Source organism: Manacus vitellinus, unplaced genomic scaffold (assembly GCF_001715985.3).
Source record: "Manacus vitellinus isolate BGI_N305 unplaced genomic scaffold, ASM171598v3 scaffold_9_pilon, whole genome shotgun sequence".
NCBI classification, from domain to species: Eukaryota; Metazoa; Chordata; class Aves; order Passeriformes; family Pipridae; genus Manacus; species Manacus vitellinus.
The window spans coordinates 2,790,924-2,851,871 of NW_021940917.1; the positions used below are offsets into that span (position 1 = coordinate 2,790,924).

Consider the following 60,948-nt stretch of genomic DNA (forward strand, 5'->3'; position numbering starts at 1 on the left):
CACTTCTTACTTCTGTAAGCTACCCTTGATAATATTTTTTAATTTTTTGGTTTTTAAAGAAAAATATTTACCTCTTGTGTCTGCTGTGTTAGGGTCCTATCACACATGGTTTTAAACTACCATGATATACCATTGGCCATTCCTTCATCTCTTCATAGAAATCCCATCTAAGGCATATCTTAAAATGTTAGTAACATACAGCCAACAACAGAATCAGTGTATAATAGCACTCTGTTTTGATGGTTCATTCTGCTGTTTCAAGCTTTAGTATTACTACCCCCAAAACTAAAGGAGAAAAATCATACAGAAAAGATATTTCATGCATGAAACATGGCAAGAAATCCGTATCTCCAGATGGAGGCAGCATTAGCTTGCACTGCAGCTCTGTGGGCCACTGCCTGCCCAGCAAGCATATGAGCTGCAAGACCTGTTTTCTCAGAGGACTCTTCCGCAAACATCTCTGCTGCGTTACGAAATAGCCAATACAGCTACCAGCATTGCCAGGTGGACAGTTATCATGTGCGTTGCATTAAAAGCCTCCTGGAGGAAAACTCCGCCCCTGCTTTGCACCTATTGAGTCTGTCACTGACATCACCCTTTTGGGCTGGTATCATCCCTTACAGCTTTGTGACTGAGGGGAGTGGTGGATCCTGTGAGCTTGGAGACAGCCCCTGAGGGCCTGGAAAAGCCTCCCTCCCCCTTGTGTCTCTGCTATGAGAAGTCTGGAGTTTAATGCATTTAGGTGCCAGGGATTATGCCTGGCCTACTTTTGTACAGGCACTTCCCAAGTGGCTGTGACAGCTTCCGTGGGTTTGTGTTGCCAAGGTGGTGAAGCCATTCTCAGCCACTGTACTTGGGAGCTCAGTGGGTGGTGGGTGCCTGTGGCAGCTCTGGTGAATCGAAGGAGCACAGCTGCTCATTCCTATCCGTGATCTCTGCTGCATTCCCTGTCCTGCATCCCTACAAGTTAGCTCTCCTGTGGGTAGCAAGGCATGCCTCCACCACAGCAGTCTTCTGCAGCCTTGGTGTGCTCCCCCAGCCAAGCCCTGGGTTGGTTCCCAGGGGACTGCAGTGCCAAATATACACGAGGGATACTGAGCAAACCTTGCCTTTCTGTAAAGCTTTGTGTTGTGCTGCATAATTTTAGAGTGCTTTCCCCTATCATATGAAATGGGTGTGTGGGGTAGCCATGGTGGAGGTCATGCTGCTCCCATCATGTTTCACAGGGAATTCCAGAAGCAGGCCTTCTTCTTCTTTTGCCGTGTGCAATTCCCGGGGAGCATGGAGGAGGAGCTCAGTGTCTTGAGGGCTGCTTGGGGCCAGATTTTAAACACTGCTTTTAGGCACTCAGGTTGGATACTACCATGCCTAAAATGTAGGTGCTGCACCCCAGAGACTATGATGCTTGTTATCCTGCCTAGGCACCTCATCTCCCTGCTGTACAGTTGGGCACTTATGCAGAGCTGAAGAGCTGTCCTGAGGTGGGTGGAAATGTGCTTTCCGGAGATGGGGTGTTACGATCCACTCCCAAAGGCAACGGTAACCCAGGTTCTTGTTAACAGATCCCGTGAGGCAGATTAGAGTGAAATGGCACTGAATGATTGGTGTTTGTACAGATATATATATATATTTAGGGTTTATTTTAGAACAGTTTGGTTGCAGTGGAAGACAGATATGTAGCCATTTTAGTTTTTATTATTACTATAGTAATATCGCAATAGGAAAGCATAAAAATATCACTTAAGAAAATGTACAAGGGAAGGAAGGATGGAAGGAAGGAAGAAAGGAAGGATGGAAGGAAGGAAGGAAGGAAAAAAGGAAAAGAGGAGAAACATTTTGCCACCTGTGGATTCCGTGACAAGAGTTGATTGTTGCAATTTTGATGTCCATTGGTTGAAGTGATGGTCACAGTCTTGATCTGTCTGAGTTGGGGAAAAAGCCCACAAAACACAAAGTCCAAGGGGTTAACATGCGCTTGGTGGGAACACCCAGGTACCTCCCCTGAAGGGGTTGTTTCAGTCCTCTGGTGGAAGGCCTCAGAAATGAGTCTGGGGGTGCTCTGGGGGTCTTTGATGGTGTATGACCCCTTCTAAGACATGACAGCTGCCTCTCACATCAATGCAGCTGAGCCAGCTAATGCCCCATCAGACTTTCCCCAGGGGGAGGGAGGGGAGTTTTACAACAGTGAATTTCATGAGGGAGGACAGTTGGCATGATAAAAAGCACCATCCCACCTCCAAGGATCTGCCTCTTATCAGCCTCAAAAGCTTGTAGCCTCCAGTGGGGGGGTGTTCACCCCCTCTGTCTTATGTGGATCACCACCACACACCCAAAAACTCTGCTCCTCCCCCTTGGCTGGGGGAGAAGCGTATTCAAACCCTTCCTTAGCAAATGAGATTCTGGGCTGTGGTCTCCCCCAGCATTGTGTACTTCTCCTTACACCTGAGATAATTGGACAATAGTCTCACTGTTACCTTATCTCAAGTTTCTATCAGGTGGCTTAACTCACAGTCCCATTTCCACTTGGGAGGCATATTCAGGGGATGGTCTTGGTGGTTGAAGATGAGCAGTTGCTTTTTTGCAGAGTTTGATATAGTGGGCAAAGTCCTTTGGTGATCTAAACAATGTTTGACCATTAACCACTTCAGTCTCTCACATGGCGAAGGACACCTCAGCTGCTCCTGCTGCTCTGGGGTGTAAGTGCCTGACACACCCCAGAGCCATATACTAGGTGGCTCCACACATGCAGGATGTATAGCACTCTTCCCACACTCCTGGGGGGAGCTAGAAAGCTGTTATGCACCTCCCACTACCACCTGCTTCCAGGAGCTGAGACAGAAACCATGAGATAGATAGCAAAAGAGCAGTACAAGTGAAACACTTGCCTCAGATGCTGAGGGCAGGCGCCGGACAAGGCGAAGCTGGGGCAGAGCAGTGTTGTGAGGCCTCTGTACAGCTCCTGGTCCTGCTCCGCTGTGTAACTGCAGTTGTGACCTTCATGCACAGGTGAGCCTACGTACAGTTTTAATTAATTTGTTTTATACAGGCAGTGGTTGTTCAGAAAGTCTTTCAACCTTATCCAAAAGCATACAGCAGAGAGCCAAGAAATGCATGTATAACAAAAAAACCCAAAGTCCCAGCTCAGGATGGCTGGCAGCTGTGCCTCCACCAGGCTCAGGCACTCGGCTGACTTGGCTTCCTCTGCTCCATCCTTTTCCCCTGACTGAGGACTAGCATGGCCATGAGGCAAGGGAGGCAAGCTCAGGGCATGCAGCTGCTAAGCTGCTGTAACTTATGCGGTCCTACTCGTCCAGGTGCAGCTCTGCAGCACACTGGTTGGTCTGGAATGGGGCAGCCCCTGTTAGGGAGCACCAAATCATCAGGAGCTCAATGGTGACAGCAGCTGAGGTATTAAAAGAGGCTTACTAGGGCTTTCAGGGCCTGTGGCGTAGCTATACCATGTAGGGGAGCATGGGACTTCTCTCTGCGGCTGCGGTGGTTTTGCTCTACATATTTGCAGCCCCAAGACTTCAGTGCTCTCCTTGATGGCTTCCCACTCAGTTGTCCGTGGGCTGGAATGACTTGTCATGGGTGAAGGATTTTTTTTTGCTTATTTTCTAACCAATTACAAATACTTTTGTTCAGTAGAATGTAAGTGTCAGAGAGTACTTCTGGCTCTCGTTTCCCAAACCACTCTACTGAGCTCAACATGAAAAGCATATAGGAACAGGCAGTGCTCATCTGTTGCTTAGAGTCTTCAGGTCATGTAAGGTTCTGCATCACAGTGTGATTTTCATGTGGTTGGAGGGGCTTTTGGCTTCTGCTGAAGGTGAGACTGAAACCTGATGAAGCAAGTCATCGACAAGTCCACAGACTCCACTGGCACCACAGGAGGAAACAAAAGCAGCTTTTTCCCCCTCAGCAGCATGTTCTCTGGCTCCTCAGCAAAGCTGGTATGTGCTGACCTGCATTACCCCTGCCTCCCTAAATCTCTTGTCATCCTTTCCTCCCTGCAGGTGAGCGACCATTCCCCTGCACATGGCCTGACTGCCTTAAAAAGTTCTCCCGCTCCGATGAGCTCACCCGGCACTACCGAACCCACACTGGCGAGAAGCAGTTTCGATGCCCCCTCTGCGAGAAGCGGTTCATGCGCAGTGACCACCTGACCAAGCACGCCCGCCGCCACACCGAGTTCCACCCCAGCATGATCAAGCGATCCAAGAAGTCCAGCTCCAGCAGCTCCTTGTGAAGGCAGGGCTGGCCCTGGGAGGGGAGTGGGGGAGAGGCAAGCTGGGGCAGGGATGCAGGCAATGGTGCCAGAGCACGAGCATCCGCTATGGTGCCGGTCACCCTCACTGTCCAAAAGCACATGTAGCCGATGTTAAAAAAACAAAAGTACTCAGCACCTCCATCCCTGTCCTCCACCTCCCGTGCTCTGCTCTGAGAACAACAGTCTGGAGCAAGCAGACTGTAGGGTGAGAGAAGGGAAGGGACAGCCAGCAGAGGAGGCGACCACCTCCTCAAACATAAAGCATTGATACTGGTGTACATACATATGACAGGGTGGTCTGGCCTGTGCCACCATAGTAGCGTGACCCCAAAGTCTTTGTGATTGCTGTGTCATGAACATGTTTTGTTGAACAGTGTAATGCTGCTTGTATTTAGAGTTTGTTGAGTAAAAACACTTTCCGAGTCACATAAATAACTCTCAGATAAAAACTCCATAGCACATTGTAGAAGTGGGTTTACTTCTGTGTCAGAGTGATCCTGCACTTAAAGAGACTGTTAAGAGAACATTACATATGTTACTAATACTGAGATAGGTGAATTTATACTCAAGAAGGCCCATTAAATAAATGGGTCTTTTTAATTTTTCTTTGCATTAACTATACTTTTGAATATAAGCTGGACTTTTCCAGTAAAAACATGTATAATCCAAGAAGATACTTAAAGCAAAAAAAAACCCACAACAGCTCAGTCATTTTCTGATCATATGTGTATTTAGCTCTGTTATTCACTTACCTGGAAAAATACAAGTCTGCTTAGATAATGTGGTGGGCATGTGGGAGCTGAGCATATGTCTCTCATGTGATCCTGTACTTTACTTGTCAATAATACAGTACTGTACTGTAGAAATGCCACTAACAGTGCTTTATTCTGCTGTGTTTTGTTTGAATGGGTGCATAATAGCAGCTACCATCCTTACAAACTGCTGCTTTTTTAAAGGCTTCTTCTCTTCCTGCACTTGCCTTAAAGATTTATTCTCTTCATACCATGGCCTAACTCCCTTTGAGCCCTCCAGGAGTTGTGTATGCTTATGGAGAGAGTAGATCTTTCCTTAAGAGTACTCTGCTAATGGAAACACCTGAAACTATTGTAAAGAGCACTTCAGAAGGGCTCCTTTGTTTCTTGATCGCTAATTCTCTAGAGTACGGGGAAAACCAAGAGCTAATTTGAAATATGGAAGGTCTGTTGCAATACTCCTTACGACACAAGCTTCTCTTGGTACCTTGCTTTGTACCTGTTTCATGCATGGCACGTCAAATGCTGATAAAGGCATTATTACTTTTATTTGAAAGCTGTTTTTTGCTCTTTACAAGGAGCAAAAAATCACTGAATGAAAACTTTCAGTCATGGTGATTAGCTGAATATTTCAATCTTTTTTTATGTTAAAAGCATGAAATTTAAGGGGTTATCAGTGATATATTTTTTCCCTCCCCAGCTGCATAAAGGCGGGAGAATTCTGTTTACACATTATTTTTTTCCAGAAACATTCTTCTGTTTGGTTTTTCACCCCTACTACAGAGACTTAGGGCCAAATTCATCTTGTGAGTAATCACACTGAAACCTGAAGTGTTTCCACTGCAGACGAATTTAGGTCATCTTGTAAAATTCTGTACATAAAAAATCTTGTTAGTACACCTGCAATTACAGTATCTTATTGTTTTATCTGATAAAAAGCTTGCTTCCTAGAAAAAAAACCATAAAAAATGAACTCGGAAAGTAGAGTGTTTTCCTCTACAGTTGAATATGGCTTTCAGCATTAGAAATCAGTTTGCATACTGTGTTTTTACCTGTGTAGTTCGTGATAAATTCTGTCTATATGAAGAGAACTGCTTTTAAAGCATTGGGGATATTGAACAGTCTGTGGAATAAAAAAGGGATGTGTTTTCTTCAGTGAAGACATCAGGAAACCAAGCACACTTTCTACCTCCGTTTCACCTTTTTGAAACATTTATTTTAGAAACCAAACTTTAATTTCTTGTATTCAAAATGAGTCATAGGGGTATAGGTTCTTCACAATAAAAACTGGTAGCATTGGTATTTCTATTGATCTAGAAATACAGAAAGTGTTCTGCTTACCAGTACTGTTCATGCTGCCTTGAGTGGGGTCAGAGCCACAAGTAGCCACGAGTAGCCCAGTGAAATTCAAAGGTGCATGCACGTTCATCTTCCTTCTTCTCTCTGAAGATCAAGCAAGATTTCCAGTCCATCCTGCAGTCTGGATTGTTACCATTTTGTGGGATAAATGCAGCACTTGGAAAATTAAAGCCTGATGCTGTGAAATACAAGAGAACCTCACATTCTGTCAACCACAATGGGAAGCCACTGATAAGCAGCTCCTCAATCAGTATGTAGATATTTTGGTCACTTAGCTACCGGGTTTAACCAATACGTGGAAGTAAAGGGCCAGATTTATGGTTTCCACCTTGCTTTTTTGGGGTAGAATGCATATTTAAAGAAACATTGTTTTTCCTGCAAAGTCTGAAAGAGTCAACAAGAGGGAAATACTTCAGTCCATGGGACAATGGGACATACAAGACATGTGTCACCATTGCTGGTGAAAAGATCCTGTTGCTGAAAAAATGGTAATGTATGCTGTATTTCAGCATTAGGCAGACAGGATTAATGCAATTCATTAACCACTAAAACAATATGCTGGGAATAATCAGGTTTGGGGATTTCATATTACTGTTTTGTTAATTTGTTTTTTTTTTTTTTTTTTTTTTTTTTTTTTTTTTTTTTTTTTTAGTAAAAGCAAATAATGGCTTTAACACATAAAACAAACTGCAGGTTAGTTCTTTGCATCTTGAAGTTAAGTTTCGAAGAGTGTTGCAAATGTTGGAAAAGAAATGAAAAATCAGGTTCTCTAATACCGTATGTACTTGTACTATTTTGGAAGTACTTAATAGTGCTGAAGTTAGGACAGCTCTTCTCCTTGGTTAAGAAAGTCCATTAGTATAGAGAAGTCATGGCTTTAAAGGTATAGATGCGTAACATTCTTCTTTTTGAAGTTTTTCATTGCCTGTATTACAGATCTGTTTCCAGCTTACAGAAGGACTTAGCCCAGACTGGACACATACTTCAAAGTGCTGTTTTACAAACTAGTGATCTGTAACACTGTAAAATACCAACTTCCAACAGTTTAATCAGTTTTATTTTTGTACAGTATTCGTATTCTTTATAAGTTATTTTGCTGTCCTGTTTTGTAAATCACATGAAATTGTAAAAAAAGGAAAAGAAAAAAAAAGTAGGCATAGATGTTTTTGTACATATGTGTATATATATTGTCCAAATAAAGAAAAAAGGAGTAAAAAACCCCAACTTTATCTTGAATGATTGGAGTCAAGCAGTGGTCATTGATTTGTAATCAATGATTACAAAAAATCCTGCTGCACATGATGAAATCCATGGCTTGAGTACTGTATGAACCAGCTTTGAAGGGTTTAGTCTTGCTAGTCATTATTTGGCTTGGGTCTTGTTTCCCAGGTATTCCTTCTGCCAGTACAACAGGGAGAGAGAGACACAACTTGTAGTGGGGGAAAAATGTCGCATCACCTGCATGCTCCAGCTCCTAAGAAGTCTGTCTCCCATTGCTCCATGGTTTTTGAGCTCAGACTGGTGCTCTGCTTCACACAGCTGCTCCTTGAACTAATGATGCTTTAGCCTGTGCAACCACACTGCTGCCTTGAGCTTTCCGTGGTGTTGGAGGGTTGCTGGCATATGGGATAAAAAACCATTTGCTTAGCCTCTGAAGGAGAGAAGGTCAAGGAGCCCTGTGCCAAAAAGCTCACTGACATTTACAGTCACTGACATTGCAGTTGCTAAAAGCAACTACTTAGATGAACTAACTTAACCTGGTACATGGGAACAGTGCTAGGGTATGGCTGCAGGATAAGCCCTGGACCCAGGGGAACACATAACCTTCCACCAATGCAGGTAGAGACAGTCAGGTGGAAGCATGCCATCTGCACCTGGAACTAAACTTTTAAGTAGCCTCCAGATTTGACTTGATGCTGAGTTGGAGTTTCCTCTTCTTGGGGTGGATGGCCAAAGGATAGATAAACTCAGGATAAGGTTTTCTTCTTTTAGCTTGTCATTGATTTTAGGAATAAGGGACACAGGACTGTGGCATTGGCCTCATTCCCTTGCAAGCCCATCATTAAAGACTTTCTACAAATTTACCATTCTTCACCTTGAACCCCTAGTATTTGTCTTTAGTGCTGTAATTGGAACAGCTACAAAAATCTTCCTAGTGCACAGAAGGCTTTAGCCTTAGGAGGATGTTTCCAACCACTGAGATCTAGTACACTCTCCAAGAGCAGTCTTGCCAGGAGTGGTGTAAATTTTGACTGCACTTTGTATGCCATGTGAAGACTTGGGTGCACCACAGTGGTGCTGGCAGACTTCAACAGTGGTACAGGGAAGAGTGACCCTGAACACAGACCAGCTGACTCTGAGAGCACAATGTCTAAAAGGTTGTGAGGGTCTCTTGTATTTTCCTTCTTCCTCTCTGCCAAGAACAGAAGAAGGGAAATATGCCATAAAATGTCTTATAAGTTCGGTTCAATGCCTGCAGAGTGGTTCAGAAAGCTGCATATGAGGAAGGGTGGCTTTCTGAATCTGCCTGCTGGGTGACCTGGATGATTTTGATCTCCATAGGAGTCTAGAACAATATTGTTCAGCACTCCCTCTTCCAGGGCTCAGGAGTCAGTGAGGTTTCCTTTCTGCATCAGAGCTCTGTAACAACCACTACTTTCTCAATGGCTTTTGCTTTGGAAACAATCTGTTCCAGCTTGAGCTCCTTGCACTTCCTAGCCACATCTGACAAATTTCATCAACAGTAATTTAATTGTGAACTCACAATTGCCAGACAACTGTACTTACCCAGCTACTCTTTAAGGGACTGCCTTAAAGAAGGGGAAGCTTTCCCAATGGCAAGAATTTTGCAGTTACCATGTTTTCAGTGTCATGCTCTCTTCAATGAGAAACTCCCTGACCCCTAAAACACCTCCTCAAACACTTCCACAAGTATTGTGGAAATCTTTCCATTTCAAAAAGAGAAGATCTTGACTGCCATCAGTTCTAATCCTTAACAGATGCTTCTTTCTGTATTTTTCCAACTCATGGCTTTTGGGGTGAGAGAGAGAAGAATCCCTATTGCTTTTGATTTGTACTTTTGAAATTGCTGCAACTGTTACTCTATTTTTACTGGCTTGTGGCCTCCAATTCATCGCTTTTCATATCAAAACCCATCAGTCTCTATTTCAGTGTTGTCTGTTGCCTCTTAGGCCATATAATGCCTGAGTGTCTGCGCAACGAAACACAAGGTACCAAGGAACTGGAGTGTGTAAACCACAGCACAAGGAGAATCTGAGTAGACAGAGGCAGCTCACCATGCCAAGATACAAGAAAACCCTACTGGAAGAGAGACAACATCAGAGCCCTCCACACACTGTGCTAAAAAGGTACACAGAAAAGTCTTGAGTTTTTCCCAATGGCTTTTTTTTCCTCTTTTGGCTAATGGGCAGGGGTCAGAAAGATAACAGTAGAAGTTTCAGCAGACGTAGATGTAAATTGCATTAGAGCTCCCTGGAGAGACCACATATAAGTTTGGCCTCTTCTGCTGTTAATGAGTGCTTTGCTGGCCTTGAATAGTGTTTCCAAGCTGAAAAAGTCTGTCAGAAAACACATGGCCAGGGAAAACCACAATTCTGTTACTAGCCTGTGCAATGCTGGTGGCAAATCACTGCCTTTGCCTTTCTGAACTGCAGAAGATAATCCAGGCCTAATCTAGAAACTAAGCTACATTCAGCTCTTATACCTCACGAACCACATTTCTTAGGGCTATCATTTTTAAACTGAAACATATCAAGGGGGACAGCCTTACTGTAAATTTATCCAAACTGAAACAAAGGAGATTCTCCCAATATAACTTACTCCAATGATTTTTCATGAACATACTGATTTTTTACATACTGATGCTTAAGGAAGTACATACACACTGAAGACTGTAGCACTTTAATTATACTGGCACCAAGCCAGGATATTTTATACAGCAAAGTGTATTTTAAATACTACAAAATTTCTGACCAAAAAAGTTCTTCATGGAAAGTACAGTTCAGCTCAGAAGCAGACACAAAGTGGAATCAGATTCCTCAACCACCACATCCCACAGAAAACTGTAACATCAGTGGCTTTTCACCTGAACAGACCTTTAAGCATCACTGCAGGAGCACAAAGTGAGGCTGATACTGTCAGCAGTGTCTGAGAGTGTCTTTGCACTCCTTCTGTCGATCATTTGCTTTGGATTTATGCTGTAATTCTTCAGGAAAACCAAAAACAAACCCAACAAACAAAATACCTATGCAAAAAAAAACAACCAAACAAAAAACCCACAAACAAACAAAAAAACCCAACCAACCAAAAAACCAACATCCATCCCCCTCAAAACCAACCAAAAAAACCCAACAAACCAAAAATAAAAGTCAAAAAACCCCTTTATTTTCCATGAAAAAGTTATTACATGACCCAAACTGAGGCAAACCAGTGCTAATGGACTGCAGTTAAGATCAAGCTGCATACTGTTCACAGTTTACAGCTTTCGTTACAAACTGGGGAAGGGGGAATTAGAGACTTTTCCCTTTTAAATTACATCATCCTGATTTGCTTTGAACCATTCATGTTGCACATTGCCTGTGCCCTCTTCTGCTCTTTGTTCTTTTCCAAGGCTCCTTGATATCTTCTGCCACCCTGAGTTATCATCTGTTCCCTCCTTCTTTCTTCTTGCAAAATCAGCTCTGACTGCCACTGTGCATGGTTCCTTATCCCCAACAAAGTGAATTCTGTCATTCCAGCTAACTTGCCATGTTCTCATATCCATGCTTCCCTCTGAGCAGGTGACTTGCTCTTCTTAGTACACAATGAGCAAAGATATTTGCCACCATTTTATGTAGCTCCAGGTGCAATAATGAAGGGCATAAAGTCATGTTTTGAGACCAATATACAATGTGGGTTAATCCTAGGTAGCAGGTCAGTGCCAGGCAGCCACTTGCTCACCCTCCCCCAGTGGGATGGGCCAGAGACTCAGAAGGATAAAAATGAGAAAACTCGTGGATTGAGATAAAGACAGTTTAACAGCTACAGCAAAAGCCGCATGCACAAGCAAAGCAAAATGGGGAATTCATTCACTATTTCCCATCAACAGACAAGGGTTCAGCTATTCCTCCAGAAAAGCAGGGCTCCATCCCACACAGTGGCTACTTGAGAAGATGTAATTCCAAATGTCCCTCCTTCCTCCTTCTTCCCCTGGCTTTCACTGCTGAGGACAATGTCATACAGCACGAGATAGCCCTCTCGTCAGCTGGGGTCAGCTGTCCTACCTGTGTCCCCTTCCAACTTCCTATAAACTTTTTGTGTTAGTGGGGTAGTGCAAGAACCAGGAAAGGACTCAATGCAGTGCAATCACAGCTCAGCAATAGCTAAAACATCCCTATATTACCAACAGTGTTCCTGGTCACAGACCCAAAACATAACCCCATAAAAGCTACTATGAAGAAAATTAACTCTATCCCAGCCCAAACCAGTACATCTGTCAAAAAAACCCCACTGGCCTGGTAGGGGTAACAAATAGATCAACAGAAGAAAGACTGGACAACTGGAGAAGTTTACTTCAAGAGGAACAGAAGGCATCTTGGAATAAATCAAAGACAAAAGCCTCTAGTAATGTTAACTCTAAGTACCACTTGCTGTGAGGCCTGGAGCAGGTGCCTATCTCAGCCTCTAAAGAGCATCTACCATACTTCTCAGTAAGCATCCTGCAGCCCAGGCCAGCTCTGTCATCTCTCACTAACTCTAAAAACTTGGAGAACAGATGTTTCCAGTCAGGACCAACTTTGTCAGGACACATTTCTTTTATTTCCAGTACAAAACTAAGCTTCATCTAAGCATGTTAAAAGCAGTGTAGTGGTGCAAGGGTCTCTCCTCATTGTAGTTTGTTGTTTTGACTAAGCAATCTCTCCTAAATAACAATAATGTACCTGCACAAGTACGTGTTGTATTAAATGCTTTTTTTTCCCCCAAGATCTTTTTATTTCTCAGTAAGTCACAATTTCCATGCTCTTTCTCTCTGTTGCAATACATAAGCAGAGACAGATGTTTGTTAGAACTGCAGATGGTGGTGGAAGAAGATCTTTGCCCTAGTCTTCAGCTGGTCTAAACAGAGCACCTATTTTTTGAGAAAGCTCAATTTATACATCAACTGTTTAGACTATTTGGGGTCTTTCCACTTCTACATTTTTGAGAGGTCCTGTCTAGTCAGCAGGGAAAGTTGGATATCACATGTATATTTAACCTTAACTCCCACTCATTCTCCCCTCCTCAAAGTTACATTGAAATCAATTCCACGGGTTTTTATAGCAAGAGCTGAATGTCAGTAGCAAAGCATGAGGAAGCTGGCAGCACAGAAGGGCCCTGTTAGCTGGTAGAGAATGCTCTGTAATACTGCAGCTACATTTGGCAACTCCATGTGGATTTTCAAGTTCAAAAGGCTCCCTTTTACACCAGAAGGTCTCTGGATGCACCTCTCACACAAATCAGCAGGTGGTTAACAGGACCCAGTGTATGGGAGGCCACAGCCATGTTGTGCAGCCCACTGCAAACAGCAACGGCTGCTTCCATATACAGACCTCCCCCAGAGGCCTCAGGTAGGAGAGCTGCTGGACACTGAAGATCTATTTGTTAGTACCATGACAGTGGTAGTTTTGCAGCTCATTACACTGCCTAGGGTAAGTTAATATGAATGACAGTATTGTATTAAGATTGCAGTAAGATACAATGAAATCAGCACCTGTGATCAATGGCTTCAAGGAAAAATCAAACACCTCTTCACTTGTGCAGTGTGGCAGCCATGTATCCACAAGAGGTAATTTTCTGAGACAGGATCTGAAGTGTCATCCTCTTGAAATAAGTCACTTCTATTTCCTACCTCAGTTTGAAACATGAGAAAGGAACTGAAATCAAAAAAGAAATCCCACGAAGTTCTAACATGACAGCATTAAGAACAGATAGTGCTCTCTAGTCACAGAAGAACCAAGTCTTAACACATGTTCATGTAAGTAGTTTCACTTATTTAGACACTGAAAGCAAATTGCACTTTTCATACATTGATGCTCAGAGACTAAACAGAATGTCTGTTTTTACAACTCCCTAAAAATAAAAATGAAAAACATAACAAAACAACCACCTTAAAAGTTCAGGGTTACAAGGAGCGAAGTATTTTGTCTATCAAAGAACACATATAAAACAAAGACCCTGCAATACACTGGACAGACAGACAGACCTGCAATTTTAATTATGTTGAGGATACTCTGCTGACCAACCCGAACCCTGAACCAGAGCTCAAGTTTCCACACTCTTTTAGCTCTTCTGTCAAATATTTGTGATTTTGTGACCTTATCCCTTGAGGACTACAAAATGAAACATTATGTCAAAAATGATAAATAATGATTATAAAGTATTTACTCAACAGTAATACATTCATAGAACCATATTCTTTATATTAAGTTCAGGTGTATTTTCGCAAAATAAAAACCAGTGCTCAGCTACTTACAAATCTTTCTCTCCCTATAGATCATCTGAACTAATTAAAAAAGGTTACATTTCAATAGGGGAACTTCAGATAACATCCATATCTGTGGTAAATGAAGACTATTTACCAAAAGCTAATTGCAATTTTTGGGGAAAAAAAACCAGACTCCAAAAAACAACGGTAATAGAATTAGTCCAGCATAACCTAGAAAAATTAACTGTACTTCTAATGCTGCATTACTGAAAAAAAACCCAGAAAAATACAAGAAATTTCCTTTTTTATTTAAACCTATCATTGAGAAAAAGCAAGTTCTTCAGAGAAAGTGACCACTATGATAGGCTTCAAAAAGAAATCATGCACTTCAAATCTGTGTAAATTTTAAGATTCACGTCCTTAACTATCAATTCTTTGCAGGTTCTCCTCTTTGACAACTTCTGGAGTCTTGAAAGCCAAATGTTTCAAAAAAGGTCTGCAGAAACATTTTATATATGTAAACATTTATATATATATGTTTCTACAGAAACATTTTATATATATAGCTACGTATCTGTAGCTATACACTGTTCAGCCATCCTTGAAAGTCGACGTCGTCGCTTCATGAAATACTTTGTGTTCCATTTTTTTGACTCCACCATAAAAGGTCCACTGTAGACAAACAGCACAGTCATCTTGTCACTGTAAGTGAGATTCCACAGGAGCTAGTGAAAAACACAAACCCCAAAGTCAAAATAGGTACATGTTTCCCATTTTCTAAAAAGGGAAGTCTACATGAGACCTTAGATCTCAAAAGGTCAATATGGCAGAATTATAGCCTTTCTGACAGATGATGTACATTTGTTCCTAGAAACCACCTCAAAGAGACTCCACTCATTCTTCAGGCAATTTCCATGTGTCACTATTCTTATTGGAAGAAACCATTTCAGTACTTTTTTCTGTATCCACAAGAGGGAGAGAGTAACAGTTGGTTTTCCTTTTTTTTTTCCTAGGGCAGGATAGGAAGTAGATTTACTTGGGTACAATTATTATGTCTCTCTTTAGCCTTGTGCTCCTCTAAGCTAAGCAATTGTCATTAGCGGAAACTCAATCAAAACTACTTAAAAGTTGCTCTGCTGTCTTCTGGACTAACTCCAGCCCCCCCAAACTACTTTTCTGAAGGTCACAGCCAAAGCTGGACACTTACCACAATCCAAATCTTGCAGGCACAAGCCCAGGAGACAGATGTCATGCAAGCTGTAGGGTTATGTGCAGTGGTGAGGATGATGTTTAGCGATTTACCTGTAACTGATGCTCAACTTATTATCCACAGTAACTTGTCTCCCCAGTCATTTAGGCCTCAGACCAGATGCTGTTTTTGATTTTTCCCAGTTAAGTACCAAATTTTATGCTTGTCTGTGCTGAAATGAATCCTGTTTTCAATTAAAGATACCTAAGATTGTTTAGAATTCTAATCTTGCTTTACAGCCAAAAAAGGATTAACTCCCAACATGGTGATAATTCATACGTTTAACAAACGTAATTTGTTTCAGCACAGATTCTTATTAAAAATACTGATTTTCAAATCCACTTCTACGGAATACACTCAGTTCATCTACTCATTTGACCATTAATTACAGAATACAATTTTCCTAATCAACTTTACTGCATACTAGTTTATACCCCTTCCCACCTATAGCTTGCTTAAAAATATAGCTGGGGAAGGTGTCAACAAAAAAAGGGTCACAGTTTTCCCTGTATCCACTGGGTACATTCATAGAATTTACCTTAGAATGGCAATCAGTCACACTTCCTAGTACGTGATTACATCCTTGCTTTCTAGGAAGTGGTAACATACAGCACAGGCTCAGAACTGCAGGTAAGGCACTGCAACAGCAGTCTGGCTTTCTCCTCAGCCTGCCCTGTGCAGCCTTTCAATGATTCTTTGATGTGCCCACTCAAACACTGTTATGGGCTAAAATCTGTACATGACGTGCTCTCTCACTGATGTTTCTTGTGACAGGCCATTACAACTTTGCTGTGGCCATCACCTGTTTGTGGGGAGTGGAAAGAAGGGGTAGCCAGAAAGATGTAATACCTTCAGCCACCTCTTCATAGCACTGTCTTTTGTTGCTGAATAATGCTTCTGAGATTTTTTTACCCGTTTTATTTTTATTCTTTTCCTTCTGGTTAGCTCTGCACAACTCCCATTTCCCCGTCTCTATTCTTAGTAATTTGACAATGAGCACAACTTTTAGAACAGAACACAACTCTGAACCCCAGACAGTCATTTTCTACAGTTTCCTAGATTTGGGAAGCATTATAGTTAGTTGAGCTATCTCTATTTTTTTCAACATCTAAATCATTCTGTTCCTTCTCAAAGCAGGAAAGAGCACAGAAAAGCTGATCCAATAAGGAAGGGAATCTCAAGAAGATAAAAGAGAGTGGGTAACACAGAGAACAATAGAGAAGTAATGTGGTCAGGAAACCATGAAACTGTGTGGAGGCAAGTATACAGCAAGATCAGAAGGAACAAGCAGCACCCACCTTCCACCCACTTTCAGTCAGGTAAATGCTGTTAAGGTGGCTTTACTCAGACCCTTCAACTGTTATGTACAGAAAATAATAGCATAAACCAGCCAGATTTTCTAAAACAGTGAGTAACAGGGTGCAGACCCGGTATCTTAATAAAAACCAGCCCACTACTGACTGCTTGTCTCCCTGGTGCACATATAACCTTCACTAGTTCAATACCATTAGTTTCTGTTAAAGGTATGGGTGAACTGTACTTACCTTAGTCCTTTCAAGCCTTGGCATCAGATCGCCACATCACTTAGTAAGTCAATTATCTTTTAATATTTTTATTTTAACAGAAGAGTACAATTAAGCACTCTTGGAGTCTCGCTCTCACCTTTTCTCAGCTTCTGTGTCTCAGATTATTACTTGAATAGTTTTCCTCTATTAATATGGGCCTCTTCTAGTTCTTCAGACATCAGCAGCACTAGCCTGCTCCTCCTCCAGTATCATCATCTGACTTGTTTGGAAATTGGTCTTTTCTACAGTTTGAATTGTGTTAGCTAGAGGCCTTGTTCCATGGTAACCCTAGCCACTGGTGGTTAACATATGATACTTCCACTGAATGGTTTTTTGAGGACATGAGCCTTGGTCTAAGTTGCCTCAATTCTTGCCAGGACTGTCCTTAAAATGGACAAATCCTCTCAGTTACCCTTTAATATGAAGTCCTTAGGTAAAACAGAGCTAAGTTATACAGTGTGTTTATAGAGGTATTATCACACAAATCTTAAATCTCCTACACTAAATTTTTCATTTCATTTTCTGCCACGCACCTTTGGTGTAATGAGGAAGTACTGAGATGCCTTTTTTTTACAAGCAGTTTCGACAACCATTTGAAAAACTCTTCTCTCATTCACTGGATCCATTCCCTAAAAGGGGAAAAAAAACACCAAAACTGTTCTCTTCACTGTGTCATAAGCACCTGTATGTAATAAGTTCGATACTGCACTATTGATCCTCACCTGATTTATTTCATCAACAATCCTGAAAGGACATGTGTTGAGTTCTTGTAGAGCCATCAGGTATAACATAGTGGAAACACTCTTCTCACCTCCACTCTGATGATATGGAGTCAATTCATGAAGTTCAGTGCCACTGCGGAATTTGACTCTAATGCGAATCCCATACTTGTCGTACTCCTCCTGTAAAAGCCAGTACCCGTCGGACTCATTTTCTTCGTAATACAGCTTATTTTATAATTACATGCAAATTGAAGAAATTTATGACAAATATTCTACAAGGGTCTACAAACTACTCAGTTTCAACTTAAAATCAATATATTAATTCTGTTTCATCTATTTTCCTTAAATCTCATATATATACTTCAACAACACTCCTTCCCCATGACAATGATCTGTTCATTTCTGAATCCCTGGTAAGAAAGGTTTCATACACATTCAGAACATCAGTAGGAAAAAAAATCTTGGTTAGAAAAAGAAGAAAACAATGTCCCTATAAATCCCATTAATCAGAAAAAAAATTAGGGCATTAGGGTACATGGTACTACCAAATTGAACAAAGGAGTGATGGTGGTGTGTAGGTTAAGATCCCATCTGAACCTCTTCAAGTGCAAGCAGTCCAAAATTCACCACAGCAATTTTCTTTTCATCCTTAACACAGGAAAACCACACACAAAGATTCCAATCCTGGCTTTTCTTTAACAGTAAAGTGACACTGGTCAGCAGCCTGAGTCAATGCAAAGGTGTCAGGTAACAGATGTGATTCAAAAGAAGTATCATGCAAGGAAATACATGATTCAGAGAAAAATGAAATCTTCAGAGTACTCATTAATATTTCTGAAGTTGTGTTCAGTTGTTCTGATCACAACTTCGTGTAAGGAGAAATAAAAACTAGGATCTCAGGTCTCTAGACCCACTATAATCTTAGATCCATTTGCACAGACTGAAGCTAGGCTCAGGAAAGTGAACAAGGTACAGGCTAGCAAAACTTTGAGTAAGAAAGATTTACCCTCCAACACAGTCATGATGGTGTCAGAAAGTCAGGCCTTTGTTGCCAGACTATTTGGAATGCCAGTTTCTACAACTGACAAGATGTTCAAGACCTGACAAGAACGATGCTCAAAACTCCCCGTGGGGAAATCAAGGAATGTGAGGGTTATCACTGCTAGCCAAGGAAAGTCAAAATGTTCACTGAGGCTTGTGCTAGGACATCAAGGAAGAACCCAGTGAAGTGTTCCACACAGTATCACAGATTCAGAATCACAGAATCAATTTTGTTGGAAAAGACCTCTGAGATAATAGAGTCCACCTTATTACTGAACACCACCATGTCAACTAGACCACCTCCTTAGGCAGGTAGTTCCAATGTCTAGTCTCCCTTTCTGTGAAATCTCTCCCAATGTCCAAGATTCCTCCTATTACTGTCACCAAGGACATCAACAGATCTCAAGTAGCCTGCAAGGCAGGCTAACAGAGGTTTGAACTTCAGCGTCACACAAATATTTCTAAGAAAAGATAATTCTACCTCAAGAGTGTTTCTCTTTATATCTACAGGTCAGGCAAAAGACCCTGCTGCAGCAAAGGGTAAGGAATCCAAGCTCAGGAACAGATTATCTACCTTTCTGCATTTTTGCCACTGATCCCCCTGAGCAAGGAAGTTTTACTCACTGGCACAATACCACTGGCTAACCTCTTAAAACTACTTGTGACATCTTTGCTATAGAAAAGCAAGACCTTCCAAAGAAGATACTCAGAAAGACAGTCCAGACTCCTTTTGCTTTTGAACTGCTTTAATGTTCCTTCTGTGTTCTCACTGCCAACTTACTTTTATCTAAAAGATAGTTTTGTGTAAAATAGATCTGACTCTGCAGGTAACTATCAAAAGACCAGAAAAGTCCATGTTTTAATGTCCTACTGTTTCACACTAGTCTCCATTTTTTATGCAGTTCATATACAGAGCCTTCTCGGACACTATTCTGCCCCGAGTAATAGCTGCCACTTCAAATATTTTTAAAAAAGCTGCTTGAGTTAATTTACAATAGCAAAAAAAAGAAAAGCTTAAGTCTTAATTTTCACTATTGTGGAGTCTATGCATTAACACATGTAAGTTTTGAAATCATCACTAGAGAGATCAATTTAAAACAAAATATCCAACTTCTTTTCTGTTCACTGCGCTTACTATTTCTCCCTAAATTCTACTGATGCTTTAAACTCTTCAGAGGTAAACCCTACTGAAAGCATAACAGGATGGGCCCAATGACTGCTGCTTCCAGAACAGACAAAATGCCAGCACACTCCAGTAGAAACTACATGTAGAAAGAAATCAACACCTAATAATAGTAGATATAGATGATAACAGAGGAACACAAATCAGCTGAAAATGCAGAATCAAATCATTAATTTCATAAATCTGAGTTACAGCTTCTAACCAAGCTCTGTAAGTTGCAAGCCTATTCCACAAGTCAAGACGTGAAGTCCTATCTATCTGGATAAAAACCCAATTTTCTTCAAATCAGACTGGTAAGTAAGTTCAGTACACAAAGTGTTCAGTAAAAGTTCATTATTTTTTAAAAATAACATCTCCAAATGACCACTTGTTACTTTCCTCTAGCAATAAAGGGACAAAAGATGATGCAAAAAAATGTTATTCTTCCATATGAAAAATAAATCTTACCTCATTTTCCACATGAAGATCAACTTCACCAACACACTGCATAGAACTAAAGAACTTACTGAACTTAGCATTAATTTGTTCAATCATGCCTTTCAAGAGGTTTAACCACCTTTCTTTGACCTAAAAGACAAACCCATGTAAAACCAGTTCAAAAACTGAATTTTCCCTTAAAGATAGCATTTAAAGAAACATCATGATTAGGGAAGCTCACATCTCAGTTTACACTCAAGACAATTTGAAATGTTACCCTTTATTTCTGTACATACATTTGTTCTAAAATGTATAATGAAATAAGATTATAATGATACTAAAGTGATAACTTGAGCTATTACCTGTGAAATGTTTTGCCTATAGTTATTCAATTCATTTTTCTTTTCCTCTAGATATTTTGTCAACTGCTGTATTTCTTGTGTTTGCTTATTGTATTCTTCAACAACCTGCCATAATAAAAAAAAAGGTAATCAACAAAACGTTTCCCAATTCTAACCTTTACTGTAATAATATCACACTGCACTGATAATGTTCAAATACAATTATATACACTATTGCACTGCACACTAAACATTTCTAGCTTTAAAGCAAAGAAATTGTAAAGCATTACCTCTTTCACTTTTTTTTTAAAAGGCACAGAACACACTGTTCTCTTGGAACAACCTACTTAAAATTTGAATAGATGCAGAATCTGGCATTTACAGCACATTGTTCCTGCTGTCTAGCTTTTTATACCTATACCAAGGGATGTAGCACAGAGTGGAAAGCAAGTACAGTGCAAGCAGAGGGGGAGGAAGAGTGAGTAGAAGGTAAGCACTGAACATACTGAAGCATTCAGGCCTGTGAAACAGGAGGCCCTGGTCTTCTCTTCATTCAGAAGAGCATCAATTTCCTCCAGTGTGTTTGGAAGAGCCTGAAAACTCTACAAGAGAAAAGATGCAAGTGTTACAAAGCAATACTAATACAGGACTCACATTTTCTAAAAAGAAACTGAATAAACCATAAAGTATTCTATTACTTTTAACCAGGATGTTGCATATTCAAAATTAAACACAGCAAAATTCCCTTTACAAACTACTTTGGACAGAGAAGGAAGCTAGACAAATACAGCCTCTAATTATTTCTGTGAACAAAATACTATGGATTTTAATTAAAATCTCAGATCAAATTTTCTCTCCCCTGTGCACAAAACAAAGTGATAGTCAGAGGGTATTCCAGCACTATTTAAAGGTTCTTTAAAAGGTTAAGTGACAATAAAAGAAATACACATGATCCTTTACTGGGAGCTCTCTAATATAAAGAATACTCTTTGCAGAAGTTATACATATAAGACAGATGTGGAGATTTGTTTTTGTACATACGCTTTGCAATTCTCTTGGAAAATCTTGATCTGGACTCAATTTGCAGACCTGTTGAGCTTGCTTCATCAGCTCCTTGCAGTTCTCATAAAGAACTCGCTTCTTATCATCCAGTTCATGAAACCATTGCTGTCAGAAATGTTAAAGATATTTTAAAAAATACACCTTATTTTTAAATTTTATTATGAATTTCTAGAGATGACACTAGCACACTGGCAACAAACCACATATAAAGTAGAAGTGAAATCAGACTGAATGTTAGAATATTGAAAAAATTTGTTTCAACAAACAGAACTCATTATACCTCTCTGCTCCAAGTCAACAGATGCCAAGGTAAACTGTCAAAAGCAAATTCTTCTAACACAGGTAAATTTATTTTCTCTCAACTAAACAAGTGTGCATGTAGATTTAATAGATGCCTCAAAATAGACTATTTTACAGGAAGTTACCTATAAGCCAAAACACAACTGTTGTGAGCCTTATATTAGGTCACATTTAAATGTATTTATCTCATTAGGAAAGCACAGTGGACATGATGTACACTGAATGATTATTTCAGCTGACATTTTACCAGGTAAACATCATCATTACACAATCAGAAGTACCTAATTTGTTGTTTCATATTCTACCTCTGTAATAGAGCTAGAAAAACACAAAAGAAACACACACTATTTTTAAACTAGTGCTTAAAAGTATTTGAAATGCAGGTATGGTTCTGGTTTCACAGTGGTCTCAAGGTTAAACTCTTTGGAACTTACTATAGGTAAGCAGCTAACTCAGCCCATGACTGTTACAATGCAATGGTATGTCAACAGTCATTTACAGCAGTTAAAATACAGTACATAAAATATGGTACCTTCACAAAACACCAAGCTAAAGATTATGTCAAATAAGCAGTATTCAGGCAAAAGAATTTGGAAAGTCTGCAGTATCTCTCTCTACCTGACCCCAGCAATCGCACTCACTCATCTCTCTGTATGTGGAATGCTTCTGCTTCCAATTGCTGAGCCTGCAGTGTTTGGGAGTGATTGCTCACTACAGCCTACCAGCTCAGGTGAGCACCACTGTGAGACAGCTGGGAGACGCCTACGCTCAGAAGGGAAAAGGACTACAAACATACTGGTAGATTTTAACCAGTGTTAATTTACTATACATTTGCTCAGTGATTACACATACATTCCATCTTTTCAATTGACCAGTACACTGCAGGAATACATTATTTCCACTTTTTTCAGAGGCATAAAATTCTAGTTCAAAAATCCATATGCACAGTATTTTCCTTCAGTGCTTTCTTCTGACAGTTTGGAATATTTAGTTATATTCTTATATTTATGAGAGCTTTATCTTTCCAATTATTGTTGTTGTGTACCTCAGTTAAATATGGGAGCCCTCCAGTGGTGAAAAAATTTCAAAGCTTTCCTTTGGAGATTATGCAGTTAGAGAAACACTTATTTTGAAATACAGGACGCAGACACTGATAGCAACTCTCATTACTTTCTGGCAATTTAATCAGTCCTTATTCATTAAATACAACAGAAGTAGTAGTAGTAGATGTGACTGTGAGTGATCATCCACGGAGTTCTCACACTCAAGAATTAGGGCTGCTCTTCTCAACATGTATCAAATCAAAAATCCTGTTCTTCCCCTCTTCTCCACACCAAGCACTATATTTTGCTTTAGAGATAAGCACTTTACAGTCTCCATAAACACACTGTATTTTTCTACACTGTTTTTCAGAAAGGTTGAGGAAAACAAGACCTTTTTAAGGTCTTTTATGAAGACTTCATGAAGTCTACTGCAGAGAAGGAGGGTAATGTCACAGGAGTGGCAAGAAGGACTGGCATTAGAGCCGTACAGATAAAACAGTAAAGGGAAGATGTTGCTTTTTCTGTTTACAGCCAAGATCTTATATTACACTGAATTGGCATAAACAAACCTATACAGCACAACACTTACATTGCATTGGATATCTGCATATGTCACATAATACATTAAATAAAAAAAATTTAGGAATGTTTTACAAAGTCCTAAATTAAAATGGGACCCAGAAATTCAAAGCCTTAAAGGCTTAATGTGAAATGTGTTTGACTTCATGATCATGAAGGCAAAGGATACAGTCAGCAGCACCCATACTTTTTTATATAAGCAGCATTGATTTTATACTTATGTGTTTGACCATTTCCAGAGCTCAAGTCAATTCTGAATCATTTGAAGTGGGTAATCTCAACTCTCAATTGTACCTAAAGCTTCCACTTCAAGCCCTGCAGAGCTGCATGGAATAAGAGTTCAAGGTGATCTCTAGGCACTGCAAATGCCAAGTAGATTCAACATGGAATATGCCTGATCCAAGCCAAATAAAATTCTTCAGGGAAGAGGAAAATACATGTTTGGCAGTGGAAACTTCAGTATTCAACAGAAAGACTGGAAAGAAATAGACATTGGATGTGATTATGAAGCGTGTACCAGAATAAATGCACTGACAGTTCAACAACAGGTTGTTTCAATTTTCATTCAGCTTTGCCAGTTTACTGTCTTGGCCACATGCTAAACAGAATGGTAAGGTTCCTGTTGATTTCCTGAAGGTGCTTCAATAAAACAATCATAGATAAAAAGAGCAGGTCTAAGAATTGCCATTTTGAACAGAGATGCTACCATAAAAAATGGTAAGTCTAGAGAAAACTTCAAATTTGTTTCAGCCAACGGCATAAGAATCAGCTTGTAAATAGCTGTATCCATGTACTTCAGGAAAGTTCTGCACTAGAGCTGCAATTACAGCTTCCATAAAGGATTCTACCAAAGAGCAGAAACCAATTCTATTCTGTATGCACAAGTAACTCCTATTCTGTTGCACTCATCAGTACTGCAATTGGTTTTATGCAAAATAAGAAGCTGGTTAAAGAAAACAGAGCTAGCAGTAGTGAAGGACTTCTCATGAATTTGTTTGAACCCATGCCCATAAATGAACAAAGCAAGTCAATTAGCAAGACTTTCAAACAACCATCATAAACAAACGTGCAGGAAACTGTGGCAATTACCTAATGAGCAAATAGGGCTAACAATCCTCCTTAATGTTCAGTATGGGTCACAAACACAGGTTTTACTTCCCAGGCTCATTAAATAAATTAAATACAAAGGTAAGATATCACTATATCTCACTTGAACCGTAGTGATAGAATAAAAACGCCTTAAATCTGTTGTTGCTAACTGGACTTGTTCAAAAACATGTCCTTTTTGAGCCTTTCCACTTAAATTGTTAAAAAAAATGAAGTAACAAACAACCTATCTCTCCACATTGTCCTACTGCAGAGACCTCAAAAAAGGTTTCCACTTAGATGTCTAAAGTGGGGTTTCTGTCTGGTTCAAATCTCTGTTAGATATTTACTCAGGTACTATAAAACCTCAAGCAAAAAAACCCTAATCTCCTCATGGTAAAATCTTCTAGAAGGGTCTTCTACACTTACACAGCATACGGGGAAGTATAGCTTTGGATTTCCATGTACATGAAAAATTAAGATGCACTTGAACACTCAGAGGAGTTTTCCTCCAGAGCAGGTGCACTTCTAGAAATTCTAACCACTGTGATTACTAATTTTAGGGTTTTATTTGTTTTAATGTTCATTGAGTCAACCATCAAAAATAAAGCACTGATATGATTTCTTCTAGTGATGGGGTTGAATATAACCCAGTAACGACAAGTAATGGGATCCCACCTGACTCAAACACCTCTTCTCTAGCGAAGGAGGCAATTTTTGTTTAAAAACTATCAGAACATTTACCTCACAAGTACTGTCTACTAAGCTGACCAGACATCTAACTATGTACCAGCCCAAGCTTCTCTCTAAAATGATGAAGATGTGGGCGGAGACAACTAAAAACATTAAATACATTTCCCAGTGAAAATACACACTGCTCACATGGCTTTGTAATATATTCTTACTCCTTATTGAGCTCTAGCAATAGTCACTTGCATTGGATTTTGATAAACTCCGAATAAAAGGTGCATCACATGTGAGAACTGATGCAACAGCCGTTTTCCAAATAACATGCTGGACTTGTCTATGTCTTCAAGTCACTCTTTGCTCCTCTTAGGAAGCTCTCCTCTGCCCAGTTTTCCTGCAAGTGACGGAAACCATAACCTCAAGTGGTTTTCTAAAGACATGCCAAGGTCATTCTTTTTGGAAGTATGTATCCATATCCATGCAAAATAACTATCACTTACCTTCTGAACCACTTTCCAGTTCTTATTTTTATTAATCCAATTGAATTAGCAGTAGGTTACAGGTAAAGAAAACAGAAAACTTACCTCTCTTTGCTTTCATAGTTTACTCCCCAGAGCACTTAAAGCTTGTACCACTACACAAATACAAAAATTGACCTCTATGCAGCAATCCATGAGCATCACAGCATCCTCTACTCTTCGAAAAGAATATCTGCCTGCAGAACTAATTCCTCAGAAACTGTCTTTTTACCTGAACACAGCAAAGCTTCCTTAATATGATCAATACAAGGGCCATACATCCTCCTTTCTGTCCGCAAAAAAAGGCATTTAATTACAGCACAAGACAATGAGCTATGAAAGAAAGGTAAAATAGTTCTGTTCTGCTGCTGCACTTTCTGGTTCATCTTGAGTTGGTATTTCCCACATGGGTCAGAGCTACTTGTCCATGGACAGACTCAGAAGAAAAATAATACTTCCAAGTGACAGCTAGCGTTTTTACACACACGATGTATTTCAACAAAAAGATCCAGGGTATGACTGTTTGGGTACATTTTCACAGCAGCTTATCTGTCTTGAAGTCAAACTACAGAAATCAAGGCTAAATATTTAGCAGTACTAATACCCACTCCTAAGCAAAGACAGAAAAGCATCCTTTTGAACTTGCACATAAGACGATGTCATAGTAGATATCCCAGTATTCATAGAAGTCTTTACCTCTGCAGCTTTTAGCTGCACAGTTCCTGGTTTATACTCTGATTCTAGTTTGGTCTTCTCAGCAATCACCTTACTCCTTCGAAGAGTCAAAACCCCTTTGAGGATGCTCAGTGGAATGATATCCTACAAAGAAAACAGAACAGATAATTTTTTTTCCACCAGAGACTCAAAACCAATATAATCACTATCGGGCTTCAGAAATTATCCAATTTTTTTAGTCATAACACACAATCTCACACTGTGTTCGGCTCATCAACACTGCTGTCAAATTCAATGAAAAAGGTGACTTATTGGTGACCCAAGTTCTTCAAGATGTACAGTCACCAAATATTTTCATCTCTAAATATGCGTATACACACACACACACATCACTTTCAACCAAACAATTTTACATCAAAAAACCCCACATTCTCTTTCCCTTCACCATATGTGAAACGTAAGAAAAGCCAAGGCAGCTTCAAGTGTTTCTCAGAGACAGAATTTGGTGGACGTCATGGTGGATTTTGGTGGCCACCATATGTCACACATAGAGATGAAAGGAGGTCAAAAAATAAACACGAAGATATATACATCTCTTAATGACAACACAAGGTGATTGACAGATGTACAGTGACTCCAGTGTCTTGTTTCTTAACTGGAAAAGTGTCTGAAAACAGAAGGAGGCTCTATTTGGGAAGCTTCTTAACAGGCTTCAGTGATTTCCAGAACCTGATTTGACAGTGTTGACATTAAAACGCTTGTTTCTTTAAAAAAGTCGGCCTCAGGAATGATCTAGAGGCTTCAAAATCAGCAACAGATTCTTGGCTGCTTGAAGGGTATCTTCAAACTTTAATTTATGGGGCATTGAGAACACCAGTTTCTCTCTTTTTTTTTTTTTTAATGATTGGCTTATAAATACAAAAGAATCCTCTCCCTTAATGAAAGGGAGGACAAGGTTTCAGCTGTCAACATAGAGGACCTACAAGATGAAGATTTGAGTGTGTTAGCTTCTGACCACAATGAGCCATGATCTGACAAGGTTTGATATCTGAATTTCTGTAGTGTGAACTTGGACATCGGAAAATGTCTATTTCCAATTCTCTTAAACAGCTTAAAAACAACTATCAGAAATGCAAACTGAAAAAAAAATTTAAAAAGGGAGATAAAAAAAATGGAAAGCCTTAAGATTATTCAGTAACAACAGCACAAACAGAACTACATCTAAAAGCAGTGCCAGAATCTGTAACTATGGAACATGGCTGTTTCTGTCAACTGGCTGTAAAGTATTGATATGTATTAGGTACGTGCCAGGTACACTCTGCCGTGTGTGTTTGTGTAAGTACACATGCAGCCTGTCTCTCTAGTTGACTCACAAACTCTTCTAAAAAAAGAGATCATATTACCATTCACATACACACACAAATCCTGTCTATTTTAAATTTCCCTCTGTGGCAGAAATGAGTATGTCTGAAACATACAACTACTGAAGTTTTTCTCACTTTAATAACTTACAGCTAGTATAACTACAGAACCTAATAAAGAAAATACAAAGACTCAACTTTGGAAGCATTCATGAAGTTTGGCTCGGGAACAACTAGATATGTATGGATTTCAACTATTGTGATGAAACATATAATGAAATATCTTCCTTGTACCAGACCATTTTCTTCTTTTCAGTATGTACTAGCATGTATTTGCTACAGCACACCATGTGTGAAAATTGAGTTAACACACAGTTGAAATAAATCCTTTTTGCAATCAATAACTATTTCAGGCAAATACCATCCATCCTCCCCTACACTCCTGGTATTCTGAGAAATACACAGTATGTGTCAGATCTGTTTTCCTGTACTGGGTGAAAAAGAATTTAAGAGACATTCTTCAGGCAGGTCATACAGCACTCAGTAAACAACTTCAGCTGCACTTTACAACAGCAGCACATTGCACAAGTTTTGAGAAGTTACTTTTCAGCACTGTTACTAGCTTCACAAGTTCTGTAATTTCTGTGAAGTAATCTACAGTTTAAGTAATACTTTTAACATGGCAGGTGCCTTCTGCCATTCTTTGGCATTTCCAAACTACTGTGGCTGGCTGACCCAAAGGTGATCTCTGAAACAATGCCATCGTTGCCAAGTCCACACCTATCAACAAACAGAAACAACCCATCCATCTGGAGTATTTTTTTCTGTATTATATAAACATCAGCAAATGAAATATTTAGAAATCATCCTCGCTTCAAAGGTAACACTCAGCTCTTTTCAGGGGTAAGCAAGAACATGTTTCGATGTTAGTAAGTGATGGCAAAGGGAAAACAGACATGCTCAAAGCGGTTGCAAGAACAGGACCATTTCTTGCTGAGTGTACAAGCGGATTCCTTGGAACTAAATGTCTTCTAGTTACTAAAACAAACCATCCAAACCCCACCAGTCCTCCCCACCCCACCCCCCCCAAAAAAATCACCCAAGAAAATTCACCTTACAGCATCTTCCATCACTAGGACTTGCAGGCTTAAGCTAATCCAACAAGTTAAGTCCAGACTGTTTCTTGAGTTAAAGAAAAGCCTTATGACATTGGAGCCTGAGACCTGAGTATCTTTCCTATCCTTGACATTTTCCACAGTCACAGACACTCAGGTCACTTTTTCACATAACTAATGACTATTCTTTTCTCAGTAAAAACAAGAACAGAAAAAAAAGGGAGATGATGAACTAGAGCGGAAGAAAAATTTTAGAGTTAGGAAGTATTCAGAAAACATACTGGATGAAACAGTTACAGAGTTCATTCCTGTATTTACTGAATCAAACCATGGATTGTTAAGACTTCAGTCACAGACTCTCCATCAACACAAGCAAATGATCTACAGATCAATGACAGATGAACAAGTTCAAGTTCATAAAACCTTCAAAAGAACTTTCTCTTGAAGAAAACTAGCTCAAACATTTACAGGAATGCATGCAAATACTGCATGTCTCCTACTTAAACTAAAAGAATTGGACTTTTCCTATTATTGTGAGATTAGCTCAGCTGATTAAAGCATGGTGCTAATAAAGCAAGGTTGTGGTTTCAGTCCCTGGATGGACCATTCACCTAAGAGTTGGATTTACTGATCCTTGTGAGTCCCTTCCAACTCAGAATATTCTGTGAACTCCGTGAATAAAAGTGGAACACATACCAAGATACAAATACATACCTTTGTGAGATACATAAACTCAGTAACGAGTTCTGCTTTCTGTTTATTTATTTCTTTGATCTTTAGATTCGCCAGTTGAGATTCCTTCTCTACATCAATAGCATCTTGTTCCAGCTGTCTTAAACTATGGGAGGAATCAATATTTGATTAATCAAATGCATTGAGAAGCAGGCTGGTCTGGCAGTGATACAGGCTCAGGACAGACTGACTGCAGCAAAGTTCACAGTGAAGGACTTGGGGTATGGTGGAACAGTGAGCTGTGCATGAGCGGGCAGTGTGCCTGGGTAGCAAATACAGTCCTTGGTTGTATGAGTAGAAGCACAGGCAGGATGAGAGTGATTTTTTTCTCTGTTCAGTACTGCACATGGTCAATGAATGACAGTGGTCTAAAGCTGAAAAGACTGAGACTGGATGTCAGTGTTGTCTACTGCTTCTGGGAGTGTGAGCTTAAATGAAATACCTCCTCAGCCATGCCCAGATTCTGCCTTAAGACAGAGCATAACGGAAGAACTAATTGCAGAGGCCCACAAAACAAAATAATGTTATGAAAAATGCTATGGACAATTAAGTCCAACTCAAACCCTGACACACTTACTTAGCACCATTTATGTACATTATGGTATTATCTAGATATGTACCACTAAAACAGATGAATATGGTAATATTAGGGGTCACTGTATGGAATTATTCAAACTGGAATCCTATGATTTTATTACAGGAAACCATCTGGAACACTGTTACCTGGTCTTAGATACTGCCTTAAATCTTAACTTCTAAACACCTTACTTGTCTTGATTATCACCTGTTATCTGATGCTCAGCCACTGGTTACTTTGTAAAAGCACACTGTAGTAAGAAGGTGGCAAAAATAACTTCGTTATTAAAATGTTCATTTTGCATAAGATAATATGGCTTGTTACCTACCTATCATACTTCAAAGCTATTTTTGATTCCAATTGTCTCCTTCTGTTTCCTCTCTCTAAAAGGTCCTTCTTCTGTTGCCTGAGCTCATTGTCTCTGTGTTCCAGATGTTTCTGTCTCTCAAACAACGTAGCCAAACGCATATCCAATGCCTTCGACATGTTATTGATGTCCTGAAATAAAAGAACACACACCACTACCAGCATTCTTACTACAAATATACCATACTAACAACATGCAAGTATGCTCCTCTTATTGTATAGTAAAATGGGTAGTAGTTCACAACATATACAGCACAGAGATAAATTCCTACCTGTTGTTGGCTTTCCAACTGCCTTCTTTCATCTGTATCCACAGAACCACTGAGAAACTGTGCTGCCCTCAGGAATGTGTTAGTAGAGAGGGTTCGATTTGTATAAGAAGATACTTTAATAATATATCTTTCTTCCGCTGTGTATATTTGCCTAAATTTGGTTTCTCGTATGACCTAAAAAACACACAAAAATATTGATCTGACAAAAGCATTGCTTAAGGCAATGCTTTTCAGAACAACAAATAAACTAAAATCCACAGTAAAAAAACTTCAGTTTATGCAAGACTCTGACTTGCTAACAAGCTTTGCAAAAAGATGATGCTATGTTTAATGCAGCATTATACTTGTAATTCAGACTGGTGAGCAAAGAACTGTTAACTGTTACTGTCATACAGCAGTTAAACAGGTTATGACTATTACTATATTACAGATACCAGAAGCAACTGTTAATATTTGTATTGTATCATGAAGAAGGATTGTACTGGCTGCAGATGCATTGACACCTTATAGGTATAGCCTGCATAACACAGAAATAAAGTACTCAAGAAACTAAAAGATGAAGCCATAAAGTGCTCTGTAATGCATTATCTTCAGTCAAGTAAATGCTTCTGGAGAAATAAGGAGATATAAAAATACTAGTTGCTACTTTTAAATTACTCATATCAAAAAGGATATGGTAAATCTTTGGTTATTTCTAATAATGCAAGGTAACACAGTACTTCAAAAAGATATAAAGACATAAAATGTCCAGTAAACCAGAAAACAGCAAAAAGCCTCCACAGGATAAGATAAATCTGACCAAAAATTTTGTTCAGTTTATATACACAGCACCAGCTGTATTCCCTTGATTTGGTTCAGTAAAGAGAGTGTTTGATTTACCACTCAGACTCTGGTTGACAACTGTCCTTGTTTCAGTCAATAGAGGGTTAATTTTCTGCCATAGCCAAGAAAGGGCATGGCTGAGGGGGTATGGTCCATGACCTCTTAAGTCATCAGGGAAGAGATACAACATGCAGGTGAACTCGTGATGGAGGGGTGGACTGAACCATGGACAGTCTCCCAGGTTATCCACAACCGTGAAATGCTGCAATGAAGCAGCCAAATGAATGAAGCCTCTGTGGTAAGGGGAGGGCAACAGTTGAAATATAAATACTAGGGGCCTGGCAGACTGATTACTGAGCTGCATCCCCCTCTTGTCTACTGCAAAAAATTAACTCTGTCTTTGGCCCAAACCAGGACACTGACTTGGAACAGCATACAGGTGAAAGACAGATTTAACCTCCTGTGAAGTACTGTATTAAAATAATTGAATTTGTTAAAATGTCTTGCAGTATATTAGCCTATAATGAACTGTTCCCACTTCTAAAGGACAAATAAAAGGAGAAATAAAATCACTAAAGCAATTTTTTTGCTTTCTCCAGATTAACTTGCCAAAAAATTTCCACAATAAAACTCTAGACTATAGGTGTTTGTGCTACTTCAGATACTTCACCTTTTCAATCATGTCTCTGGTCTTCTCTGTTCCCACAGGAACTTCATGAACATGATATTGGTAACAAAGATAACTCATCACAGGACGAGGAGCATCAAATAACTCTCGTAAATATGAGAAAAATCCATATTGGCTGAAAAAAAGGAAAAATAAGCACCCATCAGAAATCAAATTTAGCAGGTAAGTAAGTTGAAGTTACTAAGTCAGAAAGAAGTCCCGCTAACCCAGAACTGAACTGGTCCAAAAATCTGATTTGCACAGAAAATTCTAATATATAGCAACAGCAAAAAACAATTGCATTTAAAACCATTCCCCCCAATACAATCTGATACATACTGTAATTCCTCAATAGGTCTTGAAGGGAGGTTTTCAGCACATGATGCAGCAGGTGCGCATACAGCATTCACTCTTAGTTTCTGATGATCACGTATCTATATTAGATTTGGTAAAGAAGACCAGAAAAATTCACCACATGAAAATAAAGTATTTATTATCAATTTACAGCATCAGAATTCTTTTAAACTGATGACCTCTGGAAGAACCCCCACAAATACACTCTGGCTCAGGTATAACCAAGTTCTCTAAAAGCAAACTCTGTTAATGTCTCTAAGTATTATGCACTACAGGAAAACAAAATCTGAACAGTTAATCTGGATGCAATAAGGAAGCCCATGGTCTCAAGCTGTATAGCCATTTTGCACAGAGAATGGTAGACCACTGACTGCAAACATGTTGAAAAACCTAACCCTAACAGCGCAGAAAAGACTGCGGCTATAAATGAAACATCAGTTTAGCTAGTTAAAGCAGCCTTGCAATGGGTTCCACAACCTGCAGGCAAGACAAGCCCTCAGAATCTCAGATATCACCACTATCGTTCATGTATATAAAAATTACTAGCTTCTGTGAAGGGCAGACCTGTGAAGGTCTTCAAACATTGAAGGACAGTTTGTCATTGAGCACACTATTCTGCGGACAGTAGATAGGAACCATTATGACAGTTTAACACCATATCTTATGGCTTTTTCCTCCTGCATCATCTACCTGGCTTTCAAAAGGAACAATCTCCTCTATGATTCAGGAAGGAGCAGTACTAAGAAAATACAAGCCTGATTTTTAACTTGGACCATTGCATCTCACAGAAGATGCTCTCTTGTCTCTTTCGTGAGAAGGCACTGCAAAATCTTGGTACTCAATTTGTAGATCCCCACTCTGGCCCGTTTTCTTGTACACAGTATTTTATATTTAGCAATTATCACCTAGTCAAAAAAGACAAGAAGGTATTTCTAAAAAGATATTCTTAATATTTCTGCATTCCTCTACGGAATGTTACTCTAAGATTTAAAAAAAATCTTACTGATTAAGAAAACCTTAATCCAGAAGAAAACCTTTAAACACTTTGCATTAGCTATTGTTCCAATCGAAACTTAATATTTACTTGGTAAACTCCAAAGTTTAAGGTTCCTACATCAGTATTTAATCGATTTTTAAAATGAGTGCCAACTTGCCTCTACAAGAAACACTTCCATATCTTCTTGACTCTCAAAAACAAAAGCCCTCATGTCATCGCTTGAAATGTGGTTTTCAATATATTTAGCATGTCTACTGTCTCTTGGATTGATCTAATAAAAAAAGATAATGAGAAAGTGATTTAATACAATTGGACGTATCACCCCAAAAAACATTTTAAATAATCAAGATTATATGCATGCCTACATTTAATGAAAACAAAGAAAATGTCTTTAAAAACATATCCTCTGCCTTTTTTGCAACCCATTCTCTTGGGAAGAAATCTACTGTAAGTCATAGGTCATTGTGCTTAGTTTTTAGCCATCCATATCCTTCTTCAGTACACCCAAAGCTACCACCTCTCTCCATACCACCACTCCCTCTTCTGCTCCACCCTATCCTTACAATTGCAACCACCCCCATCTGATGTCTAATGGCCTTGCTCCAGTACTACTAAAGCTTTCTCAGGGTTCAGAAACAATCAAGCTGAGGAATTAACAAGCAGAAAACACCACACTCCACAAACTATTCGTATAGAGTTCCCCTTAATTGGATACCGTGAAGATCAACTACAAGTAGAGAAAAGTGAACCACGACCCAGACAGATTTTGAGACTGGCTGAATTGTCTTTGAATTATTTAAAAAAAAAAAAAAAATCCATGTTCAACAGATGAAGTTTGTCATATCTGAAATGTTAATGTACTTTTCAGTTAACTCTCACTAGTAATTAGACATTATATCACTTTCCATAACACGCAAAGGCAAAATTAGACAGACCTACACAATTTAATAACCTCAAGTCAGCCAAAGGCTGGGTACAGTTAAAAGCAATTTGAAAGCTAAAATTTTTAAGTACATGAGACTAACTTATATACCAAGTATGCTGGTTTTGGTTGGGGTAGAGTTAATTTACTTCACAGTGGCTAGTATGGGGCACTGTTTTGGATTTATGCTGAACAGGGTTCATAATACTGAGATGTTTTTGTTATTGCTCAGCAGGGCTTACACAGAGCCAAGACCTTTTCTGCTCTTCGTACTGCCACACTGGTGACCAAAGTGGGAGACTGGGAGGAGACATGGCTAGGACAGCTGACCCTAACTGACCAAAGGGATGCTCCATACCATGTGAAAGCACACAAAGCATAAAAAGTAGGGGGAAGGAGGAGGAAAGGGGGACATTTGGATAAATGGTGTTTTATCTTCCTAAGTGTTGTGGTTTAGAAACAGTATTCTCCAATTTAGTAGTCCCACTAAAACTATGCTGCCACTCACTCCTCACTTTCCCTTCCCTTTTCAGCTCCCACAGGATGGAATTGAGAATTGGAGGTACAAAAGTTGAAAATCAGAGGTTGAAAAACAAACAATTTATGTGAACAGCCATAAGATAAGAAAATGAACAGTAACACCCTCAGTATTAATTACAGAAGGTGTAAGAGACCATTTACACAGAAAGCCTACTCTTCCCCACCACCCTTCCTCCTGACTGGAAAGGGACACTCTTCCTCTCAGAAACAGAGAAAGTCCCTTTTTCCCCACCCCTGGTAGTGACATGAGGTGGGATCAACAACATTAGGGTCTGGCCCCTCAGCCACACCTTCTCTCAGCTATTGCAAAAAATTAACCCTGTCCTTGGCTGAAACCAGGACACCAAGTCACCATTAGATGTGATGGGGTCATGCTCTCCTGAAGGCTGAACACCTCCCTGCCCACAGGAGGCAGTGAATTAATTCCTTATTTTGCCTTGCTTGTGTGTGCAGCTTTTGGTCTCCCTATTAAACTATCTTCATCTCAACCCATGAGTCTTTAGGCTTTTACCCTTCTGATTCCTTCCCTGATCCTGCTGGGGGGGGAGAGTGAGCAAGCAGCTGCTGCGTGGGGCTTGGTGTTGTCTGGGGTTGAACTACAATACCAAGAAAAATTTAGACATCAATGGATGTTACAGTATGTAACGTGACCTTAAAGCAAAGGCATCCTATCAAAGCATTTGTAAAATTAACTTGATGTGGTCTTCCAGGAAGAATTGAAATTCTTGGGATTCTATACTAAAAAAAAGTAACATTGAATAGTCCTAGTGCATGTACAAAATGTAAGAATTGATATACAAATATTCTAATATACTTATTTAAATTGCAGCAATACACTATTAAATAAGCTTGCAATTCTGATGAGAAGTGCACTCATCCTCTTCACATTACATGGGGCATATATAGCAAGATGCTGGGATAGTGATTGAGTAATACACTAAAAAAAAAATAAATCTATATCCTCTTTGAAAATTTATTCCTGCTATTCCTATCTAGTACAGCATCTGTCAAACCAAACCAAAACTAGGGATGGATCACATGTCTCTGTCTGTAGCTGGCTGTGTAAAGCAAACCAAAAAGATACCTGGGGATCACAGACATGTAACCATAGCTGAGCAGGTTGTGCTATAAGTGGAGATATTCAATTCCAATACCAAGCATCAAGTAAGAACTACTGAAGTCTAAATAACTGGATGCACCTTAGAGGAAATCTGCAATAGACACTTTCTTGAGGAGGGAAGGAACCATCCCATCTTATTCAATGTTGAGAACCACAGTATTGCCTATGAATTACAATTACAAATAGTTCATCATGCTAATGTATCCTGCATGTACTTGGCAGGACATTCCAAGGTGTGTCTTAAAAGTTTTTAAAGTTGTTCTCCAAGTCTTGCAACACATAAATAATCTAACCATTAACTACTCAGTGATATGCAAGTAAATTTTCTTACTTCAAGCATCATGGGTTCGTAAACTTTTTTTTTAAACTTGTCTTTGTTCTTTCTTAGCCACGTAAGAGCAGAGTATGTGTCCAGGAATCTCCCTCTGAGGTTCTCCTCCTTCATTTTCATTATATTATTAAGTTTTCCAAGGTGATCAATTATTCCTGTAATTTAAGATAGTTTCTTCAACAGAGTCCCCTAGCAAGCACACAACAGAGTCCCCTAGCAAGCACACAACAGAGTCCCCTAGCAAGCACACAACAGAGTCCCCTAGCAAGCACACAACAGAGTCCCCTAGCAAGCACACAACAGAGTCCCCTAGCAAGCACACAACAGAGTCCCCTAGCAAGCACACAACAGAGTCCCCTAGCAAGCACACAACAGAGTCCCCTAGCAAGCACACAACAGAGTCCCCTAGCAAGCACACAACAGAGTCCCCTAGCAAGCACACAACAGAGTCCCCTAGCAAGCACACAACAGAGTCCCCTAGCAAGCACACAACAGAGTCCCCTAGCAAGCACACAACAGAGTCCCCTAGCAAGCACACAACAGAGTCCCCTAGCAAGCACACAACAGAGTCCCCTAGCAAGCACACAACAGAGTCCCCTAGCAAGCACACAACAGAGTCCCCTAGCAAGCACACAACAGAGTCCCCTAGCAAGCACACAACAGAGTCCCCTAGCAAGCACACAACAGAGTCCCCTAGCAAGCACACAACAGAGTCCCCTAGCAAGCACACAACAGAGTCCCCTAGCAAGCACACACTGTAACTAGCATTTTCCAGTATTTATTGACTGTGCTACTCCAAAAAGAAGGTTGTTAGTAAATGCTAAGAACTAAGTTTCTCTTTCCAGAATTGAGACACTGCTTAAAGAAATGTTAAGAACTATTAAGGCTTAAAGACTAAAATAAAGTTAAAACTTTAAGAAAAACAAAATGTGGTAGTACAGTAGAAGTACAGGCATTTCATCCCGAAAGTATATTTCTTCAAGACTGTTTTTTAAATACAGTGATAGAACATAACATCCCAAGAGAAAAGAAGCAGTGGGACTAGTAACATGAATACCTGTGTGTTATTTCATGCTTGGAAAAAACAAAATGTGTGACAGTAGATTCTGTGCGCTAGTCAGCAGAAACAGATCAAATAGTTTCTGTGCTGCTCAAGAGAAAATACATAGTGTCTCCCTCCTGAGATCTCTCGGACTCACTGTACCTCAGTTTCTTCTTGGATTCTATGACAAGTTAACTGCCAGACATATGGGTATGTGCAAATGAGCTAAATTCACTGAGGAATATATCCAACATCTCCTACCTGATAAGGTATTGTTTTTGAATTTTGTTTCTCAGAAAGAAATAATTGTAAATCCTAGGCTAAAGAAGCTTTCTGTAATTAAGGTTACCTAAAGTTCATCTAGAAAGGACAAATGCATCAGTAGCTAATGTAGAGATAAATATATATCTCTATTTATTAAAGAGTATGGCGAAATAAACACTTGAAGTACAAAGATCAGTGTTTACAAAGCTATAGTGCTGTCTACTCTCTTATATGGATCTGAATCATGGGTCATCTACCACCACCACCTGCAACTCCTAGAACGTTTCCATCAATGCTGTCTCTGTACAATCCTAAACATCCACTGGTCAGATTATGTGACCAATACATCTGTTCTAGAACAAGCAGCAGTCACAAGTATTGAGGCCATGTTGCTGAGAACACAGCTGTGTTGGGTAGGGCACGTCTACAGGATGAAGGACCACTGCCTCCCTAAGATCGTGCTTTGTGGTGAACTTGCCACCGGCTGCTGCAAGAGAGGAGCCCCAAAGAGAAGATACAAGGACTCCCTGAAACAACATCTCAGCCTTGGCCATATTGATCAACATAACTGATCTACTCTGGCCTCCAGTTGGGAGGCCTCGAGACACACCATCTATAACGCTGCTGCTTCCTTTGAGAAAGCACACAGGATTGCTCTCGAGAAGAAAAGACAACACAGGAAGAATCGTGCCTTGCAGAACATACCACCTAAGGAGTCTTTCTGCTGTGCCTTTTGCAACCGGACGTGCCTGTCTCGTATTGGCCTTTTTAGCCACCAGCACGCTTGTAAAAAACGTGGGTGGAACCCTTCACAAATCTTCATTTGCGAAGCCTGGCCATGATTTATTACAGAGATAATTGTAAAAACTGCCTCTTGAAAGAAAACTGCTTTTATTTTTGCATCCTACTAACTACACACCCAAAAGGAGTCCCCTTACCTGAGATCAGAAACACTAATTTTTTGGAGAATAGTTTTAAGGTCAATTGTTACTTTTGAATATTCTCATTCTATTTTGAAAGTCTTATCTGCTACTTTTAATAAAACAGGAGAGAGGACTGCTATACACATATGCCAACTATGAGGCTTGAGGTAAACACCTGAAATTATTTCACTACAGCCGGAAAAGTAGATTCTGTACAGCCATTAACACAGTAAAATAAAGCAACAAACAAAAACCCAAGTAACTTACTTTTCTCTTCTCTCTCTTGATTCCTTTTCTCTGCTCTTAGGTCACTGATATCACTATCAATATTTGTCCTTTCTTCTTGTAATTTTTTCAGCTCATTATTAATAGCATCAATCTGTGGCTGAAGATTCTCACATACTGCCATTGTGTTCAGCTCATTCTTCCACGTCTCTATTATCTCCTGAGTAGTGTGTATTTTCTTCTGTCTGTCCATTTCTTCATCTTTTTTCATTCTCAGTGCTTGCTTAATTTCTTCAATCTAAAAATTTTGAGTATTTTCAATAAGGAGTTTAGTATATAGAGCCTAGTCTGTAAATATATATATATATACACACAAATGCCTAGGATACCTGTACAACTGGTATTAAATGCTGATATAACCATGCAGTCAACCCCTAAGAGTCTGTCACAATTCCAATAGCACTATGACAGTTGAAGTACATAAGTAAAAAAACAATTAGGCTTTTAAAAGAATTACTGAAGTTCCTTCATTTTCACCAAAGCGTAAGCCTAAAGCTTAACATATTCCTTAACACATCAAAAAGTTAGTCTGTGATTAAATAAAACCTCTAGCACAAACACAACTTTGAAATTTTGACTCTACACCCTTGTACATTTTACTTAACGCATTTCTTGACCAAGTGCTTAGATTAAGCTCTAGCACTGGTTAACATCTTTGCATTTTCTTTTGAAGAGATGCTGGATATATACACTTACCAGACGCAACTATCTCACCTCTCACACAGAGGGTCTGAGGGCATTCATAATGCTGAAGGCATCACTACGGAGACTGTAGCTTTTCAAGGAAAGCCTGTCATATATAGTGTGTGTATATATCCATATTTATACACACACATTGTCTATTCCTAAGTTCGTTGCACCAAGGCAACTCACTTTATGTAGCATACACACATCCCTTAGTAATACTATTTGACTAACAGGAGTTCTGAAGATTTCTTGTGCACTGGAGGAAGTGAAGTGTGCAAGCACTTGCAGCATCTTCATGGAAATGTGCCACTCCGCTAACAGAAGAGCAGACAAAAAAACCCAGAGAAACACCAAAGAAAGTCACAAATATCAAGACTTTTACCTTTTTTTCTTTCATCTCCAAAGCATCTTGCTTCTGTTTAATTCTCTGGGAAATCTCTATGATTTTAGCAGTCTGCATACAGAAAGGTATTTAAATTGTAGTCATTAATTCAATTATACTCGTAATAAGCAGTCATATTTTAAGCAACATTCTATATAACATAACTAAGCATTTACTCCATATTTTACTAATGACAAAGTAACTTACAGTTTTTTATTATTCTTAACTGTATCTGTAACATGTAATTTCAGCAATTTGTGAAGAATTTAGAATGGCGTGCAAACTGTTCACAACCATTCAGCTATAGATCTGCCAGTTCAGGCATGACATATAGAGGAAGTGTCCTAACCTAATCTGAAATTAAAGTAACTCCATCCTTGATTTCAAAAAACGTTATATATTCAGATCCTCACAATTATAAAGTGTTCTTACCTCTTTTTCCAAATCAACTTTACCAAAGAAAGCTGATACTTAAGAGCAAGCAAGGCGTGAGTTCCTAGACACAAGCTGGCCAAACAGAATTTGACAGTCACTTGCCTCTGAAGTGGACTGTGCTGAAGCTATACCCTACACAGTTGAGCTTGACAACTTGTTGGCTCGTGTAGGCATCCATGTCTCTACTCTTCCTCTATCCGCAGATTCTATAAAGGTGTACAATAACATAGATTGGAAGGAACTTTTTGGCAGCTCCCAGTCCAATTCCTTTCTCAGATTAGGTTTTATTAGTGTCCAGGCACTTACACACCTGAGTTCTGAATGCAGTGGAGTGTACTATGCTTTCTCTGCAAACTTAATTCCTCCTTTCCTGAATCCTCAAGGTTGAAAGCAGTGCAAAAAGAATACTGGAACACTACAGAAGGATGGAAGGACTGTAAGAAAATTCCAATGCAGACAAGGAAACAAATGCAGCACTCTCACCAAAGGACACGTCTTCCTACAAACCAAGTCATACAGAAAATACCAAGATGCACCAAGAATGGAGAAAATAGAACTACGCAGAATCTTCTCCCTTCCACAATCTCAAAGATACACAAAAACTTGAGACTCAGACTCCACAGCTGTTTGCATGAAGGCAACATGGAACAAATACATCTTGGTCTTGCAGTTGACTGCTATGAGGTACTGATTCTGTGATGCTCTCTCCAAAGAGCATCTGAAGAGGAAGCTCTCTCCCAGGAAATTGATGCACAATGTTCACAAAACAATTCTGAAGGCTCTCAAAATCAGGACACTATTAAGGAACTGAAATTCCACTTTTCAATTATTATATTTTCAGTTATTATATATTTATATATACACCTATCCTACAGAAAAATAACTATAATTGTCTTTATGATTTTCCTGGTACAGCCACAACAGACTGCTTTATACTATTAAATATGGATAAAAAATTGCATTTCAGAGTCAACTGTCTTCATACACCTTTAAAGAGACTGAACCAGAAACTGCTCTAGACTTCCCCTATACAATTTTATCAACTCCTTCCTACAAAACAGGTCTCTTCCTTTTTTCCCCACAATCTACACATCCAATGATCCCAAAGCACCAATTCTGACTAGTAATTTTTAATCTAACCCAATAACCAAAAGAATTTTAACACAGGAAGAGACAGGAACAAAAGTCATGTGATGTCTTGACACACTAATTTCTTCCCAGATTTAGCTCCACCTTTACTTTCAGTTCAGCTCCTTCCAGGCAGAATTTTAACTCTACGCCCAGCTTTTTACCAACAAAGACAAAGAGATGGTTGATCTCTGCTCTCACATATATACCCTCAAGCCAAGAGCAAGATCTCAAGCACCAGTCAGAATTACAGTTACTTGATAATGGATACAAGCCTTGACCAAGGGGTCTGAAGACCATTCCCTACAGGTCTGTGTGCCCAAAATAGAGCAGACTTAAAATACTAAACTGCTTTTGACATTTAGCTTGAAAAGGAACTCCTTCTGAGTCAGAATAGTTACACTTTTTCTATAATAAAATCATTCATTAATCAACTCCTGTTTGGTTACAGAAGAATTATCTATGAAATGCTCACCAAATGCTTACACCTACAAAGATGGAATTTCAAGTTACAAAAAATTCAAGCAGTCTACAAAAAAGTGACACACTAATGAAGAAGTAGCAACTTAAACAATTTTAAGGTATGGTATTTAAAACTCTTGTGAAACTCCTGACAGTGCAACCAGCAATGACTCTCCTTATAGAAGGCATTCTAACAGCTCAACAGGAAGGTTATGTAGAAAGGAAATGGATTTCAGCACCCAAAGAAAAGCTACTGTCACAAAAATTCACAAAGTAGCAATACTCTAACATCATCTTCACTGGCCTACTATCTTACAAATTGTTCATGCCATAACCAAGTATATAATATATTCCCTTAAGTCTTTTTCCACAATCCTGGACTGTATGCATACAAGATAGAATAATCATCATTCAAATTAGACCTGGACACACTATTTAACACCGGAACAAAACTCAGATTTGGAAATGTCTTACTATAATATTAAATACAAAATAGTAACTAATGGTAACTAATCACTGGAAAGTAGTATTAGAATATTACATTTGATGTAAATAATTTATAGAACACTTACTGCAATATTCTAATACTGCTTTCCACTTCTGGCTTCTGAAATATTGCAAACAGATGTACCTAACCCATTTTCCGAGCCCCAAACTAAACATCACTTCAGCATACAGTTAACCTTGTGAACATTTTGTATGTGAAAGCTTTACTCCACAAGTTTAGATTGAGCAGAAAAATACGCTGATTCAAGAGTATAAATCAATCAGCTAGTACATTCCCCCGTTTTTCTTCCACTTTGTACAAAGCAGCCTATGCCAAGCAAGCTCTCTGCAAGTTAAAACTAAAACAATCCCTGTTTTGTCCTAGGTTTCTCATACAGAGTACACAAGATCTACAGAGGATAACTTTTATATGACTATAGCCCAACACTTCCAAGACCAGTGGTACCAATGGTTAAGTAGAACTCTTTCCTATTTGAAGAAAACATATTAGTACAACATTCATTAAACTGAAAGATGAGTAAAACCTAGCAGGATAACACCAAGCAGTGAAAACAAAGCTTATCAATTCACAAGCATGAAGGCTCTTACTGCATATGAAAATTAATTTCAAGCTTCCAGCTGTTAACTTTCCTCTAAGGAAGAGCAAAACTTTAAACAACAACAAAAACCTTCAAAACAAAAAACCTAACTACAGCAAAAAAGTCCACTTCAATAAAACTACAATATTTTTAAACATTTAAGTATTCTGAATCACAATATAATAAACTTTTGTAGTAATGTGGTACACAAAATCCAAAGAATACATTTAGCAAAAGGCTTTCCTAATAATACAACAATAGTGAGGTACTTGTGTAAATGGTATTTTCAGGTACAGTGTGTATCACAACAAAACAGAAACGCTGTAAACAACAATCTGGATTTTGTTTGTCTTTTTTTCTGGCTTGGTTTTGGATGTTTTTTTGTTTGGGGCAAGGGTGTTTGCCTTTTTTATTTTTAAAGCAACCACGTGCATGGCCCAGTAGCTCAGAGTGGTAAATGCCACTGAAGTTTCAGACCCTGATTCTACAAGATGCTTCAAGGTAGCAGTTGTCTACAGGAGTCACATATCTCCATATCAAGTCCTCTGATCTGATCAGTTATCTTCAACAAGAACTCACTGCAGTGAACATTCTCATGTTATCATTTATCTTCAGTTATCCACTAAAAATTTGTGCAGCTCATGCAAACAATGACTTCTGCAGTCTCAACAGTATATAGTAGTTAAAACTCTGCAGAGAATTACAGTACTATTTTTCATACAGAAATAGTAATTTTCCATAAACCCTGATAGCAGCTATCCAAAAAACAGGCAGTAGGCTGTAACACATAGGTAGGTTTACCATTAAATTCCCTTATACATAAAAATACTCACAACCTATGGAGGATTACTGTGCCCTCATGGAATGACATTCAATATTTAAGGAATGCGATAGGCCAGAAAAGTTGTAATTTAACTTAAATTAACTACCCAAACTGGTTACATTTTAAGAAGATAAGAGCATCCACAAATCCAAACCATAGGTGAAAACAAGCATCTAATTCAACAAAAGTACCTAACTTAGGGAAACTGTTAACATGATATCCCTGTGAAAAGAATTATAAAATTTGCTCCTACAAAAGCAAGAGCAGACTTACAGAGTTGCTTCTGAATTTTTACTAAGGAATGTATGCCTAGAACAGAGATACGAAGGCAACAAGAACCAATGGCACAGGTGCTTCAGAAAAATTTCTTCTGAAACACATCATTATGACACATGAGAAAGCAAGCAGTTACTACTTGACATTTCACAAAGCTGAACAAAGAACATCTGAAATATAACACATGTTAACCAAGAATTTCAATACCTACATTATCTCTTGTTTTCAAATCCAGACTGTTCAAATTTTCTTCAGCTTCTCGGATTTTTTTTGCCCTTGGGAACTGTCTTTCTTTCAGAATCTCCAGGTCTTTCTTGGCTTTGTTTCTGCGCTGTTTCACTTCCATATACTGCATACGAACATTTTCATATTCCTTGGAGGAGTTGAAAGTAAAATAATTAAAGACTTCCATCTTCTACTCCACTATTTTATACTGCCCTAACATTTTATTTCATTTATTGTGAGTTTCAGAACCTAGTATTAGAACAACTACTTAAGAAATCCTCCTGTTACTAGTCTCAATGACTAGGAGTTGTAAGGATTATTCAGTCCCCAGTGAACAAGCACACAAATTAATTGGTTCTTAAAAATTATGCAATTCAAGTTGCAGAAGAAAAAACCAATTTGTCTGCAATTACCTTGCCTCTAAGTCCATCTAGGATCAGTGTGGAAAAGTAATTCTTTACCCCTTCTGTCCATAATTTGAGACTACTTAAGCAGAAGTCCTCAAGCTAAGGAGCAAATAACCACAGACAACTTCAGGAGAAAGAAAAGGAAAGGAGCTGGACAGATCAGACCTAGTAACACACATAACTGCTTAAGTAAACCAAGAGGATAGAGTGGAACAGAACTTCAGAAAACAAACAAAAACTCCACCATACATCACAAATAGCAAAGAAGTAACTATCTAGGAAGTTTAACTGGAGATACATTCCTGAAAGGAAAGAGATGGTAAGAAGTATGGTGACCAAGAATTTCCACTTCAAGAAGGTAGGAATTTTGAGGAGAAAGCAGTTAAAACAGAGAGTCATTGTCAATGATTTTTTTTATGTGTTATGCTCTCTGGAGGAAAAAAAGAGGATGGAAAAAAGACCCAAACAAACAAAGAAACAAAAGAACATTGCTGCTCCAGGACTGTTAAGAGTTCACAAGTAAAAAAGGTGCTCAGAGGACCAGAGGGAGGAGGAGTAGATTCATGTATGCAGGGGGATTGAGGAAGGGAGAGTTGTTTGATTTTGTATACACTAAAGAAAGCCTCTGATTTAGAGCATATGCCTAGCTTATTCCAAGCCTTGGAGCATTAAAATAATAATAGATAAAAACAGCCTGGAAGCTCTATTTGTAACAGCTAACTCAGCTTTATCTGCTACTGTGTTTTCGTAGTTACTGAATTACCCTGATTAATCACAAATACATCAACATAGGTTATAAAATTCAAGGTCTTTTTTCATAGCATCTTTTTCAAAAAGCCAAAAAGTACTTGAAGAAAGCTGCTGTAACTGATGTGGAGTATGATCAGCAGCCAGTGTTACAAAGTTACAGAGGTAAAGCGATCATACTTTCACTAGGCTGAAAGAATAAGCTTAAAATTTAGCTCTGCTCTAAAGAAGTTATTAAGTTTCAAGGTTAAAGCAAATACACACACATACAATTATGTTTCATTTCTCCCTAAAAGTTGTCATGACACCGCTTTTATACAGTTGATCCCTTTATCACTTAAGAAAACTTGACTTTCACAGGACCTCTATATTTCAGTAATCCTTAAGCAAATAACTTTGATCCATGTAATTATGTACCCTGTTAAAGATCTGCAGAACTTCTAAAGCACTTCAGCATCCCCAAGAGATTTGCATCTTAATCAGAGAACAGTATTTTTCTTAATTGTAAATGTCAGAGGAGGAAAAGAATGGACATGGTTTGGTCAAAACACATTTTCAAACTTATGTGTTTCTAGGACACTTACAGCAGCAGGCAGAACAGCATTTCCTGCCATTAAACTACCTTAAACCAGTATTCCTCATGGTACATCACAACCTTAACTTTAAGCTTTGAGGGGTAAGAAACCCCTTTTCTGTAAGGCTTTATAAAAGAAGGGTTATCTGGGTCAAACAAAACCCCCTAGCCCCTGCAGCACTGACTGTAGATGACACCATCACTTGATGCAAGCCCCACTAAGGTACACACAAGAACATAAAGCATCCCCTAAATCCTTTAATGTGGTACTCCTATGGTCCATTCTATGCAATTGAAAGCACATGTTCAAAAGTTTATTAGGCAGACATGCATAAAAATGGTGCATAATTCTCAAAAGAGAAACTGTTGGTGCTGTCTAGAGAAAAATGCTTGATTAGAAACATGTTGCTCAGGTGAAGAGCAGTAGAGTTTTCAGAATAAAAATGCACTTTGAGAGTGGTCAGAACATTAAGAAGTTCAGCACTAGATATCCCCTTTTCCATTAGGATCAAGAGATTGTCTAATGTCATATTTCAGTTAACATGTTTTCAGGTTGGCTGTCTTCCTATTTTACAACATAATGCAAAGTTTATATATCTGCCTCCCCCTGATTTGAAGGCTCACCTACAGCTTCTGTTTTCTTACAGAGGTAAATCTAAACAGCTAGGTGTGTCTGGTCTTCAAGTAGAAACCTCCCTTTTGGAGAGGATGAAGGAGAGAAAACATCCACTCAAGGAAGAATTAACTCCCATACTACCCTCAACTTTGGTAAACCCAATTTGAAGACACCAAAAACATTTATTCATAGGACTACACAGTGCTAGGTCAGACAACAAAGAAACATGCACTTTTAAGACAATGCATTTCTTCTTTTAGAGAGAGTTTGATATTTTGCAATGTAGGAGAATAGCAAGAGTTCTACCACAATTGGACAAACCACAAAATGGCAACAGAATGTGAATTTTGTTGCTGCCCATAGCTCGAATATCCTCTACCTAATAAAATAATTATGTTGATGATGACTTTCGATTTCAACTGTAGATTATGCACAAGGAAGTGACTTCTACTAAAACATTCTAGTATACACTACTGAGCCCGTATTATAAATCAGAACTTAACAAAGGTGTCAAAACACACTGCTGTTTCTATGGATTCAGTGGCCAGAAAGTTAAATTTATCTCAACTAAATGCACCCACCAAAAGCATTTAACATACTGAGCAACACAAACTGTCTGGAAGACAGCACTGAGAGTAAGGTGTGAAAGAGTTTCACTACATTTGCTTAAGAAATAGGTAACTAACAGTAATGTTCTCAAACTTATGGAAGGCAATTTAACTGACAGCAGATAAAATTCCTTAGTTTAGTTCTCCCCATGCCATTTTCCAACCAGCCTTCAGAGTCCTGTATATACAAATATCTTAGAGAACAATCAGTATCCATCTACATTAACTACACAACACCTACACCTCTCTTAATAAAATAATTCTCTTGTTAACTCAGCCAGTTAACTCATTGTTAACTAATGCATCTGCAGTATGAAAACCTTGCAACATTCAGCAAGTGCTGACATCACAGAATGTATATCCTACTTCCTACCTACCACCATCCATCTATTTCAACTACCACCCCTCTGTGCTGTTACTAAAAAGATTAAGGCAGTGATGGTACATCCCTTGACCCAGTTGCTCAAGATGTAAAGTTTTCTATATATAGCCATGTGAGGCTTTGTTACATGCAAAATTGCAACAAAATGACTTAGGAAGCTTTCCACATTCTCCACAAATAGTACCTGCAAGTTTTCTTGCAAGTTCTGTAACTCTATTTCCTGAACTCTAGAAAGCTTGCCAATGAGACAAACATTTCAGTAAACTGAAATCCACATCAGTTTAAACTCTTTAGAAAAATTTAATCTGACCAACCATTCAACACTAAACTACAATTATCAAAGTGCTGTTCAGAAAGACTTCGTTTTGTGTAAACAACCTGTTCTTCATTCTAGGTTCTTTTAAATTTGTTTTAAAATTTCTATCTGTCCAGACACTAATATTTTTGAGAATGGCAACCTAAATTCACTGTCATGTATGTCATGTACACCAAACCTCAACTAAAAAATTAAGGGAGAATGCAATCTGTAAAGACAAAAACCCTAGCAAAAATATGGAAAAAAAAAGTTACAGCAGGAAGAAGTACAACTGGTTAGCACTTAAATTAAACCAGTAGTGTCTGCACACAATAAACTACCGCTCCTGGCCTGTATTGTTGGCTTCCCTAAATGGGCAATAACTGCTTGAATTACTTCTGAAGCAACTTCTTCAGTCCAGCTAGATATGTAAGCAAACATCTGATCACAGTTAGGCCAAGAACAGTATTTCAAAACCTGACCTGTTGTCTGCATTAAGCTTCAAGCTGCTCTGGTCAAACTTCTTTTAAAGCAACTTTTGGCCTATTTCCAATTTTGGGGTGTTACAAAAAATGGGTTAGGCAAGGAAAACACTGAAAATAAAAATAAAAAAAAACTTACCAACCAAGGCCTTTTCCTCTCAAGCATCTCTATCAAGTCTATGTGGCTCTTGTGCTCTAGGTATCTGTCAACATCTTGCTTGTATCGTTCAATCATCTGTTTCATTTTCTCCAATGAGTTAGTTTTTTCTCTGCACAAGTGCTGCAATGTAAGCATCTATTTGGTGAAAACGTTTCTCAGAAACAGTGCACATCTCACCTGTATGTTAAAGCAGAAATTTAACACTAGAGGGGACATTTTAGTACAGCAGTAAATAGAGGGGTACAACCCAACTCAGAATAGTTGTCCCGTCTCTCTTCCGAGGGAGAAGGGCTTCCTTCTGGGGGAGCTAAGCCCAGTACTGGCTCTGAGCTGGCAGGAGCGGCTGGGTGGTTGCTGGTTCTGAGCCAGAAGTGGCATGGCTGTGGTCAGGTCAAGCCCCATGGTGAGCATTTTTGCATGTGAATCACTTTCTCTTTTGTACACTTTTGTTATTAGTGTACAATTTTGTTATCAGTGCTGTTACTATTCATTTTCTCTCCCTGCTGTTTCCAGCAACTTCTTCTTATCTCGACCCCTGATCTTGTGCCTCCAATTCTCTCCACCCACCTGCATGGGGAAGAGGAGAGGGGAACAAGCGAGCAGCAGTGTGGTCTGGACAGTCACAGTGGGGCCACTAAAATGAGGAGTACTGTTCCTAAACCATGACAACCACATACTTTCTGTGAAAGCTAATTCAAACAGAAATCCCAATCTGAAGAAATTTCATGTTGGGTTTTTTTAAATGTGCTGAGGAAATTAATTCTTGAAGCTCAAACCTTCATTAACCTATATATTTCTAAACATCTAACTAGTTTCAATAAATACTACTAGCAAAAATGCTTGTAAAAGACCATATAGAAATAGGCAACAGAAACAGCAAGGTTAGTACGAGAGTGTAACATGTATGAGTGAAAATGCACAAGTGTAAGCACAAGAAGACACAGCAGAAGAAAGGATTAAACGAATGGCCTGTACAGCTAAGAAGAGACACTATTCCCAGAACACTGTTCCTTTTCCTCTTTGTCTGTTCCTTTCTATGGAAGTTTAAGTCAGCAAGATTAAAGCAAAGGACCATCCTGTAATAGCTCATGACTTCTAAAAGACATAAAAGGATCTGTCCAGAAAAGTTGTTGCCAATCAAGAATTCTAAAGAGATAAGTATTTGACATCCCTTGTTCTCTGTGTCCAGATCACTTGCACACATATCCTTGTACTTACAAGCATGTGAGTGTCAGAGGAAATGAATTCTGAGAGAAGATGAGCATTATTTGGTAAAATCAACTTACAGACTTGGGAAATAAATATCACCTTCTAATTCTGTAAGATCTCATGTTAAGTTTTATCATGATAATTTCCCTCCAGTCACTGCTCTGCCTCTACATAGCACATATTTACCTCCAGTTCTCTTTCCCTTTCTCGAAAGCTTTTTAGTTCGCAGTGGAACTGGTACATTTCTCGAGAACCAATCGATTTTTCAGTGGCTTCAAGCAATTCAGTCTTACTCAGTTTTGCAAATTCTCCAACTCTGTCCTACAAAATGAGAAAAAAGTTACAAAAATAAAGGATTAGCTAAAACAGTGCAATACAGCAATACTGGATTTATATCCTGCAACCTACTTCTCATGAACATCACCTGACTTACAGCTCTAGCATAGTTCATTACCATGTCATAGAGTAGCAATGCAGCTCTTCTAAACATTTGTTCTCAGGTTGCTCGAGCTACACCTTTGCAGCAGGAATGCTATGACTAACTCAAAAGTTAAGCCACGTAGAAATGAATATTAATGGTGGCAGCCAAGGCTACCAGGAAGTATTGCTGCTGTGTAAGGGCAGAAGAACAGCTCAAAACCAAGAATGAAGCAAAAGGTGTGCTTGCCATTGATGCAGTGGCAGAGAACAAATAAACCCTATCAACACAGTATTACCGACTGAACTGACATTTATGTACTGAAGAGAAAAAGTTGTTTTCAATATGAAGTTATGTTAGCAGAGTATGCTGAAAGTCCTACTCTAAATTGGTGATCTGAGACATCTACCAGCTGCTTGTAGAATAATTCATCGTCCTCTTCATTCTAATTGGGTGGTCTACAACAGACTCCCACCAGCATGTCAGCCTTGTTGGCTTTCCCCCTGATTCTGGTCCACAGGCACTCAACCTTATCATTACTGATTTCAAGTTCTACAGACTCAGAAGAGATTCTCTAACATCTAGAGCCACCCCTCCACCTCTCCTACCTTGCCCAACCCTTCTGAAGAGCTTGTAGCCATCCATGGCAGCATTCCAGTCATGCGAGTCATCCCACCACGTTTCTGTGATGGTGACTACATCACAGCTTTCCTGCTGCACGATGGCTTCCAGCTCCTCTTGTTTGTTGCCCATGCTGGTGTACACGCACTTCAGCTGGGCTGCTGACTTCACTTCTAAACCTGGCTTTCCACCCTGAGGCTCATCTCTGGAGAGCCTGGTTTTAAACCCCTTCCCCTTCAAACTTAGTTTAAAGCCCTCCTGATCACCTCCGCCAATTTATGGGCTAGAGTCCTTTTGCCCTTGCTAGATAGATGATGCCCATCTGACTCTAACAGGCTGGATATGATAGAATTTGCTCCATGGTCAAAAAAACCAAAATTCTGCCAGTGGTACCAATCTTTTAGCCACCTATTGATAAGATGGGTTTTCCTACTCCTCTCCTCATTCATCCCTGCTACTGTAGGAAGTGAGGCAAACACCACCTGTGCTGCTGTCCCATTACCTAATTGAGCCGAACTTTGAAGTCCTTTTTAATTAGCCTGGTACCTCTTTCAGTACAGTCATCACTGCCAGCCTGGAACACCAGCAGTGGATAATCAGAAGGCTGGATTAGCTCAGGGCTATCCCTAACCCAGGCCCCAGGAAGGCAGCAGACTTCCCCATGGGATGGGTCCGGTCAGCATATAGGGCCTTCAGCTCCCCTCAGAAGAGATTTGCCTTCTACAGTTACCCTTCTTTTTTCTTTGTGGCTGTGGCTATAACCCATCTACTAGACGGGGTGCAAGCTGGAGACCCTCCAGACAGATCCTCTTCTTGACTCTCTGGGTCCAGGACCTTAAACCTGTTCCTTAACAGCAGCAGGGGAGCTGATGGGGGTCGGCAGGGGATTCTTTTACCTCTGCGACTGGGGACCTGTTTCCATTCCCCCCCATCTACTTGGTTTGCTCCATCTGCCTGATGGCAGGAGGGGCAGGGGGTTGAAAGAGTGTGACTCTACCAGACAACTTTGCTTTCACTTTCCCTAATACTCCTTAGCCTCTCCCCTTCTTCCTTGAGCTCTGCCACTAAGCACAGCAAATCAATCACCCGCTCGCATCGTAGGCAGGGGTCTCTTGCGCTGTCCTCTGGTACTAACGCCAGGTTCAGACATTCCCTACAGCCAGTGACCTGAACAGCTGTGCCCTTCTTGAGGGGTTCTGTTTGGGTTAGCACACTCCTCCTGATATCAGCAGCAATGGCCTTCACTTGTTTGGAAACCATTGCTGGGTCGAGTTGTGGAAAAAAAAAAGAAAAATACCCAGAGCTGCACACCTACCTCACAACTCACCAGAAAGAGCTGGGAGGGTGCCTCTGCCCTTCCGGCTCGCCCTGCCCGTGCAAACTGCAATGCCACGCTCCTGTCTGCCCACTCCTGTTCACTGTGCTTCCAGGAGCACTTTAAAATCTCTTGGCAAGGAGCTTGGCTCCACCCCCGGTCAGCTGATTAGGCCTCAGGGCAGCTGGTCTGATTCATCCATACCTGAGGAAGAAAATGGCACAGATTGTCCACCTGGATGTTCAAAGCTGCAATGTGTTCTTCTACTGTTTTCAGGGTTGCTGGCTTTCTGTTGATCCACCACGATGATGTGTTGTTCACCACTTGAATCTCACGGGTGATAATAATATTGCCTGGTGGCTTAAACCTGATTAATAAAAATAAGTGCTTACACTTTTGAGAATACACAAAGTTTACCAAGTGTCAAAGTATTATCAGAATTTTTAGACAGCTAAATATTTAAATAACTGGACAGTAGCATCAGATTCTCATTTCATTATTCAGAAAACATCCAGTACTTCAGTGATGAACTAAACTCATATGGAAAGCATCCTCAAACATCTGCAAATCTTAACTCAGAGGAAGTAATTTACATAAATGAGATGCTCATGCTGAATGTATGAAACATTCAAAAGTTGTTGCAGATGTTAACAGTTTCTATGAAAGTGTAATTTTTTTGTTTGACATTTAGTAAGTTTAAAAATTGGCATTAAGGAGGTACACACCAGCTGTAAGGCTTTAAAATAAAGCATTAGTGTACAGAACTATATCAATAAGCTGTGCATACATACTCCATCTGGGAATAAAAACAAAATCATAAAGCATAAAAATACTAATTTTCATTTTCTGCTTTTAAAAACCAGTAAAAACACATTAATTGTCTATTTAGTTCTCTAACTCAACACTTATTTTCAGAAGTTTAGTCTGTTTAAGATGCATCAATAACAAATGAGCAATGAGGTAAGTCAAATTTTGGTTATAATTTTGATTTAGAAATTGTCTAGTGCCTGTTAAGCATATTGTTAAAACTGGAAAACACAGGCTTGTAAAAGTTTAGTGGCCACATACCTCAGGAGACTTAAGAACAGAGATCAATGTAAAGTGAATATGCATCTGCTGCCAGCTTTTGGATTAAGTGCCATAGGGATATGAGTCTATTTCTTGAAGACTGGATGATTCTTTCCTCCATTACCTTATTTTAATCAGACTTCCTTCACAAGACATAGAAAGCCATGCTCCTTTTCTTTTATCAAATTAAAGACTTTTACTACTATAACCTGATTTTAATTATAATTCAAGGGCCAAATTCAACCAGCACAGTATATGCCTACAGAACTCAAATTTTTCAATTCCTGTCAAAATGCAATCTTCTGCATCACTGGTCTTTCAATCTAAATGTTGTATTTAAGTATTTTCTACCAATTAGATAAAGGGCTCAACTGCATTGCAACCACTAGAATAAAAATGCTAAGTCTTCACACTGCAAGACTTTTTTCAGACTTTCAAGTAACATCAGGATGTATTTATGCTGAAATAATAACACCATCTACCCTGAAAGACATCCTACCTCCTGACCTATTGCTTGGCCAGTCTCCAAAGAATGTCGTCTTTATTCACTTCCACAAGAACAAAAGTGGACAGGTCTTGTTCAGAGGCCTGTTCCAGTATATTTTTCCCTAATATAATTTTCTTTTTATGCAATCTGATCAGGGTAACAAATTGTTAACACAGGTTATGAATTAGTTGATTATCTCTATCTTTCATTTAGTTCATGTGAACAGACCAGGTTAAGGCTTATTAAAATCACCTGTGTCATTGCATCCACAAAAAAGCAAGGAAGTATGTAATATGGCCCTGTATCACAAGTTACAAATTTTACAGAGTAAGTCCAAATGATTTTGATTTGGTCTGTTTTGCAAAAGCTTACATACAAGACTGCATTAGCAAGAATGAGCCAGATCTTCCAGTTTTTTTGTGTCAGTATGTAATGTTTTTGGTATGAATGTAGGAGAGCTCCTCATACTACCGGTATCAGTATAAGAAAGTGAAGGCAGAACAATCTGTTTCAAAATTTAGACTTTGACTTTTTTCAATTTAACAAAAAAATTCCAACCCCTACATAATGATGGCAGTGCTGACTGTATTTGAACCATCTGAACCTTAAATGTCATCAAAATCTAAACATACCATATACAACAATTTTTATCTATACATTCTTTTTACATAAGACAAAGTGAAAGGCTCCAGAAAGTGAGATCAAGAGCAGCCATCACTGCTTATTTCTTCTGTGGTAATTATTTAACCTTAAAATTTTTAAGTCGGGGGGGAATAAAAAGAGAAAAAAGCACCAGCTTAAAGACAGACCTCTGTATACCAATTTTTTTTTCCCAGCTTTGTGAATAACTGAGTGGAGAAATGATTTAATTAAAAGTGAATGAGGAAATACACTTTTAGTACTTACAGTTCAATTTCCACTAAACCTTTCGTGCATCCCTGCTTTACAAAGAGACCAACCTAGAAAATTAATTTAGAAATTGTTATTGCAAAATAACAGTACAGTATTAAAAGTTAATATTTTACAAAAACATGCATTTGTATAATACAGTTGACATAATGGGATATTTTATTGAAAACATACAATTAAGTTTGTTGGTTTTTTTAACTATTAACTAAAGATACAGGAACACACTTATCTTGCACATCAACTAGCATTATTAGAACTTCCTCCACAAGTTAACCATTCCTGATTAACTTTAACCTCCAAAATCGAACAAATTATCAGCAGATCCACTGAGAGGAAGTTCTCACAAGTCAGGACAACAAAGGCAATACAAATGAAAAGATACTGCCAAATATCTGTACCAACAGAACTACCAATTCTAATAGTATAAAAACAACCCTGGAAAGTCAATAAAAATACCAACACATACTACTGCCATGAAGTCAATTTCTGTATTTACATTTGCTCCTGGCTCAGCCACAACAAGAGAATATATACAGTCACTTAGGCACCCAGATTCATTGCTTCAAAGATCTACTAAAATACCTTGTATAAAAAGAGAATATCCATAATAGCAACTGCAAAACTTGAAAATTACACAATACAAACTTCCTACTACAATGTCAACACATGATCTCTTGGGAGTAAAAAAAAAGTACATATAGTAGAGCAATCCAAATTCCACTTAAACCTAAGATCAGTGCCTGCATACTTTTAGAGATATTCTCAGACACACTAAGGATATGTTATTTCTACAGATACTATCTACTCAGAAATTTAATTTACACTGTTTTGTTTATTTCTCCTTTAGTTGGTACTTCTGATCAAATGTTATCTAGGCATTTTTTTAGCCCCACTATGGATGCTTAATCATCTTCAAACATAACCTCTAGTCCACCCAGGCTGCAGTGTAATTCAGGTGTTTCCATTTCATAATTCATCCAAGACAATGATTAATTCAGAAAGAGAAAATCCCTTTGTAAAACCCTTTGCCTTTGGAATAGGCAATTCTTCAATTTGGATACCTACCTTTTATGAAAATAAAGTAAGTCATGGAAGAGCCTTTCATCCCTTCCTCCACTGGACAATGCTCTTAACCAAACTCAGATTCAACATGAAATTACAAAAGCTCATAGTTACCTTATCGGCCCGCCCTATGAAAGAAGGTTTCCCAGCCAGTCCCAGGCAGATGGCACAAACAATGCTTGACTTCCCTGTTCCATTAGCACCTACAACCACGTTCAGGTTGGGCCCTGGATATACTTCACAGTTATCATATATTCTGGAAAACATAGTAATTTTTTGAATCTTATAGACACCACATTTCCTTGAAAAAAAGAATACTTTCTTAAAATCAATTTATGATTTAATTGAATACAATGTAAAATTACCTAATCTAAACTCAATCCCCAAACACCATTTTGTAAGAAGACCTCAAGAGTGAAAATTAATATTTCAGTAAAACTCCGTGAAACAGATTCCTACCAGCCAGAGTACTCACAAAAACTTCCTTCAAAATTAGTGATTACAAAGAACGAAATTCAGCAACATAATGATAATTTACCTTGAATTTACTAGGGTATAATTTTATTTTATAAATTAAAAAAAATTTTAAAAAGCAAAATTGAGTGAGCTCAGTCAATTCTATTATATTTAACTCCAACTGCCTGCTGTACCACAGTCGCACAAGATTCCACTCATTTAACCCACGGCAGGTTCACTCCACACTCCGAACAGGGTACCGCCTTGCAAGGAAGGCATCCCTTGACGCAGTCCCTCTTGCAGCCGCCGCCACCCGCGGTAACCCCGCTTCGCTGCTGTGGCTTCTCGGCTGCAGGCCCGCCGGGAGGGACGGGCGGAGGGAGGCCGCAGCCCCCCGAGGTGGGGCAGAGCGCCCCTCACTCATTCACTCACTCACAGGAAGTTCTTCATGAAGATCCGAACCACGGAGCCCAGGACGAAAGGCTGAGGCGCTTTGCCGCCCTTCGCGGCCCTCCTGTCCGCGCTGCCATTTTCCCGCGCGGGCTCCTCCTCGGCCGCCGCCATCTTGGCCTCTATCACCCTCTCTCCCACCCCCCTTCGGCCCTAACGCCGGGCTCTCGCGCGCGCCGCGCTCTTATGGCCCGGGAGGGCGGGACTAAGTTGCGCTGGAGCTCTTCATTGGCGGGAAGCGCGCCGTGCCGGCGTCTATTGGCTGGAGGGGCGCGCGGTGCGGAGTGCGCGCGTGCGGGGTGCGCGCCGGGCGGGCATTGCGGCGGGTGAGGCCGCGCGGCGCGCGGGCCGGTGCTTGTCCGCGAGGAGGCAGCAGCCCGCCGGTCTGTGAGGGGCATCTGCTCAGCGGGGTAGCGTTTGTTACATTTGCAGCAAAGTAACAGGAAAAACGTTGTTTACACGTGTTCATTCAGAGACCAGACAACCTGCAGGGAGGATAGCCGCCCTTCAGAAACGCTCCTAAGAGTGACATACTCCTGTCAGATGCCCGGCGTCTCTCAGCAGGCGAGGGCTGAGCCTCGAGAAGCGTTTACTTTACAGAACGTTCGACCGTCTTTCATTTAAGGGGTTGTTTGCACCTTGCTGTGGGTTTTGGGGTCTTTAGGGATCCCTGGTGGCCTATATATGCTGTTGTTTTTCACCCTGGCTATGGAAGCTGCAACAACAGTTAAAGTCGTTTCTACAACTGGCCGCAGAGCCCCTGAACGGGATCGCACCGGCTTGGCTCGTCACAAAACCCAACCTCCCGTTCACCATCACTTCTGCTAAAGCCATTTATATGTGGAGACTGCGGGAACTGGGCCTGTTCAGTCCAGAGAAGAGTGAGGGAGGATCTCATTAAGGCGTATCATATAAGCAAGTCAAAGGTCTGTGCCAAGAGGATGGTGCCAGACTCTTTTCAGTGGTGCCCAGTGACGGGACAGGGAGCACTGGCCATGAGCTAAAACACAAGACATTCCACCTCAACATGAGAAAGAGAGCACTAGAACAGGCTGCCCAGGGAGGACATGGAGTCTCCCCCTCTGGAGACATTCAAAACCCACCTGGATGCATTGTGTACCCGGCTCTAGGTTATGGCATGGGGGTTGGACTAGCTGACCTCCAGAGGCCTCTTCCAACCCTAATAATTCTGTGATCTGGGCTAATGGTTCAGTAAATAATGTTTCAAGGCTGCCTGTCAGACAACAGGAGTTGGTGAGGCAGCAGAAGTTCCCAGAAGCAGACATTGTTTCTACTAAGCTCAAGGGTGAGCTTAACTCGCAGGAGCCATTAATCAAGGCTGAGGCCTAATGAAAATTCCTGAGTGGCCCAAACTGAGGAGAGGGGCAGAGGAATGCACCACCACAGACATCAAGTGGGGGTTTTTTTGAGGTGGGATGAGAGTCAATTTTTCTTTTTTTCAAAATGTCAGGGGTAGAACATTTTGACTCTGTCATGTGGCAGAGGGTGCTCTCTTCAGCCTTTGACTTTACACAGCGGTCCTTTTGGAGCAGTGGATCTCCTGAATGAGGGCAGGCACATTCATAAACTCTGTTCAGATCCAGGTAGATAAAATGCCAGGTCTTTCAGTACTTGGCTTGAGCTGTGTTAGTGAATCTTCGTGACTGTAAAGTTTGGTTTATGTGTGAAGTTTGGTTTTGGTGTGACACTATAGTCAGAATATAGTTTCATTTACTTTAGCATAAAGCTAGACTGACAATATTATTTTATGTTGTTATTCTGGATTTCCATCAGCATAACCGAGATCCGAGTTCAGCCTTTGCCTTCGAAATTTATAAGAATAATGATAAAATGTCAACTGATGGGAAAATACTTAAAGAATATTAAGCAGGAGGCTTTCCATTGATCTCAAGACAAGTTGAGTTCCACTCCACCACAAAGCTACACACCTAGAGCAATCAAATACAAACCTGTTAGTGTTTAGGGTGCTACAGTTGCTTTTCAAGGTTTCTTTTTCATGTGCGTTTTACAGACTGTGATAAAATTGTGAATCAAAGCAATTATTTGTAGTTCTCCAGTATCTTTTGAAGAAATTTTCAGACAGTAAACAGCCATATTTAAGATCTTCACTTAAGCAACAGCAGGAAATGGGGGGTTCTTGCGCTGCTGTCTCCATAATAACATTGTCTGTATTTCCATTGATAAGTGTAGTTGGTTCTGATTGTAAATTGCTAAAACTTCACCATTGAGAAATACAACATCTAGTTCACTTTTCAGCATAGCACGAGAAGACTTGAGCACCTTCTTTGTCTCCCAGATGCATTTTGTCTGGTCATCAGATGATGTCAGTATTAAAGATCCATCTGGTGAAAATGTCACACAGTGAACCCAGCTCATGTGTCCCCTGCAATATGCCACTTTTGACAGAGATTTAATATTCCATAATTCAACAGAACAGTGAGATAAAACAACTGCTACTAACTCATCATGAGGACAAAAGTCACAGTATTGGATTGTACTGTAATGACTGATGATGACTTGTGTTAACAAATCACCTGTTTCAGTATCAAAAAGCAAAAGCTTATTTTTGGCTACTACCAAAATCATGTCACCATTTCTGGATCAAGAGCTACATTTTATTAAAACCTCCACATCATCTGGTTGTTCATCTGCATTTTTTAAGAAATCTTTTATCCCAATACTTTTTATTTCATTTCCTAGTATGGCAAGTCTCAGAAGAACTGTTCTTTGCCCAGCTGTGGTCCCTGTACAGCTACTGCAGCAGTGAAGAAAGGAACAAAGAGTAAAAAAAATGGATCCAGAAATTAATTGCATGGGGAGTCTCTTATTTGGACAGAGCTGATTGAGTGATTTTTCTCTTACAATAAAACTGAAGTTTGCCAGTAGAGAAATCTCAGTGCACCTTCCCTAGCATTCAAATGTTTTCTAGTCATTCTCTTCCTAGTCTGTGAATTTCCTCTTCTATAAACCGATATTCATCAGGCATTGAAGTAATTGAAAGCCACATTTCAAATTTTCCCTCTGTTTTGTTTCCTGCAGCAAAAATGGTGGAAAGGTAATGTTGTTCTCTACTTAAGGAAAAACTTAAGCGCTTTTTTTTTTCTTTGCAGTCAGGACAATACCTCACACCTGTGGATAAATGCTACCCTCATTGGTACTGCTAAAATCGTTGTAGCAGTGAGGTCCCTACAGAACACTCAATGGAGAGCAGGTGAGAGTACTTTCCTTATGTTTTTAATCTAGTAGCCTAAATCTGATTACTTTGATGGAGGGAAGCAGAGTTGCATAAATCTTCAGAGACAGGAATCTAATAGTTATACTTCATGCTTCATTTCATTTACAGAAAAGACCCATCAGAAGTATGGAGAGCCACCAAGCCTGATTATTTTAAACATTTCATTTTCATTTGTTTTTTGCTTAGATAATTTGAGCTGAATGTTGATACCAAAGCATACACTTTATGGAACAAATGATTCATAGGAAACAGTCCATTGTTTCTGTTTGCTTTCATTTGCAGAATAATATCAAGACTGATGTGTTTATAAGCAGCTTACAAGGGAGACTGTAGATAGATAGGATAGGCAGTTAAGATGTCAATTTCTTTTGGCTCTTCCTCAGTCTCTAGGAAACAATAAACTGCTTCAATCTGTGTGGTACTAAATGTATTGAACTGAACAATCTCTTCTATTGATTTTGGCACCAAAATTAAAGTTTAATGAAGATGCAAGGACCAAGATCATCAAAGGTGTTGTTGATCCTTACAGGCTGTTAGGAAAAGTATATACTTAGTTCTGAAAGGAGCAGAGTGTGGTGACTGTAAGATTAACTTCTAGCACTCAGTACATGGCTTCTTGTAGCACTTCAGAAGCTCTCAGCTTTCTTAAGTAATGGGACCCACACATTTCACAGAATCACATAATATGCTGAGTTGGAAGGGACTCACAAGGATCATCGAGTCCAACCCTTAGGCCTGCACAGGACCATCCCTAAGAGTCACACCATGTGCCTGAGAGTATTGTCCAAATGCTTCTTGAACTCTGTCAGGCTTGGTGCTGTGACCACTTCTCTGAGGAGACTGTTCCAGCACTCAACACCCCTCTGGGTGAAGAACCCCTTTCTAATAACCAACCTAAAACTCCCCTGACACAACTTCAGGC

General features: G+C 39.5%; 1 protein-coding gene and 1 long non-coding RNA gene across 3 annotated transcripts; one reads left to right on the forward strand and one right to left on the reverse strand.

The window, feature by feature from the left end:
- Positions 1-12,359: 12,359 nt before the first annotated feature.
- SMC5 (structural maintenance of chromosomes 5) lies at positions 12,360-56,922 on the reverse strand. 2 transcript variants are annotated; one of them, XM_018086000.2, is made up of 24 exons: positions 56,757-56,922; positions 55,979-56,120; positions 54,800-54,852; positions 52,543-52,705; positions 50,171-50,305; positions 48,755-48,895; positions 44,491-44,652; positions 40,071-40,142; positions 38,984-39,239; positions 36,488-36,642; positions 33,732-33,845; positions 32,563-32,657; positions 32,227-32,359; positions 30,735-30,908; positions 30,425-30,594; positions 29,502-29,625; positions 26,333-26,455; positions 21,403-21,528; positions 20,868-20,963; positions 20,383-20,487; positions 20,051-20,170; positions 17,380-17,559; positions 17,191-17,286; positions 12,360-14,568 (listed from the first exon to the last, which is right to left on the reverse strand). In XM_018086000.2, exons 1-24 carry the CDS (start codon positions 56,882-56,884, stop codon positions 14,410-14,412), a joined length of 3,222 nt encoding a protein of 1,073 aa, XP_017941489.1. In that variant the 5' UTR covers positions 56,885-56,922; the 3' UTR covers positions 12,360-14,409. The 2 variants fall into 2 exon arrangements, with proteins under 2 accessions (XP_017941489.1, XP_017941490.1); XM_018086001.1 differs by lacking the exons at positions 52,543-52,705; positions 54,800-54,852; positions 55,979-56,120; positions 56,757-56,922 and having other exon boundaries at positions 48,755-48,952; positions 50,171-50,281.
- Positions 56,923-57,084: 162 nt separating this feature from the next.
- Positions 57,085-60,251, forward strand: LOC115308056. The gene is made up of 3 exons (XR_003916405.1): positions 57,085-57,180; positions 59,902-60,002; positions 60,135-60,251. It is a non-coding gene; the product is annotated as an uncharacterized LOC115308056 (long non-coding RNA).
- Positions 60,252-60,948: the final 697 nt, after the last annotated feature.

Excerpts from the sequence above, each read along its gene's own strand:
- SMC5 (XM_018086000.2), bottom strand. The coding sequence starts at position 56,884 with ATGGCGGCGGCCGAGGAGGAGCCCGCGCGGGAAAATGGCAGCGCGGAC. Across the intron at positions 40,143-44,490 it reads ATTTGAAAACAAGAGATAAT|ACTGCTAAAATCATAGAGAT; the intron begins GTAGGTATTGAA and ends TTCTGTATGCAG. Across the intron at positions 14,569-17,190 it reads ACTTCCTCATTACACCAAAG|CTCCTGTGGAATCTCACTTA; the intron begins GTGCGTGGCAGA and ends GTTTTTCACTAG.